The following is a 66,852-nucleotide window of genomic DNA, read 5'->3' on the forward strand; positions in this document are numbered from 1 at the left end:
CCTCCAAATAAACCCAGATTCGGGTCCTTTCAGCCTCCAAATAAACCCAGATTCGGGTCCTTTCAGCCTCCAAATAAACCCAGATTTGGGTCCTTTCAGCCTCCAAATAAACCCAGATTTGGGTCCTTTCAGCTTTTAAATAAACCCAAATTTGGGTCCTTTCAGCCTCCAAATAAACCCAAATTCGGGTCCTTTCAGCCTCCAAATAAACCCAAATTCGGGTCCTTTCAGCCTCCAAATAAACCCAGATTTGGGTCCTTTCAGCCTCCAAATAAACCCAAATTCGGGTCCTTTCAGCATCCAAATAAACCCAGATTTGGGTCCTTTCAGCCTCCAAATAAACCCAGATTTGGGTCCTTTCAGCCTCCAAATAAACCCAGATTTGGGTCCTTTCAGCTTTTAAATAAACCCAAATTCGGGTCCTTTCAGCCTAAAAACAAACCCAAATTCGGGTCCTTTCAGCTTTTAAATAAACCCAAATTCGGGTCCTTTCAGCCTAAAAACAAACCCAAATTCGGGTCCTTTCAGCTTCCAAAAAAACCCCAGATTTGGGTCCTTTCAGCTTCCAAATAAACCCAGATTTGGGTCCTTTCAGCTTTTAAATAAACCCAGATTTGGGTCCTTTCAGCTTTTAAATAAACCCAGATTTGGGTCCTTTCAGCTTTTAAATAAACCAAATTTTGGGTCCTTTCAGGCTCAAACTAAACCCAGATTTGGGTCCCTTAAGCCTCCAAACAAACTCAGTTTTGGGTCCTTTCAGGCTTGAAATAAACCCAGCTTTGGATCTTTTCAGCCTCCAAATTAAACCCAGCTTTGGGTCTTTTAAGGCTCCACATAAACCAAATTTTGGGTCCTTTTGGGCTCTGAATTAAACCCAGATTTGGGTCCTTTTGGGCTCTGAATAAAACCCAATTTTGGGTCCTTCCAGCCTTCAAACAGAACACAAGGTGAGGACGTGAATTTCACATTGACATTTTTATTAACGCCAACTGTTTTAAATCTTTTTTTGTTTGTTTGTTTATTTTGTACTTTTTTTTGTTGTGTTTTTTTCTTTTTTTTTTTTGTGGATTTTTTTTTTTTTTTTTGGTAATCCTTTTTTTTTTTTTTTTTAAACAATAGCACAAAAATGCTTCAAGGGGGAAAGCAATCTGACAAGTTAAATCTTGATGACCTCCCGAAAAAAAAAAAAAAAAATTAAAATTAAAATTAACAGTTAAGCCACACCAAATACGAATCCCTGTTAAAATAAGGGAAAAAAAAGGGAGGAAAAAACAAATTAAAAAAAAAAAAAAAGCTGTAAATCCAACCTTTGTGTATGAAAGGGTGGCTGGTTAATAGGACCACGCTGGGAGGGGATGATGGCAGAGCTTCATCATCATCATCATCATCATCATCATCATCATCATCATCATCTCCAGCCCTGATTTAAGGCTCCTGAATCCCAATTTTTCCATGGAAATCAGGGAGGAAGGGGGGGGATGCTGTGCAGAGGGGGGGCAGGGCAGCAGCACCAGGGGCAGGAGGGGAATGAACCCAAAACTGCAAAAATCTCGAATTTTCCTTCCCTACCCCGAGGGGAGGGGGAACCCCAAACCCCCAAAACACAACGGGGGGCGTTTGGGGATTTTATTTTTTTTTTTGGGTGTATTGTGGGGTTTTTGGGGGTTTTTTTGGTTTTTTTTGTTGTTGGGGTTTTTTTTGGTGGGGTTTTGTTTGGGTTTTTTTTGGGTGGGATTTAAATTTTTTTTTAGATTTTTTTAAAATTTTTTAATTTTTTTTTTTTTTTTTTTTTTGCTGAGAGGTAACACAAAAGGAAAAAAAAAATGGGGAACCCCACAATCCTTCGGGGTGGGGAGGGGGTTCAGGGACATCTCCCCAAAAACCAAAATAATTCCACACCTGGCTGGGGCCCCACTGCTGCCTCACTCACCTCCAAACCCCTGCTTCCCTCTGCTTTTTTTTGGGGGGGAAAAAAATGTAAAAAAAACCCAGAAAAACTCTCGATAAAAGTGTCAGGAGAGGGGAGGGGAGTTAAATATTTTAAGCACTGACAAGGCTTGAGGAAGTTTCACAGTTTTGTTATGCTCTATTTTATTACTATCATATTTACAGATTCTTTTCTCTCTGTTTTTTTTTTTTTTTGTATTTTTGTATTTTTTTTTTCTCTCTCTCTCTCTCTCTTTCTGTAGAATCGCTGATAAATTTTTTTTTTTGTTGTTGTTGTTGTTTATTCTGAACAGAATTTTCCCGAATTCTTGGAGTGTGAGCAGGAACTGAATAAACTCCACATTCACGTCCAATCCCCATGGGCTGGAGGAGGAGCAGGAGGAGGAGGAGGAAAGGAAGAAATAAACAAAAAAACCCAAAAAATTAAAAAAAAAAATAAAAAAATAAAAAAAAAAAAGGGAAAAAAAGAACAAAAAAAGGGAAAAAAAATCAACAGAAAAGGGGAAAAACAAAAAAGGGGAATAAACAAAAAAAGGGGAATAAACAACAAAAAAGGGGAAAAACCAACCAAAAAAGGGAAATAAAAAACAAAAAAAGGGGGAAAAAACAACAAAAAGAAGATGAAATAAACAAAAAACGAAGGGAGAAAACCAAAAAATGGGGGAAAAACCAACCAAAAAAGGGGGGAAAAAAAGAACAAAAAAAAGGGGAAAAACCAGAAAAAAGGGAAAAACAACAACAAATAAGGGGGAAATTAAAAAAACAAAAAAAGGGGGAAAAAACAAGATAAGGAAGAGGGAATAAACAAAAAATGAAGGGGAAAAAAACAACAAACAAAGGAAAAAAACAAGAAACGAAAGAAAAAGAACAAAAAATGAAGGGAAAAAACAGAAAACTGAGGGGAAAAACGAAGGGAAAAAAAATTTAAAAAAGCGAAGGGAAAAAACAAAAACGAAAGGGAAAAAACCAAAAAAACGAGAGGAAAAAAAACCAAAAATGAAGGAATAAAACAAAACACGAAGGGAAAAAATGAAGGGAAAAAAACAAAGAAAAAAACCAAAAAAAAGTGGGGAAAAAAAACAAAAAAAAAAAAACGGAGGGGAAAACAAAAAAAAAAAAGAGAAAAAAAAACCCAAAAAACGAAAGAAAAACCCAAAGGCAGGTGGGGAATTCAGCCCCAGGTGCAGCCCCAGAGCTCGGGGTCAGTCCGGGGGGCTCCTCCAGGCCCGGGGGGGTCCCTGGGGGGGTTCCTGGGGGGCTCCCGGGGTCTCCTCCAGCCCGGGGGGGGCTCTCGGGGGGTCTCTCCTCCAGCCCGGGGGGGTCTCCGGGGGTCTCCTCCGGGCTCGGGGGGGTTCCCGGGGGTCTCTTGGGGGTCTCCTCTCAGGCCCGGGGGTCTCCTCCAGGCTCGGGGGGGTCTCTCGGGGTCTCCGGGGGTCTCGGGGTCTCACTGGGGGCCGCGGCGCTGGCGCAGGAAGTGCTCGATGCTGTCGGAGTCGCGGCGCAGCCAGGCCGCATTGAGCGCGATGTTCTCACAGCACTGCTGGACCGTGCGCTCCGCGGACGGCGCCGGGTGAGCATCGAAAAACGCCTGCGGACACACGGACACACGGACACGGGACACGGGACACACGGACACGGGACACACGGACACACGGACACACGGACACACGGACACGGGACACACGGACACGGGACACACGGACACACGGACACACGGACACACGGACACGGGACACGGGACACACGGACACGGGACACACGGACACACGGACACACGGACACACGGACACGGGACACACGGACACACGGACACACGGACACACGGACACACGGACACGGGACACACGGACACACGGACACACGGACACACGGACACGGGACACACGGACACACGGACACACGGACACACGGACACGGGACACACGGACACACGGACACGGGACACACGGACACGGGACACACGGACACACGGACACACGGACACACGGACACGGGACACACGGACACACGGACACGGGACACACGGACACGGGACACACGGACACGGGACACACGGACACGGGACACACGGACACACGGACACGGGACACACGGACACGGACACACGGACACACGGACACAGGGACACACGGACACACGGACACGGACACGGGACACACGGACACACGGACACACGGACACACGGACACACGGACACGGACACGGGACACACGGACACACGGACACACGGACACGGACACACGGACACACGGACACACGGACACACGGACACGGACACACGGACACGGGACACACGGACACACGGACACGGGACACACGGACACGGGACACACGGACACGGACACACGGACACACGGACACACGGACACGGGACACACGGACACGGGACACACGGACACGGGACACACGGACACACGGACACACGGACACGGGACACACGGACACACGGACACACGGACACGGGACACGGGACACACGGACACGGGACACACGGACACACGGACACGGGACACACGGACACACGGACACGGGACACACGGACACACGGACACGGGACACACGGACACACGGACACACGGACACGGGACACACGGACACGGGACACACGGGACACACGGACACACGGACACACGGACACGGGACACACGGACACACGGACACACGGACACGGGACACACGGACACACGGACACGGGACACACGGACACGGTGACGGTCGGTGACGCCCCGCTTTGGAGGTTTATTCTCCTCGCGGGTGCTTGTGTGAGGTGCGGGGGTGGTGACATCAAAACTGACAGCCCTGTTCCAGCTCAGAACTCAAGGGACATTTCCCCCAAATTTCAGGCCCCGAGCACAAACTGCGTGGAATGGGGAGGGTGGGTTCATGTAAATGAACCCAAACCCATAAAAATGTGACATTTGGGGACCAAACCCCTCCTCTGCTCCCATCCTGGAGCCACCCGGGCAGGTGACATTGCTGGGCTGGGGCTTTGCAGGCCCCTCAATAAATCAAACTCCATCTTATTCCCTTAACTCCGTGTGCAGCCTCTGCTCCCGCTCCCCAAGGCACCCCTGGGTGACATCCCCTGGGTCACATCCCCTGGGATCCCCTGGGTGACATCCCCTGGGTGACATCCCCTGGGTGACATCCCCTGGGTCACATCCCCTGGGTCACATCCCCTGGGATCCCCTGGGTCACATCCCCTGGGTCACATCCCCTGGGTGACGTCCCCTGGGTGACGTCCCCTGGGTGGGATCCCCTGGGTCACATCCCCTGGGATCCCTTGGGATCCGGGAAAGTGAAAACGAGCCCGAGCTGGATCCCAAAGCTCTGTCAGAGCCACGGGCAGGCCGGGCTGGGGAAGGAATTCCAGGGGTGGGGAAAGAATTCCAGGGGTGGAGAAAGAATTCCAGGGGTGGGGAAACTCCTGCAGAGACGGGGAATTCCTGAAGGGATGGGGAAAGAATTCCAGAGATGGGGAAGGAACTGAAGGATGGGAAACACCTGCAGGGATGGGAAATTCCTGAAGAGATGGGAAAAGAATTCCAAGGATGGAGAAACTCCTGCAAGGATGGGAAATGCCTGCAGGGATTGGGAAAGTATTTCAGGGATGGGGAAATTCCTGCAGGGATGGGGAATTCCTGGAGGGATGGGAAAAATTTTCCAAGCATGGGGAAACTCCTGCAGGGATGGGGAAATTCCTGCAGGATGGGAAACACTTGAAGGGATTGGGAAAGAATTCCAAGGATGAGGAAACTCCTGCAGGGATGGGGAATTCCTGAAGGGATGGGGAAAGTCCTGCAGGAGAGATGGGAAATGCCTGAAGGGATGGGAAAAGAATTCCAGGGATGGGGAAATTCCTGAAGGGAAGGGGAAAGAATTCCAAGGATGGAGAAAACAGGATGGGGAAACTCCTGTAGGGATGGAAAAAGTCCTGTAGGAGGGATGGGGAAAGAATTCCAGGGATGGGGAAACTCCTGCAAGGATGGGAAATGCCTGCAGGGATGGGAAACACCTGAAGGGATTGGGAAAGAATTCCAAGGATGAGGAAACTCCTGCAGGGACGGGGGATTCCTGAAGGGATGGAAGAAGAATTCCAAGAATGGAGAAAACAGGATGGGGAAGCTCCTGGAGGGATGGGAAAAGTCCTGCAGGAGGGATGGGAAAAGAATTCCAGGGATGGAGAAACTCCTGCAGGGATGGGGAATTCCTGAAGAGATGGGAAATGAATTCCAGGGATGGAGAAAGAATTGCAGGGATGGGAAATGCCTGAAAAAAATGGGGAAAATCTTGCAAGGATGAGGAAAACTCCTGCAGGAATGGGGAAACACTTCCAGGGGTGGGGAGTCTGTGACATTTCTCTGGAAAATCATTCCTGCCATGAAATCTTTCATAGAAATCAGAAAATGATAAAAAAGGACAGAGCCATCTCAGGGCTCAGCTGAATTTTGGGATAACAATTCCTCCCGAGTGTTTTCCTCACAAATGAACTAATTAACTAATTAACAGCCCGATTTTAAAGTTTCTTCTTCCAGAATGTTCTTGGAAAAATGTGGGGAAAGAAAAAACAATGGAGCCAGCACTCAGGCTCTACCAATGATGGAATTTGGAATAATTCTCAATATTTAAGGTTTTTTTTTTTTTTGGTGGGGGGAGGCTCAAAGCTGCTGCCAAACTCTGCTGGGTTTTATCAAAGTTGAAATGAAAGAAGCAGAAATCGGGAGGAAATTCCAAATTAACTTCCAAAACGCTGATTTTAAGGCATTTCAATAAATGAAAGAGTTTTGGGGGACAGAACAACAAAACCCACCAGGATTTGACTCCTCCAGCCCAAGTTTATCAGTGACTAATTAATAAATTCTTTAATTAAAGCCTCTTACCTTCACTTCTGCAGCCATTTTATCATTTGCAAATCCATCCACTGTGAGCTGAAAGGGGAGGAGGAAACAAAAAACCAAAAAAAAAATAAAAAAAAAACAACATTAAAGGTGAAATGAAACATTCCCAGCCCCAGGTGTGAGGGAAGGGCTTTTTCCCTTTATTACCTTTATTAATCTGGATATTAAAAATCCACCTTGGTATCGATTATAAAGCTCCTCCCAGTTGTCCCTTACGAATTTCCAAGCAGCTTTCCTGCCCTGTTTGCTGCCTCCAGCCACTCCTCCAATCACTGACACCGTGTCCTGGGGACGTACCTCTTCCTGGGGAGGGAAATTTCACCAAAATTCCACATTTTCCCAACAATTCCAGCACCTCTGCCTTTAGGTTTTAGGTATTTTTACACATTTAAAGTGATTTTTTTTTGTTTGTTTGTTGTTTTTTTTTTTTTAACACAGAAATTTAATGTACAACTCAAAGATTGGATGAAAAGTAAAGCCCTGAGTTATTCTTAAGGTTACACTCACCAAAAAAAAAAAAAAAAAAAAAAAAAAAAAATCTCATTTTGCTTCGTTTGGAACCAAGTTGTTCAGATTTTTATTGATTTAGATCCAGCCCACTCAGAGTTTTGTTGGTTTGGAACCAAATCTCTCAGATTTTTCTGAATTTGGAACCATCTCAGCCAAATTTTTCTGAATTTTGAACCCAAATATCTCAGATTTCTCTCCATTTGAACCCAAATCTCTCAGATTTTTCTGAATTTGGACCCAAATCTCTCAGATTTCTCCCCATTTGACCCCAAATCTCACTCCAGACTTTTTTTCTCCATTTGGAATTTCCCCCAGCAATCCCAAGCCCACACGACCCAAACCTTCACCCACAGAGAGAGAGAGAGAGAGAGAATTCCTGCCCTTTGTGCCCATCCCGGGGGGATCCCAGGGGGGATTCCAGGGTGGGGATCCCAGGGGGGGATCCCGGGGGGGGATCCCAGGGGGGGATTCCAGGGTGGGGATTCCAGGGGGGATATTCCAGGGGGGATCCCATCCCAGGGGGGATCCCAGGGTGGGGATTCCAGGGGGAGATTCCAGGGGGAGATTCCAGGGGGGATCCCATCCCAGGGGGGATCCCAGGGTGGGGATTCCAGGGGGGATATTCCAGGGGGGATCCCATCCCAGGGGGGATCCCAGGGTGGGGATTCCAGGGGGAGATTCCAGGGGGAGATTCCAGGGTGGGATCCCATCCCAGGGGGGGATTCCAGGGGGGGATCCCATCCCAGGGGGGATATTCCAGGTGGGGGATCCCATCCCAGGGGGATATTCCAGGGGGAGATCCCATCCCAGGGGGGATCCCCCAGGCACTCACTGAAAGTGCAAAGCTCAGAACTTTCTGGATGAGCTCGGGCTGGGAGATGGCGCCCAGGACGCGCTCGATGCGATTCTTCTCCTCCTGCATGTCGGCCTGCTTGTGCAGCTGCAGGGCAGGCACACCCAAATATTCATTAATGACCCCCATTCCACCCAAATATTCATTAATGACCCCCATTCCACCCAAAGCTTCATTAATGACCTCAATTCCACCCAAAGCTTCATTAATGACCCCCATTCCACCCAAACCTTCATTAATGACCTCAATTCCACCCAAATATTCATTAATGACCCCCATTCCACCCAAACCTTCATTAATGACCCCCATTCCACCCAAATATTCATTAATGACCCTCAATTCCACCCAAAGCTTCATTAATAACCCTCAATTCCACCCAAAGCTTCATTAATGACCCCCATTCCACCCAAAGCTTCATTAATGACCCCCATTCCACCCAAATATTCATTAATGACCCCCATTCCACCCAAAGCTTCATTAATGACCCCCATTCCACCCAAATATTCATTAATGACCCTCATTCCACCCAAAGCTTCATTAATGACCCCCATTCCACCCAAATATTCATTAATGACCCTCATTCCACCCAAAGCTTCATTAATGACCCCCATTCCACCCAAATATTCATTAATGACCCTCATTCCACCCAAAGCTTCATTAATGACCTCAATTCCACCCAAAGCTTCATTAATGACCCTCAATTCCACCCAGATATTCATTAATGACCCTCAATTCCACCCAAATATTCATTAATGACCTCAATTCCACCCAAAGCTTCATTAATGACCCCCATTCCACCCAAATCTTCATTAATGACCCTCAATTCCACCCAAATCTTCATTAATGACCTCAATTCCACCCAAACCTTCATTAATGACCCCCATTCCACCCAAACCTTCATTAATGACCCCCATTCCACCCAAACCTTCATTAATGACCCCCATTCCACCCAAATCTTCATTAATTACGGTTAATTACACCCCCCAATGAGCCCCCAGGGCGTGGCAGAGCTGTTAATTACTCATCAAAGCCAATCGGGGAGAAATTGGATTGAGGGCAGCTCCTGGGTTCATCCCCAGGAATAAATGGTTAAATTAGTAATGTTTAATTAATAATGTTAAATTAGTGATGTTAAATTAATAATGTTGAATTAGTGATGTTAAATTAGTGATATTAAATTAATAATGTTGAATTAGTGATGTTTAATTAGTGATGTTGAATTACTGATGTTAAATTAAGATAGAATTATTACTATTAAAAGTATTGGTGATGATATTTAAAATAAACTGATTTTCACTGGTTTATAAAATGGTCAAGCAGGACAGGGAAAAATCCTGACCTGGGATTTGGGCTGGATGTGGATAAATCCCAATGATTCCTTATTCCAGAATAAATTAATTTTCACCAGTTTATATAAACCAGGACAGGGAGAAATCCTGACCTGGGATTGGAGCTGGCTGTGGATAAATCCCAATGATTCCTTATCCCAGAATAAATTGATTTTATGGAAAGTCCAACCAGGGCAGGGAGAGATTGCCAAGGGAATTTCCCAGCATGGCCCAGGATTTGGAGCTGGCTGTGGATAAACCCCAGCCCAGGGGGATTTTTTGGGGGGGAAATGTGAGATTTTGGAGAGGGAGCACCCACCTTGAGCATGGTGTCCAGAGTGGAGCTGTCCCCGTGCTTCAGCACAGTCACATAGACCTGGGAGAAAATCCAGGAATGAATTCCACAATGAAAACCATCCCATTTGTATGGAACTGGGGGTGGAATTTCCTGCCTGGAAATGAACTGATTTTTTTTTTTTTTCTTCTGTTATCATGATTTCTGGTTCAGTTCATTCTATGGAAGTTTTGGGGTTTTTTTTTCCTGACCATGATGGAGGAAAAAAAAAGTGTTTGTATTCCCCAACAAAAGGAATCCTTCCACATCTGGAAGCACCAGCACTTTTCACTCTGCACTTCACAGATGCTTCAACTCCTCCACATTCCCCTCAACATCAAGAAAAATTCGGCCAAAAATCCCAAAAATGGGGAAAAAAAACCCCCAAAAAACCCAGCGGGGGACGACAAAAAGATAAAAATTCCCAAACTTTCCCCCGTAGCAAAACCTCACATCCCAGCCCTGCTTTTCCCACTGGTGGGAATTCACCTCCCAGGGGGGTGGGGGCAGATTTTGGGGACCCCCCAAAGGGCCCCCCAGGACTCACGGGGCTCCTGAGGTCGGCAGACAGGACGTGTTTGCCCTCCACGTGCTCCCTGAAACGGCGCCGAGCCTCCTCCAGCGTCCCCTTGTGCCCGGCCTTGCCCAGCTTGCCCAAAACCAGGCCCCTCAAAAGGGCATCCAGGTGGCCTAGGAGAGAGAAAAAGGGGGGAAAAAATGGGATTATTTGGGGATTTTTCCTGGTTTCCCCAAGACCAAACCACTCAAAAGGGCATCTAGGGGGTGTAAGAGTGAGAAAAAAGGAAAAAAATTGGATTATTTGGGGATTTTTCACAGTTTTCCCAAGACCAAACTTCTCAAAAAGGCATCTAGGTGGCCTAGGAGTGAGAAAAAGGAGGAAAAAATGGGATTATTTAGGAATTTTTCCCAGCTTCCCCAAAACCAGACCACTCAGGAGGGCATCCAGGTGGCCTAGGAGAGAGGGAAAAGGGAAAAATGGGATTATTTGGGAATTTTTCCCAGTTTTTCCAAGACCAGGCCCCTCAAAAGGGCATCCAGGTGGCCTAGGAGAGAGAAAAAGGGGGAAAAATGGGATTATTTGGGAATTTTTCCTGGTTTCCCCAAGACCAAACCACTCAAAAGGGGCATCTAGGGGGTGTAAGAGTGAGAAAAAAGACAAAAAAATGGGATTATTTGGGGATTTTTCACAGTTTTTCCAAGACCAAACTTCTCAAAAAGGCATCTAGGTGGCCTAGGAGTGAGAAAAAGGAGGAAAAAATGGGATTATTTAGGAATTTTTCCCAGCTTCCCCAAAACCAGACCACTCAGGAGGGCATCCAGGTGGCCTAGGAGAGAGGAAAAACACAAAAAATGGGATTATTTGGGGATTTTTCGCAGTTTTTCCAAAACCAAACTTCTCAAAAAGGCATCTAGGTGGCCTAGGAGTGAGAAAAAAGGGAAAAAATTGGATTATTTGGGAGATTTTCCCAGTGTTTTTGAAACCAGACCCCTGAAAAGGGCATCCAGGTGGCCTAGGAGTGAGAAAGAAGGGAAAAATGGGATTATTTGGGAATTTTTCCCAGTTTTTCCAAGACCAGGCCCCTCAAAAGGGCATCCAGGTGGCCTAGGAGAGAGAAAAAAGGGAAAAAATGGGATTATTTGGGGATTTTTTGCAGTTTTTCCAAAGCTAGACCACTCAAAAGGGCATCTAGGGGGTGTAAGAGTGAGAAAAAACACCAAAAATGGGATTATTTGGGGATTTTTCCTGGTTTCCCCAAACCCAGACCCCTCAGAAGGGCATCCAGGTGGCCTAGGAGAGAGGGAAAAGGGGAAAAAATGGGATTATTTGGGAATTTTTCACAGTTTTCCCAAGACCAAACTTCTCAAAAAGGCATCTAGGTGGCCTAGGAGTGAGAAAAAAGGGGAAAAATTGGATTATTTGGGAGATTTTCCCAGTGTTTTTGAAACCAGACTTCTCAAAAAGGCATCTAGGTGGCCTAGGAGTAAGAAAAAGGGGGAAAAAGAGATTATTTGGGAATTTTTCCCAGCTTGCCCAAAACCAGGCCCCTCAAAAGGGCATCCAGGTGGCCTAGGAGAGAGAAAAAAGGGGGGAAAAATGGGATTATTTGGGAATTTTTCACAGTTTTTCCAAGACCAAACTTCTCAAAAAGGCATCTAGGTGGCCTAGGAGTGAGGAAAAAGGGGGAAAAATGGGATTTTTGCCTCTTTCAGACTTGTTTTCCTCCCTCCTTTCCCCACTTTCTCCCAAATCCCTGATTTATTGACATCCCAGATTCCCAACCCCATAACTGAATTTCCCATCAATTTTTCCCTCAAATCCCTGACTTATTGACACTCCAGATTCCCAAATCCACACTGAATTTCCCATCAATTTTGCTCCTAAATCCCTGATAATTTATTGACACTCCAGATTCCCAACCCCATAACTCAATTCCCATCAATTTATCCCCCAAATCCCTGATAATTCACCCACCTCCAAGATTCCCAACCCCATAACTCAATTCCCATCATTTTTTCCCTCAAATCCCTGATAATTTATTGACACTTCAGATTCCCAACCCCATAACTGAATTTCCCATCAATTTATCCCCCAAATCCCTGATAATTTATTGACACACCAGATTCCCAACCCCACATTGAATTTCCCATAAATTTTGCTCCCAAATATCTTATAATTTATTGACATTCCAGATTCCCAACCCCATAACTCAATTCCCATCAATTTTTCCCCCAAATCCCTGATTTATTGACACTCCAGATTCCCAACCCCATAACTGAATTTCCCATCATTTTTTCCCCCCAAATCCCTGATAATTCCCCCACCCCACACCCCCCAGAGGAGCTCCCTACCCTCTCCAGCTTTGGGGTCCCACAACTGAATTTCCCATCAATTTATCCCCCAAATCCCTGATAATTCACCCACCTCAAAGATTCCCAACCCCATAACTCAATTCCCATCAATTTTTCCCCCAAATCCCTGATTTATTGACACTCCAGCTTTGGGGTCCCACAACTGAATTTCCCATAAATTTTTCCCTCAAATTCCTGATGTCTTTCTTATTCCTAAATCCATAACCAGGTTTCCCATCAATTTTGCTCCTAAATCCCTGATTTATTGACACTCCAGATTCCCAACCCCACAACTGAATTTCCCATCATTTTTTCCCCAAATCCCTGCTGATCCCCCCACCCCACACCCCCCAGAGGAGCTCCCTACCCTCTCCAGCTTTGGGATCCCACAACTGAATTTCCCATCATTTTTTCCCCAAATCCCTGCTGATCCCCCCACCCCACACCCCCCAGAGGAGCTCCCTACCCTCTCCAGGTTTGGGATCCCAGCCCAGCCTCTCCCCAATGGGGGAGAAGACGTCCCTGACGAAGGCCTGGATGTCCTCGTGGAAATCTGTGTGGGACAGGAGTGTCCCCAGGATGCCCAGGTTGCAGCTCAGGTCACTCCACACTGTGTAGTTGGGCTCGTTCACAAAAGCTTCCATCACTTTCAGCACTTCCACAGTGCTGATGATTCCAGCTCGGGCCTGGGGGAGGCAGAAAAAAAAACAGATTAATGCCATTTTTTAATAGGTTATTAGGTGATTGTATTGATTATTAGGGAAATACAGGGATTAATCCCATTTTTAAATAGTTTATCAGGTTATTATACTGATTATTAGAGAAATACAGGGATTAATTCAATTTTTTTAATAGGTCATCAGGTGATTGTATTGATTATTGGGGAAATACAGGGATTAATTCCATTTTTAACATCTTATCAGGTTATCGTATTGATTATTAGGGAAATACAGGGATTGATGCCATTTTTAATATTTTATCAGGTTATTGTATTGATTATTAGAGAAATATAGGGATTAATCCCATTTTTAATAGCTCATCAATTTTCCCCTAATCCCAGTTGATTTCCCCCAACCCCAGGTTATTTTAACCCCAATCCCAGTTTATTTCCCCCCATTCCCAGTTTATTTTTCCCCAATCCCAGTACATTTCCCCCCAGTCCCAGATGATTTTCCCCCATCCCAGGATATTTTAACCCCAACCCCAGTTTATTTCCCCTCAACCCCAGGACATTTTCCCCCCATTCCCAGTTTATCCCCCCCAATCCCAGTTTATTTCCCCCAATCCCAGTTTATCCCCCCCATTCCCAGTTGATTTCCCCCATTCCCAGTTGATCCCCCACCCCGTTCCCAGTTTATTCCCCCCATTCCCAGTTTATTTCCCCACATTCCCAGTTGATCCCCCCCCGTTCCCAGTTTATTTCCCCCCATTCCCAGTTGATCCCCCCATTCCCAGTTTATTTCCCCCATTCCCAGTTTATCCCCCCATTCCCAGTTTATTTCCCCCCATTCCCAGTTGATCCCCCCCATTCCCAGTTTATCCCCCCATTCCCAGTTGATCCCCCCCCATTCCCAGTTGATCCCCCCATTCCCAGTTTATCCCCCCATTCCCAGTTGATCCCCCCAATTCCCAGTTTATTTTCCCCCATTCCCAGTTTATTTTCCCCCATTCCCAGTTTATTTCCCCCATTCCCAGTTGATCCCCCCATTCCCAGTTTATTTCCCCCCATTCCCAGTTTATTTTCCCCCAACCCCAGGATATTTTAACCCCATTCCCAGTTTATTCCCCCCATTCCCAGTTGATCCCCCCCATTCCCAGTTGATCCCCCCCATTCCCAGTTGATCCCCCCCATTCCCAGTTTATTTCCCCCATTCCCAGTTTATTTCCCCCCCAATCCCAGTTTACTTCCCCCCAATTCCCAGTTTATCCCCCCATTCCCAGTTGATCCCCCCCCATTCCCAGTTTATCCCCCCATTCCCAGTTTACTTCCCCCCATTCCCAGTTTATTTTCCCCCATTCCCAGCAGATTTTCCCCCCCGTTCCCAGCAGGTTTCCCCCCATTCCCAGTTTATTTCCCCCCCCATTCCCAGTTGATTTCCCCCATTCCCAGTTGATTTCCCCCCCCATTCCCAGTTTATTCCCCCCATTCCCAGTTGATCCCCCCCCATTCCCAGTTGATTTCCCCCATTCCCAGCAGATTTCCCCCCCCATTCCCAGTTGATCCCCCCATTCCCAGTTTATTTCCCCCCATTCCCAGTTTATCCCCCCCCATTCCCAGTTTATCCCCCCCATTCCCAGTTTATTTCCCCCCATTCCCAGTTTATCCCCCCCCATTCCCAGTTTATTTCCCCCCATTCCCAGTTTATTTTCCCCATTCCCAGTTTATTTCCCCCCATTCCCAGTTTATCCCCCCCCATTCCCAGTTTATCCCCCCCATTCCCAGTTTATTTTCCCCCATTCCCAGTTTATCCCCCCATTCCCAGTTTATCCCCCCATTCCCAGTTGATCCCCCCCATTCCCAGTTTATTCCCCCCATTCCCAGTTGATCCCCACCCCATTCCCAGCAGATTTCCCCCCCCAATTCCCAGCAGATTTCCTCACCAGGGAGAAGAGGTCGTTCTGCAGCCCCAGCCTGTCCACGGGGGGCAGGGACAGGTCCCTGATGGCCGGGATGAGGCTCTCCAGCATGGCTGGGCTGTACTGGGTGCGGTAAAACCCCACCGTGCCCACGTTCAGCTGCACCACAAAATGCACAAAAAATAAATATTCTACACCTCACAGCTGTTCTCTGCTAAAATACTGCTCATTCTGTGATTATATATTGAAATTAAATGTCAGTTACTGCTATCCGGAATAACAGAAAATGTCATTTATGGCTATGTATCATTCTATACATTGTATTATATATATTTGATTTTATAAGATAGAAGTAAAAACCACAATATTTTACACCTAAAATATGTTCTAGATTTATCTGTGCTAAATTAGAGTTTATTTTGTGTCTATATATTGAAATAAAATGTCATTTACTGCTACCCGGAAAAATAGAAAATGTCATTTATAGCTATGTATCATTCTATACAATATGTATTTGTATTATATATATTTAATTTTATAAGATTATAAGTAAAACCCACAATATTTTACATGTATTTCTAGCTAAAATATGTTCTAGATTTATCTGAATTTATTTTGTGTCCATATATTGAAATTAAATGTCATTTACTGTTATCCGGAATAACAGAAAATGTCATTTATGGCTATGTATCATTCTATACAATACGTATTTGTATTAGATATATTTAATAAGTTAGGAGCAAAAAAATGCAATATTTTACACCTAAAATATGTTCTGTGCTAAAATAGAATTTATTTTGTGATTATATATTGAAATAAAATGTCATTGGCTGTTATCCGTATTAATAGAAAATGTCATTTATAGCTATGTATCTTTGTATACAATATATATTTGTATTATATATATTTAATTTTAGAAGTTAGGAGCAAAAAGTGCAATATTTTACACCTCAAATATGTTCTAGATTTATCTGTGCTAAAATAGAGTTCATTTTGTGTCCATATATTGAAATTAAATGTCATTTACTGCTATCCGTAATAATAGAAAATGTCATTTATGGCTATGTATCATTCTATACAATATGTATTTGTATAATATATATTTAATTTTATAAGATTATAAGTAAAACCCACAATATTTTACATGTATTTATATCTAAAATATGTTCTAGATTTATCTGAATTTATTTTGTGTCCATATATTGAAATAAAATGTCATTTACTGTTATCCGTAATAATAGAAAATGTCATTTATAGCTATGTATAGTGGTATACAATATGTATTTGTATTAGATATATTTAATTTTATAAGTTAGGACCAAAATTGCAATATTTTACACTTAAAATAAGTTCCAGATTTATCTGTGCTAAAATAGAATTTATTTTGTGTCCATATATTGAAATTAAATGTCATTTACTGTTATCCGTATTAATAGAAAATGTCTTTTATGGCTATGTATCATTCTATACAATATGTATTTGTATTAAATATATTTAATTTTATAAGATAGAAGTAAAAACCACAATATTTTACACCTAAAATATGTTCTAGATTTATCTGTGCTAAATTAGAGTTTATTTTGTGTCCATATATTGAAATGAAATGTCATTTACTGTTATCTGTAATAATAAAAAATGTCATTTATAGCTATGTATCGTTGTATACAAAATGTATTTGTATAATATATATTTAATTTTATAAGATTATAAGTAAAAACCACAATATTTTACATGTATTTCTAGCTAAAATACGTTCTAGATTTATCTGTTCTAAATTAGAGTTTATTTTGTGTCCATATATTGAAATAAAATGTCATTTCCTGTTATCCGTATTAATAGAAAATGTCATTTATAGCTATGTATCTTTGTATACAATATATATTTGTATTATATATATTTAATTTTAGAAGTTAGGAGCAAAAAGTGCAATATTTTACACCTCAAATATGTTCTAGATTTATCTGTGCTAAAATAGAGTTCATTTTGTGTGCATATATTGAAATAAAATGTCATTTACTGCTATCCGGAATAATAGAAAATGTCATTTATAGCTATGTATCATTCTATACAATATGTATTTGTATTATATATATTTAATTTTATAAGATTATAAGTAAAACCCACAATATTTTACATGTATTTCTAGCTAAAATATGTTCTAGATTTATCTGAATTTATTTTGTGTCCATATATTGAAATTAAATGTCATTTACTGTTATCTGTAATAATAGAAAATGTCATTTATGGCTATGTATCATTCTATACAATATGTATTTGTATTAGATATATTTAATTTTATAAGTTAGGAGCAAAAAACACAATATTTTACACCTAAAATATGTTCTAGATTTATCTGTGCTAAAATAGAATTTATTTTGTCTTTATATATTGAAATAACATTTCATTTATTGGTATAGGTAATTTTATAAGATATTAAAATATATATTGATATCTATTATATAAATATACAATTATATTTTTTAAAATTATGAATGTATAGTATATTTTATATTAAATAAAAATAAATAAATAAAAATAATATAATATATAGACATATAATATATATAGGTAAGAATTTAAATATAAATATATTCTAGAAAGAAATAAATTTAATACATGGGGTAAAGTATATAGTAATTGCAATAATTATTATAATGGTAAAGAGATAATAAAATAACAATATTCAAAATAACAATAATAATTATAATAATAACTAAAAAAGCCACCACATCTCAACTCAAATCCTGCCTTTAATTTCAGACTTAATTCACAAAAAAAATTGTAGGAAAAACCCCAAATTCCAAAGGGAAAGGGAAATAAAAATGGGGAGGAAAAAAAAAAAAAGAAATGAAATTTTCAGGACTCACCTTGACCCAGTGCTCGGGTTTGGTGTCCTTCAACACCACCGTGAGCTCGGGTTTGTCCATTAAAATCTGAATTTTGGCACTGCCGGGGTCCTCACTCGTGCAAATACTGATGGGCACCATCCACATGGGGAAATCCTCCCCTGGAAAACAGGGAAAATAGGAATAAAATGGGGAAAATTGGGGAAAAAATGGAAAAAAATGGGAAAAAAATGAGCACAGATGGGTCCCAGCCACAGGCTCGGCATCGGAAATTGGAAATAAAGGCCCAAATGTGAAGGCCCAAATCTGAAATATCAGTTTTAAACGTAAAAATCTGAGAGAAAAGTCAATTTTAAAATAAAACATCTGAGGGAAATTTAAGATCTAGAGTCAAAAATGTGAGGGAAATGTCAGTTTTTAGAGGTAAAAGCCTGAGGCACCGAAAATGGCATTGGAAATAAAGGCCCAAATCTGAAATATCAGTTTTAGAAATAAAGATCTGAGGGGAAAAGTCAATTTTAGAGTGAAAAATCTGAGGGAAATGTCAGTTTTAAAGTGAAAAATATGAGGCAAAATGTCAGTTTTCCAGGTAAAAAAACCCAAGGAAAATGTCAGTTTCAGAGCTGGGGTTTGTCCATTGAAATCTGAATTTTGGCACTGCCGGGGTCCTCACTCGTGCAAATACTGATGGGCACCATCCACATGGGGAAATCCTCCCCTGGAAAACAGGGAAAATAGGAATAAAATGGGGAAAATTGGGGAAAAAATGGAAAAAAATGGGAAAAAGATGAGCTCAGATGGGTCCCAGCCGCAGGCTCTGCATCAGAAATTGGAAATAAAGGCCTAAATGTGAAGGCCCAAATGTGAAATAGCAGTTTTAGAAGTAAAAACCTGAGGGAAAAATCAATTTTAGAGTGAAAAATCTGAGGGAAATGTCAGGTTTAGAGTCAAAAATCTGAGGGAAATGTCAGTTTTTAGAGGTAAAAGCCTGAGGCACCGAAAATGGCACTGGAAATAAAGGCCCAAATGTGAAGGCCCAAATCTGAAATATCAGTTTTAGAGTAAAAAATCTGAGGGAAAAAGTCAATTTTAGAGTGAAAAATCTGAGGGAAATACAAGGTTTAGAGTGAAAAATATGAGGTAAAATGTCAGTTTTACAGGTAAAAATCGGAGGGGAATCTCAGTTTTTAGAGGTAAAAGCCTGAGGCACCGAAAATGGATTTGGAAATAAAGGCCCAAATCTGAAATACCAATTTTAGAAATAAAAATCTGAGGGAAAATGTCAATTTTAGAGTAAAAACTCAGAGGGAAATGTAAGGTTTAGAGTCAAAAATTTGAAGGAAATGTCAATTTTTGAAGGTAAAAGCCTGACGCACTGAAAGTGGAATTGGAAATAAAGGCCCAAATCTGAAATATCAGTTTTGGAAATAAAAATTTGAGGAAAAATGTCAGTTTTTAGACTCAAAAATCTGAGGGAAAATGTCAATTTTAGAAATAAAAATCTGAGGGGAAAAGTGAGAGTTTTAGAGTTAAAAATCTGAAGGAAAATAACAATTTTAGAGTTAAAACCTCCAAAATCTTTAAATCAACTTTCAAGCCAAACATTTTAATTTAGATAAGCACGGGAGGTGAGTGGCTTCAGTGCTGTAATCAGCATTTTTATTTCATTTTTTATTTATTTTATTTTTTTTATAAAATTTTATTTATTTCATCACCACCACACAGCAGCAGCTTTCCCAACTTTTCAGAGAGCCCTGGCCCTAAAATTGACATTTCTGAAGGGATTTTGAGCCAAAAAAATGCTGCTTTCCATGGCAGGATATGGAAACCATGAATGGGAAAGGCCCAACTTTGGATTTCCCACCTGGATCCAGGCAAATTGCTGCTTTTGGATGAAAAAGCAACAACAAAAAAAAAAAAATCAACAATATCCCTTCAAAATTGGGGATATTTTGTGATTCTGTGCCCACATTCCTGCCCTTACCTGTATATGGTCCACTGGCACAGAATTTCTTCTGGACCAACTTCAACACTCTGTCATCTTCTTGCTGAGGGAAAAAAAATTGAAAAGAAAAAAAAGAAAAAAAAAAAGCAAGAAAATGAGACAAGGGGATGATCAGCAGGTTTAATTCTCTGTGTGGCACTGCCCTCTGTTTCATGGAATAATTTGGGTCAGGGCACAATTCCATTTTTACCACCCCTGATCCAAGGGAATTATCAAAATCAGGGAATATTATTCAATTTTATCTGAAATAAAGACACAATTCCATTTTCACCACTCCTGATCCAATGGAATGCTCAGAATCAGGGAATATTTTTAAATTTGATCCAAAATCCAGGCACAATTCCATTTTTACCACCCCTGATCTAATAGAATTATCAAAATCAGGAAATATTTTAAAATCTGATCCAAAATTAAAGCACAATTCCATTTTTGCCACCCCTGATCCAATGGAATACCCAGAATCAGGAAATATTGTTAAATTTGATCCAAAATCCAGGCACAATTCCATTTTTAATATCCTGATCCAATGGAATGCTCAGAATCAGAGAATATTTTTAAACTTGATCCAAAATTCAAGCACAATTCCATTTTTACCACCCTTTATCCAAGGGAATGCTCAGAATCAGGAAATATTGTTAAATTTGATCAAAAATCCAGGCACAATTCCATTTTTACCACCCCTGATCCAAGGGAATTATCAAAATCAGGGAATATTATTCAATTTTATCTGAAATTCAGGCACAATTCCATTTTTACCACCCCTGATCCAAGGGAATTATCAAAATCAGGGAATATTATTCAATTTTATCTGAAATAAAGACACAATTCCATTTTCACCACTCCTGATCCAATGGAATGCTCAGAATCAGGGAATATTGTTAAATTTGATCCAAAATTCAGGCACAATTCCATTTTTACCACCCCTGATTCAAGGGAATTATCAAAATCAGGGAATATTTTTAAATCTGATCCAAAATTAAAGCACAATTACATTTTTAATATTCAGATCTATGGGAATGCTCAAAATCAGGGAATGTTGTTTAATCTGATTTGAAATTAAAGCACAATTTCATTTTTGCCACCCCTGATCCAATAGAATTATCAAAATTAGGGAATATTATTCAATTTTATCTGAAATTCAGGCACAATTCCATTTTTACCACCCCTGATCCAAGGGAATTATCAAAATCAGGGAATATTTTTAAATTCTGATCCAAAATCCAGGCACAATTCCATTTTTACCACCCCTGATCCAAGGGAATACCCAGAATCAGGAAATATTGTTAAATTTGATCCAAAATTCAGGCACAATTCCATTTTTAATATCCTGATCTATGGGAATGCTCAAAATCAGGGAATATTGTTTAATCTGACTTGAATTTCAAGCACAATTCCATTTTTGCCACCCCTGATCCAATAGAATTATCAAAATCGGGGAATATTATTCAACTTTATCTGAAATAAAGACACAATTCCATTTTTACCACCCCTGATCCAATGGAATGCTCAGAATCAGGAAATATTGTTAAATTTGATCCAAAATCCAGGCACAATTCCATTTTTACTATCCCTGATCCAAGGGAATGCTCAGAATCTGGAAATATTTTGAAATCTGATCCAAAATTCAGGCACAATTCCATTTTTACCACCCCTGATCCAATAGAATTATCAAAATCAGGGAATATTATTCAATTTTATCTGAAATAAAGACACAATTCCTTTTTCACCACTCCTGATCCAATGGAGTGCTCAGAATGAGGAAATATTGTTAAATCTGATCCAAAATTCAGGCACAATTCCATTTTTAATATCCTGATCCAATGGAATGCTCAGAATCAGAGAATATTTTTAAACTTGATCCAAAATTCAAGCACAATTCCATTTTTACCACCCTTTATCCAAGGGAATGCTCAGAATCAGGAAATATTGTTAAATTTGATCAAAAATCCAGGCACAATTCCATTTTTACCACCCCTGATCCAATAGAATTATCAAAATCAGGGAATATTATTCAATTTTATCTGAAATTCAGGCACAATTCCATTTTTACCACCCCCTGATTCAAGGGAATTATCAAAATCAGGAAATATTTTTAAATTCTGATCCAAAATCCAGGCACAATTCCATTTGTACCTGCTCAGCCTCCACGTAAATGAGAGGAAATCCCATTTGTTTGGTCCACGTGTTCATCACAGCAGCAATGGGTTTGCCACTGGCTTTTTCCAGGCTTTCCCAGAGATCCTCTGCAGGAAAAAAGGATCCCAGTCAGGAATGCCAGAATGAATTTTTATTAAGGACAGGATAAGGAAAGTTGAAATTTATTGAAATTTAACAGATAGGTAAAAAAAAAAAAAAAAAAAAAAAGGAAATAATTTAAATTTCCTCAGGGAGGTGAGAGGGGAGAAGAAGATTCTTTACTATTAAAAAATCCCAATTAATACACATGGTGATACAAAAATTAACATTAAATATTCAAAGAGAACAGAATTTCCCTTTAGGGATTTTTTTTTATGCATTATGGCAAAAATCTCTGGCCAAACCCCAAGGATTGGATTTGGTTGATTGAGTTTTGATGTCCCCACTTCCACATTTTGTGCCTGATGCACAAAAAGAAAAGTTTTAAAAGGAAAAAAGATGAGACGTGTTTAATCACGGGATCAATACTGCAAAAGGCTCTCTTGGCAAACCAAAGAATATTTGTATTTAAATTAAATTAAAATTTTGCATTTTAAAATTTAAATTAAAATTTCAATTAAAATTTTGTACTTTGAAAAATTTAAATTAAAATTTTGCCTTTGAAAATTTAAATTAAAATTTTGCCTTTTAAAAATTTAAATTAAAATTTCAATTAAAATTTCGTACTTTGAAAAATTTAAATTAAAATTTCAATTAAAACTTTGCATTTTAAAAATGTAAACTAAAACTTTGCATTTTAAAAATGTAAACTAAAACTTTGCATTTTAAAATTTAAATTAAATTTTTGCATTTTAAAAATTTAAACTAAAACTTTGCATTTTAAAATTTAAATTAAATTTTTGCATTTTAAAAATTTAAATTTAAACGTTGCATTTTAAAAGTTTAAATTAAAATTTTGCATTCTAAAATTTAAATTAAAATTTAAATTAAAATTTTGTATTTTAAAATTTAAATTAAAACTTTGCATTTTGAAAATTTAAATTAAAATTTAAATTAAAATTTCGTACTTTGAAAAATTTAAATTAAAATTTAAATTAAAACTTTGCATTTTAAAAATTTAAACTAAAACTTTGCATTTTAAAAATGTAAACTAAAACTTTGCATTTTAAAAATTTAAATTTAAACGCTGCATTTTAAAAATTTAAAATAAAATTTTGTCCTTTAAAATTTAAATTAAAATTTTGCATTTTAAAATTTAAATTAAAATTTAAATTAAAATTTTGCCTTTTAAAGTTTAAATTAAAATTTTACATTTTGAAAATTTCAATTAAAATTTCAATTAAAATTTTATACTTTGAAAAAAATTTCAATTAAAATTTCAATAAAAATTTTATACTTTGAAAAAAATTTCAATTCAAATTTTATATTTGATTTGTATTTTACAGCCGTGGTAACTCAACCTTCAGAAATCACAGAAAACCCCCAGGGATGTTTGAATCCTACCCGTAAGTGGAATAAAACCGAAAACAAACCAAGAATTCTCTGTAATTCCAAAGGGTGTGAGGTGGAAAAGCAGGAATTTGCAGAACTGGATTTTGTACCTGTGGCCGCATTCCTCTGCTGGAACTTGGTCAGGTACAGGTTCATTCCTTTCCTGAAATCCTGCCAAAACACAAGAGGAGCCCTCAGAAAATTCTCCTTTTCTTCCCTCTGCTCTGCTTTTATCCCCCCCAAAAAAAAAAAAAATCAGGCAAAGAATCTTTATTTAAAATCAACAATTCTTTCTTTATTTCCCATTATTTCGTTTTTTTTTTTTTTTTCCCAGATAAATTCCAAACCGAGCTCGAAGCGGAGACATTTTCAAAACACAGAAATTCATTTTTTTTTTAATTTAAAACCTCCATTAATTAAAAAAAAAAATAACTGTAAATGTAAAAAAAAAACGCACTGAAAATCTCTGAGTGATTTAAAATAAAAATAAATTTTCCCTTTACCTCATCCCCAATGTAGTCGTGCAGCATCCTGATGACTGAGGCTCCCTTGCTGTAGGAAATGGCATCGAAAATTTCATCCACCTCGGAGGGATGGCCCACACTGACCTGTGGTAAAAAAACTTCCTTTGGGGAGGCCAAAAAATCGGATTTTACACGGGGCACGGGGTTAGAGGGGGAAATCTGAGGGAAAATCGGGTTTAGAGGTGGAAATCTGAAGAAAAAATCGGTTTTAAAGGTGAAAATCTGAGGGGAAATGTCAGCTTTAGAGGTGAAAAACGCAGGAAAAATCAACTTTAGAGGTGAAAATGTGAGGGAAAATCGGTTTTAAAGGTGAAAATGTGAGGGAAAATGTCAGTTTAAAAGGTGAAAATCTGAGGGGAAAATCAGTTTTAGAGGTGAAAATCTGAAGAAAAAAATCGGTTTTAAAGGTGAAAATCTGAGGGGAAATGTCAGTTTAAAAGGTGAAAATCTGAGGGAAAATCAATTTAAGAGGTGAAAATCTGAAGGAAAATGTGACTTTCAGAGTTGAAAATCTGAGGGGAAATCAGTTTTAGGAGTGAAAATCTGAAAAAAAGTCAATTCTAAAGGTGAAAATCTGAGGGGAAATGTCAGTTTTAAAGGTGAAAAACGCAGGAAAAATCAGTTTTAAAGGTGAAAATCTGAGGGAAAATCAATTTAAGAGGTGAAAATATGAATGAAAATGTGACTTTCAGAGTTGAAAATCTGAGGGAAAATGTCAGTTTAAAAGGTGAAAATCTGAGGGAAAATCAGTTTTAGAGGAGGAAATCTGAAGAAAAAATCGGTTTTAAAGGTGAAAATCTGAGGGGAAATGTCAGTTTTAGAGGTGAAAAACGCAGAAAAAATCAACTTTAGAGGTGAAAATGTGAGGGAAAATCGGTTTTAAAGGTGAAAATGTGAGGGAAAATGTAAGTTTAAGAGGTGAAAATCTGAGGGAAAATCAGTTTTAGATGTGGAAATCTGAGGGAAAATCAGTTTTAGATGTGAAAATCTGAGGGGAAATCAATTTTAGAGGTGAAAATCTGAAGAAAAAAACCGGTTTAGGGGTGAAAATCTGAGGGGAAATGTCAGTTTAAAAGGTGAAAATCTGAGGGAAAATCAATTTAAGAGGTGAAAATCTGAAGGAAAATGTGACTTTCAGAGTTGAAAATCTGAGGGAAAATCAGTTTTAGGGGTGAAAATCTGAAAAAAAGTCAATTCTAAAGGTGAAAATCTGAGGGGAAATGTCAGTTTTAAAGGTGAAAATCTGAGGGAAAATCAGTTTTAGGGGTGAAAGTCTGAGGGGAAAATCAGTTTTAGGGGTGAAAGTCTGAGGGGAAATGTCAGTTTTAAAGGTGAAAATCCCAGGAAAAATCAACTTTAGAGGTGAAAATCTGAGGGAAAATCAGTTTTAGGGGTGAAAATCTGAAGAAAAAATCAGTTTTAAAGGTGAAAATCTGAGGGGAAATGTCAGTTTAAAAGGTAAAAATCTGAGGGGAAAATCAGTTTTAGGGGTGAAAATCTGAGGGAAAATCAGTTTTAGGGGTGGAAATCTGAGGGGAAATCAATTTAAGAGGTGAAAATCTGAAGGAAAATGTGATTTTCAGAGTTGAAAATCTGAGGGGAAATCAGTTTTAGGGGTGAAAATCTGAAAAAACGTCAATTCTAAAGGTGAAAATCTGAGGGGAAATGTCAGTTTTAAAGGTGAAAAACGCAGGAAAAATCAGTTTTAAAGGTGAAAATCTGAGGGAAAATCTGTTTTAGGGGTGAAAATCTGAGGGGAAAATCAGTTTTAGGGGTGAAAGTCTGAGGGGAAAATCAGTTTTAGGGGTGAAAGTCTGAGGGGAAAATCAGTTTTAGGGGTGAAAGTCTGAGGGGAAATGTCAGTTTTAAACGTGAAAATCCCAGGAAAAATCAGCTTTAGAGGTGAAAATCTGAGGGAAAATCAGTTTTAGAGGTGAAAATCTGAAGGAAAAATCAGCTTTAAAGGTGAAAATGTGAGGGAAAATGTCAGTTTAAAAGGTGAAAATTTGAGGGAAAGATCAGCTTTAGAGGTGGAAATCTGAGGAAAAATCAGTTTTAGAGGTGAAAATCTGAGGGCAAATGTCAGTTTTAAAGGTGAAAATGTGAGGGAAAAATCAGTTTTAAAGGTGAAAATGTGAGGGAAAAGCAGTTTTAGAGGTGAAAATCCTTAAAACATGAAAATCCCAAGGAATTAAAATCGTGAGGAATGAAATCTTTAGGAATTAGAATCCCAAGGAATTCCAGGGGAGATTTTTGGTGGCAGAACTCCCAGAGCGCAGCCACAGCTTCGGATTCTGCTTCACTCATGATGAGATCATCTCTTAAAATTTATTCCACCAAATATTCCTTAAAACATTAAAATTCTGAGAAATTAGAATCCCAAGGAATCAGAATCCCCAGGAATGAAATCTTTAGGAATTAGATCTCAAGGAATTCCAAGGGAGTTTTTAGGGGGGCAGAACCCCCAGAGCACAGCCATAACTCCTGATTTCACTTCACTCATGATGAGGTCATTTCTCAAAATTTATTCCATCAAATATTCCTTAAAACATTAAAATTCTGAGAAATTAGAATCCCCAGGAATAAGAATCCTGAGGAATTAAACCTTTAGGAATTAGATCTGTAGGAATTCCAAGGGAGATTTTTGAGGGGGGAGAACCACAGCTCCAGATTCTGCTTCACTCACGACAAGGTCATTTCCCAATATTTATTTCACCAAATATTCCTTAAAACATGAAAATCCCAAGGAATTAAAATCCTGAGGAATTAAATCTTCAGGAATTAGATCTGGAGGAATTCCAAGGAAGTTTTTTGAGGGGGCAGAACCCCCCGAGCGCAGCCACAGCTCCGGATTCTGCTTCACTCACGACAAGGTCATTTCTCAAAATTCAAGGAATGTTTGATGAAATAAAACATTAAAATCCCAAGGAATTAAAATCCTGAGGAATTAAATCTTCAGGAATTAGGTCTGGAGGAATTCCAAAGGAGTTTTTGGGGGGCAGAACCCCCAGAGCGCAGCCGCAGCTCCGGATTCTGCTTCGCTCATGATGAGATCATCTCTTAAAATTTATTCCACCAAATATTTCTTAAAACATTAAAATTCTGAGAAATTACAATCCCAAGGAATCAGAATCCCAAGAAATCAGAATCCCCAGGAATTAAATCTTTAGGAATTAGAATCCCAAGGAATTCCAAGGGAGATTTTTGAGGGGACAGAACCCCCAGAGCACAGCCATAACTCCTGATTTCACTTCACTCATGATGAGGTCATTTCTCAAAATTTATTCCACCAAATATTTCTTAAAACATTAAAATTCTGAGAAATTACAATCCCAAGGAATCAGAATCCCAAGAAATTAGAATCCTGAGGAATGAAATCTTTAGGAATTAGAACCCCAAGGAATTCCAAGGGAGATTTTTTGGGGGCAGAATTCCCAGAGCGCAGCCACAGCTCCGGATTCTGCTTCACTCATGACGAGGTCATTTCCCAAAATTTATTCCACCAAATAGCTCTTAAAACATTAAAATCCTGAGAAATTACAGTCCCCAGGAATCAGAATCCCCAGGAATGAAATCTTTAGGAATTAGATCTCAAGGAATTCCAAGGGAGATTTTTGAGGGGGCAGACCCACAGCTCCAGATTCTGCTTCACTCATGACAAGGTCATTTCCCAATATTTTTTTCACCAAATATTCCTTAAAACATGAAAATCCCAAGGAATTAAAATCGTGAGGAATTAAATCTTCAGGAATTAGATCTGGAGGAATTCCAAGGGAGATTTTTGAGGGGGCAGAACTAGAACAGAGCTCCCCGATTTTCCAACAGCTCCGGATTCCGCTCGGCTCGGCGACGGCGGCGAAAATTCCCTTTTTAATCCCAAGCAAAAAAAAAAGAAAAAATGGGGAAAAAAAAAAAAAAGGTGGGAATTAAATAAAAAAAAAAAAAAAGGAAAATAAGACTGGACCTCGATGGGGTGGCTGTTGTCTAAGGCATCGAGCTCCTGGGCCCGGGTGTAGTCAGCAGACACAAACTGGGTCCAGATGTCGTACTCGGGGAAGCAGTGATCCACACACAGGTACTCGATCCACGAGGCAAAGCCCTCGTTCAGCCACAGGTGAGTCCACCATTCCTGCAGGGAAAAACACAGGGAAAAGCCAAATAAACGGGGGAAATGCACAGGGATGAGCTGGGTTTGGGGCAGAGAGGAATAGTTGATTTTATTGGGGGGGAAAAAAAAAAAAATCGGAATTTTGGGGCTCCAAAATCTGATTTTTTCACCCAATTCTGACATAAAAAAATCAAAATAAACGGGGGAAATCCATAGGGATTTGCTGGGTTTGAGGCAGATAAAAATATTTGATTTTATCAGGAAAAATTTTAAAAAACGGAAAAATCGAATTCTTAAAAATCGGAATTTTGGGGCTCCAAAATCTGATTTTTTCACACAATTCTGACATAAGAAATCAAAATAAAGGGGGAAAATCCATAGGGATTTGCTGGGTTTGGTGCAGAGAGGAATATTTGATTTTATCAGAAAAAATTTAAAAAATCGGAAAAATCGAATTCTTAAAAATGGGAATTTTGGGGCTCCAAAATCTGATTTTTTCACCCAATTCTGACATAAAAAATCCAAATAAACGGGGAAAATCCATAGGGATTTGCTGGGTTTGAGGCAGATAAAAATATTTGATTTTATCAGGAAAAATTTTAAAAAACGGAAAAATCGAATTCTTAAAAATCGGAATTTTGGGGCTCCAAAATCTGATTTTCTCACACAATTCTGATATAAAAAAATCAAAATAAAGGGGAAAAATCCATAGGGATTTGTTGGTTTTGATGCAGATAAAAATATTTAATTTTATCAGGAAAAATTTAAAAAATTGGAAAAATTGAATTCTTAAAAATCGGAATTTTGGGGCTCCAAAATCTGATTTTTTCACCCAATTCTGACATAAAAAATCCAAATAAAGGGGAAAATCCATAGGGATTTGCTGTGTTTGGTGCAGATAAAAATATTTGATTTTATTGGGAAAAAACCCCAAAAATCGGAAAAATCGAATTCTTCAAAATCGGAATTTTGGGACTCCAAAATCTGATTTTCTCACCCACTCCTGACACAAAAAACAAGAATAAAAGGTAAAAATCCATAGGGATTTCTGGGTTTGATGCAGATAAAAATATTTGATTTTATCAGGAAAAATTTTAAAAATTGGAAAAATCGAATTCTTAAAAAATCGCAATTTTGGGGCTCCAAAATCTGATTTTTTCACCCAATTCTGACATTAAAAAAAAAAAAAAATAAAAGGTAAAAATTCCCAGGGATTTGCTCAGTTTATGAGCAAATTTTTATACATTTCTAAATATTTATTACAATTATAGGAATAAAATTATACTGATATAATTGTTTGGGTTAAAATCAATATTGAATTTTATTTTTGTCTATTCACTTCTAATTTTAAGAGTTCAAAAGTCCCACCTAAATACAGATTTTGGGCAGGATAAAAATCAGATTTAAATAAAGAAATTGGATTTTGGGGGGTTCAGGTACCATAAATCACCAATTAAATAATAATTTATTTAATTGATCCCAGCATGCTCTGTGTGAGGACACCATAACTGATATTCTGGGCAGGATAAGAAGCAGAATTAAATTAAAAAATTGAATTTTTTGGGGTTCAGGTGCCATAAATCACCATTTAAATATTGAATTAATTATTTTATCATAGCATGCTCTATGTGAGGACACCATAACTGATATTGTGGGCAGGATAACAATCAGAATTAAATTTAAAAATTGAATTTTGGGGGGTTCAGGTGCCATAAATCACCAATTAAATAATAATTTATTTAATTGATCCCAGCATGATCTGTGTGAGGACACCATAACAGACATTTTGCTCAGGATAAAAATCAGAATTAAATTTAAAAATTGAATTTTTGGGGGTTCAGGTGCCATAAATCACCACTTAATTATTAAATTAATTATTTTAACACAGTAAGGACACTCAAACACAGATTTTGGGCAGGATAACAATCAGATTTAAATAAAGAAATTGAATTTTGGGGGGTTCAGGTACCATAAATCACCAATTAAATAATAATTTATTTAATTTATCACAGCATGCTCTATGTGAGGACACCATAACTGATATTGTGGGCAGGATAAAAATCAGAATTAAATAAAAAAATTGAATTTTGAAGGGTTCAGGTACCATAAATCACCAATTAAATATTAAATGAATTATTTTAACACAGTAAGGACACTCAAACACAGATTTTGGTCAGGATAAAAAGCAGAATTAAATTAAAAAATTGAATTTTTGGGGGTTCAGGTACCATAAATCACCATTTAAATATTAAATGAATTATTTTAACACAGTAAAGGCACCCAAACACAGATTTTGGTCAGGACAAGAAGCAGAATTAAATAAAAAATTGAATTTTTGGGGGTTCAGGTACCATAAATCACCATTTAAATATTAAATGTATAATTTTAACACAGTAAAGACACCCAAACACAGATTTTGCTCAGGATAAGAAGCAGAATTAAATAAAAAAATTGAATTTTTGGGGGTTCAGGTACCACAAACCACCATTTAAATATTAATTTATTTAATTGATCCCAGCATGCTCTGTGTGAGGACACCATAAGTGAGATTTTGCTCAGGATAAGAGGCAGAATTAAATAAAAAAATTGAATTTTGGGGGGGTTCAGATACCATAAATCACCAGTTAAATATTAAATGAATTATTTTAACACAGTAAGGACACTCAAACACAGATTTTGCTCAGGATAAGAAGCAGAATTTAATAAAAAAATTGAATTTTGAAGGGTTCAGGTACCATAAATCACCATTTAAATATTGAATTAATTATTTTATCATAGCATGCTCTATGTGAGGACACCATAACTGATATTGTGGGCAGGATAACAATCAGAATTAAATTTAAAAATTGAATTTTTGGGGGTTCAGATACCATAAATCACCAATTAAATAATAATTTATTTAATTGATCCCAGCATGCTCTATGTGAGGACACCATAACTGACATTTTGCTCAGGATAAGAAGCAGAATTAAATAAAAAATTGAATTTTTGGTGGTTCAGATACCATAAACCATCATTTAAATATTAAATGAATTATTTTAACACAGTAAAGGCACCCAAATACAGATTTTGCTCAGGATAAAAAGCAGAATTAAATAAAAAAATTGAATTTTGAAAGGTTCAGGTACCATAAATCACCAATTAAATATTGAATTAATTATTTTATCATAGCATGCTCTATGTGAGGACACCATAACTGATATTGTGGGCAGGATAACAATCAGAATTAAATTTAAAAATTGAATTTTGGGGGGTTCAGGTGCCATAAATCACCAATTAAATAATAATTTATTTAATTGATCCCAGCATGATCTGTGTGAGGACACCATAACAGACATTTTGCTCAGGATAAAAATCAGAATTAAATTTAAAAATTGAATTTTTGGGGGGGTTCAGATACCATAAACCATCATTTAAATATTAAATGAATTATTTTAACACAGTAAGGACACTCAAACACAGATTTTGGTCAGGATAAGAAGCAGAATTAATTAAAAAATTGAATTTTTGTGGGTTCAGGTATCATAAATCACCATTTAAATATTAATTTATTTAATTTATCCCAGCATGCTCTGTGTGAGGACACCATAACTGACATTTTGCTCAGGATAACAATCAGAATTAAATTAAAAAATTGAATATTGGAGGGTTCAGGTGCCATAAATCACCAATTAAATATTGAATTAATTATTTTATCCCAGCATGCTCTGTGTGAGGACACCCTCACAGACATTTTGCTCAGGATATCAATCAGAATGAAATAAAAAATGGGAATTTTGGGTACCATGGTGACGAGGTTCCCGAACCATTGGTGAGCCAGCTCGTGCCCCACCACCAGCGCCACCCACTGGCGGGACGAGGAACAGGAATTCTTGGGGTCGATGAGCAGAGCGGTCTCCCTGCGGGGGGAAATTAAATCAATTACATTAAAATTAAATTAAATACTGTACGATAAAATTAAATTAAATTAAAAGTAAATAAAACAAAATAAAAGAGAATAAAATTGAATAAAATAAGATAAAATAAAGTAAAATAAAATCAAATCAAAATAAAATTAAAATAAAGTAAAAGAAAATAAAAATTAAATACAATTAAAATAAAGTAAAAGAAAAGAAAAGAAAAATAAAATAAAGTAAATAAAGTAAAAAATAAAATAAAGTAAAAGAAAATAAAAAGAAAAGAAAAAAAAGAAAAATAAAATAAAATAAAAATAAAGTAAAATAAAATAAAATAAAGTAAAAGAAAAGAAAAATAAAATAAAAGAAAAATAAAATAAAATAAAGTAAAATAAAGTAAAATAAAATAAAATAAAATTAAAATAAAATAAAGTAAAGTAAAAGAAAAAAATAAAGTAAAAAATAAAATAAAGTAAAATAAAGTAAAATAAAGTAAAATAAAATAAAATTAAAATAAAATAAAGTAAAATAAAGTAAAAGAAAAAATAAAGTAAAAAATAAAATAAAATAAAATAAAGTAAAATAAAGTAAAATAAAGTAAAAGAAAAGAAAAAAAAATTTAAAAATAAAATAAAGTAAAATAAAAATAAAATAAAGTAAAGTAAAATAAAAGAAAGTAAAATTAAATAAAAGAAAGTAAAATAAAATAAAAGAAAGTAAAAGAAAAGAAAAATAAAAGAAAATAAGAGAAAAATAAAATAAAATAAAGTAAAATAAAAGAAAGTAAAAGAAAAGAAAAATAAAATAAAATAAAATAAAAATAAAAAAATTTAAAAAAATAAAATAAAATAAAGTAAAAGAAAAGAAAGTAAAATGAAATAAAAATAAAATAAAATAAAAGAAAGTAAAATAAAATAAAAGAAAGTAAAAGAAAAGAAAATAAAAATAAAATAAAATAAAATAAAAATAAAATAAACTAAAATAAAAATAAAAGAAAAATAAAAGTAAAATAAAAAGAAAAGAAAAGAAAAATAAAAGAAAATAAACCAGAACAAAATAAAACAAAATAAAAATAAAATAAAATAAAACCAAACAATTCAGCAAAAGCAGAGCCCAAAGGGGCCGGAATTTGTTGAGCGAGGGTAAAAAACTGAGGGGAAATTCAAACAATAAATCCCCTCCCCCCAAAATAAATAAAATAAAATAAAATAATCAAAGGACCAAGAAAATTTTTTTTTATCCATTTCAACCCCACAGGCAGTGATTGATTTTTACCTTCCTGAGCTGCTGCAACATCATTAAAATCAAGCAAAAAAAAAAAGAAAATAAAAATGAAAAAAATTAAAAAAAAAAGCTGGGTTTGATTTTGGGTGACAGGCAGCAATTAGAAATAAATACCTGAAATAAATCCAATTAATTAATTGAACAAAAAGGGGGAAAATGAGAGAATTTTAATTAATATCATACCTATAAGTAACAAGGCCCCAGTTCTCCATGGCACCTTTATAAAATAAATACAAAAGTTTATTGATATTGATCCACACCTTTTCCTAAAGGTATTTTATTTTTTTTTTAATTTTTTTTTAATTAAAAAAATTACAAATAAAAGAACAATTCCAGCAATAAATGGAGTTTACTTTACCAGCAGCAAAGTCTGCAATTGCTATGAGATCAATTTTAGGAAGAGGGTAAGGAACATTGAAGTAATCCTTATAAAAAGGCAGGGTTTTAGCAGCAACCTGTAAAAAACAAAAAATAAAAAATAAAAAATTTAAAAAAGGAAAAAAATGAATGTTCTGTTAAGGTGGAGGTGGGAAAATAAATGGGGAATTGGGGAAATAAATGGGGAATTGGGGAAATAAATGGGGAATTGAATTGGGGAATTGGGGGTGGGAAAATGGGGAATTGAGAAAATGGGATTGGAGTTGGGAAAATGGGAAAATGGGATTGGGGTTGGGAAAATGGGGAATTGGGAAAATTGGGAATTGGGAAAATTGGGAATTGGGGGTGGGAAAATGGGGAATTGAGAAAATGGGATTGGAGTTGGGAAAATGGGGAGTTGGGAAAATGGGGAATTGGGAATGGGAAAATAAATGGGGAATTGGGGGTGGGGAATTGGGGAATTGGGGTTGGGAAATTTGGGATGGGGAACTGGGAAAATGGGAAAATGGGGAATTGGGATAATGGGGAATTGGGAAAATGGGATTGGGAAAATGGGGAATTGGGAAAATGGGGAATTGGGAAATTGGGAAAATGGGATTGGAGTTGGGAAAATGGGAAAATGGGAAAATGGGGAATTGGGGAATTGGGAAAATGGGGGTGGGAAAATAAATGGGGAATTGGGGTTGGGAAAATGGGGAATTGGGGAATTGGGAAAATGGGAAAATGGGGAATTGGGAATGGGAAAATAAATGGGGAATTGGGGAAATAAATGGGGACTTGGGGAATTGGGGTGGGAAAATGGGGAATTGGGAAAATAGGAAAATGGGGAATTGGGAAAATGGGGTTGAGAAATTGGGAAAATGGGAAATTGGGGATGGGGAGTTGGGAAAATGGGGAATTGGGAAAATAAATGGGGAATTGGGGTTGGGAAATTTGGGATGGGGAATTGGGAAAATGGGAAAATGGGATTGGGAAAATGGGGAATTGGGAAATTGGGAAAATGGGGAATTGGGAAAATGGGGAATTGGGAAAATGGGGAATTGGGAAAATGGGAAAATGTGAAATTGGGAAATTGGGAAAATGGGGAATTGGGAAAATGGGGGTGGGAAAATAAATGGGGAATTGGGGGTGGGAAATTGGGGAATTGGGGTTGGGAAAATGGGGTTGGAATTGAGGATTTGGGATTGAAAAGAAGGAATTGTGGTTGGGAATGAGAAATTGTGATTGATGTGGGGAATTAAAATAGGGAATTGTGGTTGGGAATGGGGAATTGTGAATTAAACAAAGGAATTGTGGCTGAAATTGGGAAATTGTGAGTGAAAATTAGAAATTAGGATTGGAATTAAGAATTTAGGACTGGAACTAAGGAATTTTGGTTGGAAATTAGAAATTGTGACTGAAGTAGGAAATCTGGAGTGAAAATGAACACACCATGCACGCCCACAGCCCACAAAAAAATAAAGAAAAAACCCCCAAAAACAAGGAAGAAAACCCCAAAACTCAGGAATAAAAACCACAAATAATCAAGGAAAAACCCACGAAAAATTCTGCAAAAAACAATGAAAAGTCTCCAAAAATGAGGAAAATAATCGCAAAAACACCAGGAAAAATCACGAAAAAAACAACAAAAAATCCCAAAAAAATGACAAAAAAATCCCCCAAACCCAGGAATAGAACTCTCAATAAACCCAGATTTCTAGGTGAAATTAAATTAAATTAAATTAATTTTACCTCCAGGTTGAACTTGCCCTGCTCAGCCTTGCCCACGGGCGTGTAGACGTGCACCACCACATCCACAGCCCACAAAAAAACACCAAAAAAACCCAAAAAACCCCCAAAAACTGGGAAGAAAATCTGAAAACCCAGGAATACAATCCACAAAAAACCATGAAAAAACCCATGAAAAATTCCTCAAAAAACAGCGAAAGTCCCCGAAAAAGAGGAAAAAAATCGCAAAAATCCATGAAAAATCTCCAAAAAATAAGGAAAAAATTGCAAAAAATTATCAAAAACCTCCCAAAACCCAGGAATAGAACTCTGAATAAACCCAGAATCCTGGATGAAATAAAATAAAATGAAATGCTCTTTACCTCGAGGGCGAACTTGCCCTGCTCAGCCTTGCCCACGGGCGTGTAGACGCGCACCAGCACGCCTTCAGAAAACCATGAAAAAACCCAAGGGAAAAAAAAACCCAAAAAACAAGGAAGAAAACCTGAAAACTCAGGAATTCAACCCAGAAAAAACCTAGAAAAAAACTCACAAAAAATTCGTCAAAAAACAGCGAAAAATCTCCAAAAATGAGGAAAAAAAAATCGCAAAAACACCATGAAAAATCACGAACAAACAAGGAAAAACCCTAAAAAATGACCAAAAATCCCCCAAAACTCAGGAACACAACCCTGAATAAACCCAGAGACTGAGATGAAATGAAATAAAATGAAATGCTCTTTACCTCGAGGGCGAACTTGCCCTGCTCGGCCTTGCCCACGGGCGTGTAGACGCGCACCAGCACGCCTTCAGAAAACCATGAAAAAACCCAAGGAAAAAAAACCCCAAAAAACAAGGAAGAAAACCTGAAAACCCAGGAATACAATCCACAAAAAAATCAAGAAAAAACTCACGACAAATTCTGCCAAAAGCAATGAAAAGTCCCCAAAAAAAGAGGAAAATAATCGCAAAAATCCATGAAAAATCTCCGAAAAATCACGAAAAAAACCGCAAAAAATGACCAAAAACCTCCCAAAACCCAGGAATAGAACCCTGAATAAACCCAGAATCCTGGATGAAATGAAATTAAATGAAATGAACTTTACCTCGAGGGCGAACTTGCCCTGCTCAGCCTTGCCCACGGGCGTGTAGACGCGCACCAGCACGCCGTCCTGCGAGCGCGCCTCCACGAAGTCGTACTCGCCCACCACGAAGGCCACCAGGTACGTGGACATGACGGGCGAGCGCGCGAACTTCACCTCCACCAGGCTCTCGTCGTCGGGGTACGGCCGCCGCTCCACGGCGTTCTGCACAACGGCACCAGCGATGGGGTTGGGGCTTGGGGGTTCAGCATAGGGGGGTTTGGGGGTTGATATTTAATAGGGGGGTTTGGGGGTTTTGATATTTCATAGGGGGGTTTGGGGGTTGGTATTTCATGGGGGGGGTTTGGGGGTTGGTATTTAATGGGGGGGGTTTGGGGGTTGGTATTTAATGGGGGGGTTTGGGGGTTGGTATTTAATGGGGGGGGTTTGGGGGTTGGTATTTAATGGGGGGGTTTGGGGGTTGGTATTTCATAGGGGGGGTTTGGGGGTTTGATATTAATAGGGGGGTTTGGGGATTGGTATTTAATGGGGGGGTTTGGGGGTTGGTATTTCATTGGGGGGGTTTGGGGGTTTGGTATTTCATAGGGGGGTTTGGGGGTTTGATATTTCATAGGGGGGTTTGATATTTAATAGGGGGGTTTGATATTTAACAGGGGGGTCTGCGGGTTGGTACTTCATAGGGGGTTTGGGGGGTTTGGTATTTAATAGGGGGGTTTGATACAGTGAAGGGTTTGGGGGTTTGATACTTCATAGGGGGTTTGGAGGTTTGATATTTAATAGGGGGGTTTGGGGGTTTGATATTTAATAGGGGGGTTTGGGGGTTTGATATTTAATAGGGGGGTTTGGGGGTTGGTATTTCATTGGGGGGGGTTGGGGTTTGATATTTAATAGGGGGGTTTGGGGTTTGATATTTCATAGGGGGGTTTGGGGTTTGATATTTCATAGGGGGGTTTGGGGTTTGATATTTAATAGGGGGGTTTTGGGGTTTGATATTTAATAGGGGGGTTTGATACAGTGAAGGGTTTGGGGGGTTTGATATTTAATGGGGGGGTTTGATATTTAACAGGGGAGTTTGATAGAGTGAAGGGTTTGGGGGTTTGATATTTCATAGGAGGGGTTTGGGGTTTGATATTTAACAGGGGGGTTTGATATTCAATAGGGGGGTTTGGGGTTTGATATTTAACAGGGGGGTTTGATATTTAATAGAGGGGGTTTGGGGGGGTTTCATATTTAATGGGGTGTTTGGGGTTTGATATTTAATAGGTGGGGTTTGGGGGGTTTGATATTTAATAGGGGGGGGTTGATAGAGTGAAGGGTTTGGGGGTTTGATATTTAATGGGGGGTTTGACAGAGTGAGGGGTTTGGGGGTTTGGGGGTTTGATATTTAATAGAGGGGGTTTGATAAAGTGAAGAGTTTGAGGGGTTTGGGGAATTTGGGGGGTTTGACAGAGTGAAGGGTTCGGGGCTTTGGGGGGTTGGTGATGGTTAAATTCGACTTCTGGTTAGAATTTTGGGAGAGCTTGCAATCGTAATTTCAAATTAAATCATAATCAGAATTTCAGATCAAAACTTCCAATTGGAATTTTGGGAGAACTTCCAATCAGAATTTCAGATCAAAACTTCCAATTGGAATTTCAGGAGAACTTCCAATCACAATTTCAAATCAAAAATTCCAATTAGAATTTCACAAGGACTTCAATTCATAATTTCATATCAAAACTTCCAATTGGAATTTCAGGAGAACTTCCAATCACAATTTCAAATTAAAATTTCCAATCAGTCCCACCAAAGCCAGGCCAGAGCAGTTTGGGGATCCAAAACCTGAATTTTTTTACCCTAATGTTGTTTTTTACAGCACAAAGAATTTTGGAGTGTTTGGGTTCAAGCAGCTCTTTAAAGAGATTTGGGAAAAGGAATAACCAGAGAAAGCTGAAATAATTTCTTACCAGAATCTCTGGAAATTCAGGATTTTAACATGAAAAACCCAAAAGGGAAACCCACAAAAACCAAGGGAACAACAAAGAAAAAGCCAAGGGAAAAAAAAGAAAAACCAAACCAAACCAAAAACCAACCCAAGAAAACAAACAAACCAAGGGAAACATTCCCTTAATCAAGCAGCACATAAAATCAATTCTAATTTAATTTTTTTTGAAAACCACCAGGTTTAAACCTGCTCAGGTTTTGTGTTTCTCTCCCCAAATCAAATTTTGTGTTTCTCTCCTCATTTATTACAGATTGTACTCCCAGCTGTTATCAAGGCAAATTATTAACGATCAATTAGCACGATTTTAATGAAGATATTTATTGGCACATGAAAAACTCACCATATTTGACAAAGCTACTCTGTCTTTGGGAACCACCAAGGAAATGTCAAATGTTGCTTTAATTGCAGGCTCATCCCAGCAAGGGAAAGCTCTGCGAGCATCAGTAGCCTGGAAAAAAAAAAAAAAAAAAGAGAATTAATTAAAGAGAATTAAAGAAATCAATCGCAGGAGGTGGTGGTGAAAAAAAAAAACCCAAAAAAATTCAGATTATTTCAAGCAAAAAGAGGGAGAATTGTGGTTTGGGCTGCACTGCTGACCTCTGGATGAGATCATGAAAATGATTTGGATTCTGATTTCACTGCTGGTTTGTAATAAAAAGCAGCTGCAGAGGCCTCAGAGCTCTGCTGGGATTGTTCAGACTGAGCAGAATCACAGCAGGGCTGAAGCTCCAACCACCCCACATTTGGCCAAAAGAACCCAAAAATGCTCATTTTGTGCTCTGGGTTTGTCCAGGGTTTGCACAACATTAAATACCCAGGTAAAGGCACGTTAAAAATTACATTTTTATTAAAGTTTTTTTAAAAATATTTTTGGTATTTATGCAGAGGGGATGGATGAAGGTAAGAAAATGTGTGTTTGCTTCTTGCATCATAGATTCTGTTTAGAAATGAAAATTAAAATGAAAATAAAAATAGAGAACTTAAATAAAAATTAAAAATTAAATGGAGAGGAAGAAGGAGGAAAAGGAAAAGGGAAAGGAAAAGGAAAAGGAAAAGGGGAAAAGGAAGAAAAGGGAAAAAGGAAGAGAAAGGAAAAGGAAAAGAAGGAGGAAAAGAAAGAGAGGAAGGAAAAAAGGAGAAAGAAGAGGAAGAAGAAAAAGAAGGAGGAAAAGGAAGAGAAAAGGAAGAGGAAAAGGAAAAGGAAGAGGGAAAAGAAGAAGAAGGAAAAGAAGAAGGAAAAGAAGAAGGAAAAGAAGAAGGAAAAGAAGAAGGAAAAGAAGAAGGAAAAGAAGAAGGAAAAGAAGAAGGAAAAGAAGAAGGAAAAGAAGAAGGAAAAGAAGGAGGAAAAGAAGAAGGAAAAGAAGAAGGAAAAGAAGAAGGAAAAGGAGAAGATCTTAATACGAAAACAAAAATAAAAACGAAAATAAAACCCAAAAATCCCGAATCCAAAGAAAATAACAAACACAAGAACAAGAAGCGAAATGAAAAATGAGACAGAAATAAAAAGGGAAGAAGAAGAAGAACCAGAATGGAAGTGGATAAAGCCCAAAGTGACCTCGAACTGTGTGACGGCGGCGTAGCGCGTGTCCCCGCTGGCCGTGCTGTATTTGCTGCGGTAAAATCCTTTCATCTTGTCATTGAGCTCCCCCACAAAGTCAATCTTCAGCGTCCCTGTGCCTGCAGGGAGAGCAAAACATAGAAATTTGGGGTGGGATTGAGGCCTGAAGAAAAGAAAGCCCAGGATTTGGGTTTGGGGAATAAATAAAATAAATCCCAGCATTTGGGTTTGGGGAATAAATAAAATAAACCCCAGGATTTGGGTTTGGGGAATAAATAAAATAAACCCCAGGATTTCCCACAGGAGGTTGGGGGTTTTTTGGGTTAGTTCCACCTTCCAATCTTCATCATCATCATCATCCCACAGGATCAAACATTCCATCTTCATCATCATCCTCATCATCTTCATCATCCCACAGGATCAAACATTCCATCTTCATCATCATCCTCATCATCATCATCATCCCACGGGATCAAACATTCCATCTTCATCATCATCCTCATCATCTTCATCATCCCACAGGATCAAACATTCCATCTTCATCATCATCATCTTCATCATCATCATCCCACGGGATCAAACATTCCATCATCATCATCATCATCATCATCTTCATCATCCCACAGGATCAAACATTCCATCATCATCATCTTCATCACCATCATCATCATCATCATCATCCCACAGGATCAAACATTCCATCATCATCTTCATCATCATCTTCATCATCATCCCACAGGATCAAACATTCCATCATCATCATCATCATCATCTTCATCATCATCCCACAGGATCAAACATTCCATCATCATCATCATCATCATCTTCATCATCATCCCACAGGATCAAACATTCCATCATCATCTTCATCTTCATCCCACAGGATCAAACATTCCATCATCATCATCATCATCATCTTCATCTTCATCCCACAGGATCAAACATTCCATCATCATCTTCATCTTCATCCCACAGGATCAAACATTCCATCTTCATCTTCATCTTCATCATCCCACGGGATCAAACATTCCACCATCATCATCATCTTCATCCTCCTCATCCTCACCCCAGGGATCAGCCATTCCCATCCTCATCCTCACCCCAGGGATCAGCCATTCCCATCCTCATCCTCACCCCAGGGATCAGCCATTCCATTCCATCCCATCCCCTCCCCATCCCTCAGATCGTTTTTCCAGCTGGGATGATCCCAGCCCTCCATTCCCAGACAAATGAGTTTCCCCAGAGCTCAGCTGAGACTCCCAGAGCTGGAGCAGCTGCACAACGATCCCAGAGTGGGCAGGGAGGAGAATCCTCTGCTGATCCCAAAATTCCCTGGGCTGATCCCTAAATTCCCTGGGCTGATCCCAAAATTCCCTGGGCTGATCCCAAAATTCCCTCTGCTGATCCCAAAATTCCCTCTGCTGATCCCAAAATTCCCTGGGCTGATCCCAAAATTCCCTGTGCTAATCCCAAAATTCCCTGGGCTGATCCCAAAATTCCCTGGGCTGATCCCAAAATTCACTCTGCTGATCCCAAAATTCCCTCTGCTGATCCCTAAATTCCCTGGGCTGATCCCTAAATTCCCTCTGCTGATCCCAAAATTCCCTGGGCTGATCCCAAAATTCCCTGGGCTGATCCCTAAATTCCCTGGGCTGATCCCAAAATTCCCTGTGCTAATCCCAAAGTTCCCTGTGGAAATTCCAAAGCTCCCTGTGATAATTCCAAAATTCCCTGTGATAATTCCAAACATCCCTGTGATAATTCCAAAGATTCCTGTGATAATTCCAAAGTTTCTTGTGGAAATTCCAAAGTTCTCTGTGCTAATCCCAAAGTTCCCTGTGGTAATTCCAGACTTCCCCGTGCTAATCCCAAAATTTTCTGTGCTAATTCCAAAATTCCCTGTGATAATCCCAAAGTTCTCTATGCTAGTTCCAAAATCCCCTGCATTAACTCCAAAGTTTCTTGTGGAAATTCCCAAGTTTCCTGTGCCCAGAGGAGAGGCAGGAATTGCAATCATTGCTCCAGGACTGGGGACAAAATTCCCCAAAAATCTGCAATTGCAGAGGGGCCACATCCCCAGGGCAGGAATTCCAGGGGGAGAAATTCCAGGGGGAGGAATTCCAAGGAAGAATTCCAGAGGAGGAATTCAAGGGGAAGGAATTCTAGGAGAAGAATTCCAGGGCAGGAATTCCAGGAGAAGAATTCCAGGGGGGGGAATTCCAGGGGGAGGAATTCCAGGAGAAGAATTCCAGGAGAGGAATTCCAGGGGGAGAAATTCCAGGAGAGGAATTCCAGGGGGAGAAATTCCAGGGGGAGAATTCCAGGATAAGAATTCCAGGAGAGGAATTCCAGGGGGAGAAATTCCAGGAGAGGAATTCCAGGGGGAGGAATTCCAGGGGAGGAATTCCAGGAGAAGAATTCCAGGGGGAGAAATTCCAGGAGAGGAATTCCAGGGGAGGAATTCCAGGGGAGAAATTCCAGGAGAAGAATTCTAGGGAGAGGAATTCCAGGGCAGGAATCCCAGGAGAAAAATTCCAGGGCAGGAATCCCAAGAGAGGAATTCCAGAGGGAGGAATTCCAGGGCAGGAATTCCAGAGGAGGAATTCCAGGAGAAGAATTCCAAGGAGGAATTCCAGGGTGAGAATTCCAGTCCCATTCCAGCCCCCCAAGGCCTCTCACCTTTCTGCAGGGTGCTGGGGAAGGACAGAGTGACCTTTTCATCCTCGTTTTGGTAGTTGAACCCCGTGGCATGAACCTCTGGAATGAGAGAAAAAAAATAAAATCAAAATTAAAATTAAAAATAAAATTAAAAATAAAAATAAAACATCACAGGGATCAGAACCAGCCTGGCAAGGGCTTTGTGCTCAAAACTCTTCAAATTCACCCCAAAGCAGCTGAGACCAACAAGGCAGGGTCAGTTCAGAGTGACTGAGGGGGAGGAACCACAGGAATATCCTGGTGCTGGGAATTCCACGGCAGGGAGAGCTCCTGCAGCAGCCAGGACTGAAAGCTGGGCTGAAAAAATCAAAAAAATCCAAATAGAAAACTCCAAAAATCCCCAAAGCTGCAGGAAAAATGGGATCTGGATGTTGTGGTGGGAATTCCACAGCAGGGAGAGCTCCTGCAGCAGCCAGGAGTGAAAGTTGGGCTGAAAAAATCAAAAAAATCCAACCAGAAAGCCCCAAAAAAACCCCAGAAAACCCCCAAAGCTGCAGGAAAAATGGGATCTGTGTCCTGGGAATGTTGTGGTGGGAATTCCACAAGAGGGAAAGTTCCTGCAGCAGCCAGGAGTGAAAGCTGGGCTGAAAAAATAAAAAAAAAAAACAAACAAAACCCCCAAATCTGCAGGAAAAATGGGATCTGGATGTTGTGGTGGGAATTTTACAGCAGGGAAAGCTCCTGCAGCAGCCAGGAGTGAAAGTTGGGCTGAAAAATATAAAAATCCAAATAGAAAACTCCAAAAAAATCCCTAAAAAACCCCAAATCTGCAGGAAAAATGGGATCTGGATGTTGTGGCAGGAATTCCAAGGCAGGGAAAGTTTTCTGCAGAACCCAAGAGTGAAAGTTGGGCTGAAAAACTCAAAAAATCCAACCAGAAAACACCAAAAAAACCCCAAAAAAACCCCAAAGCTGCAGGAAAAATGGGATCTGGGATTTATTTACTTAATTTGTGGCTTTGAAAAATCTCATTAATCTCCACAGCAAAGGAGGTGAGGGTGGGGTTTTTGCTTGGATTGAACCACAGAATAAATTCGATTTGATTTCAGAAATTTTATTTTTTATTTTTTAATATAAAATTTTTTAATTTTTAAATTTTTTAATTTGATTTCTCAGGAGCAGGGCCCTGCATTGGGGTTGCTGAGATAAAACCAGCCCAAAACTGAAATATTTTGGTTTTTTACATAGCACAGGAATTCTTTGTGGGTGACAAAAATCCAAAGTGGGAACCTGCAGCTTTTTCCTTTTCCTGATCCATCAAATCCTGCCTGGGTCGTGGGGATCTGTTCTCCTTCAGCCAAAAAAAAAAAAAAAATTAAAAATTAAAAAATAAAAGAATCTGGAATAACCAACTCTGCGAGCCCTGACACAAACGATTCTTTTTTTTTTTTTTTTTTTTTTTTTTCATCCCAAAACAAAAACCTGTCACTCGTGGGAGGCCTTAAATGACAAAAAGTGCTGTGAAATGTTAATTTTAAAGTCACACAAGTTCTCGTTTTCCATGCTCAGGTATCAGTGCAAGGCTTGGGTTTCAGTTGCAGGGTGTTCCAAACTGACACAGGGGAAAAAAATGGAAATGTGATTTTTTTTTAATTTTTTGTTTTTTGGGGTTTTTTTTGTTTTTTTTTTGTTTGAATTGTGATGAAATTCTCGGTTCTGTTTATTCTGGAGCTGTGGGAATTCCTGCTTTAAACTTGAGTTAATTCCAACTCTGCTCCAATGCAGGAGTTGCAGGAATGAAATTGGATTTAAGTGCAGGTTTTACAGAGCTCTGCTCGGTGTTTAATCTGATTTAATCACCGGGCTGGGCTGCAGAACGCTGAAAAAAAAAACCAAAAACAAACAAAAAACACAATGAAGAAATAAATTACAGGGGGAGGAAATAAAAAAAATTTAAAAAAAAAATCCCTTCAGGATTAATTTGAGGCTCTCCTCAAGTTCCAAGATTTTTCAAAAGCAGCTGCAGCAGGGATTGGGTTGGGCACTGAGGAGAAACCCAAACAAAGAGAAAAATTTGGAATTTTTCTGCTTTTTAAAACCGAGGATGGTGAGGCAGAAAATGAGAGAGGAGAGGAGAAATGAGGTGGGAAATGAAGATTTAAAGGGGGGATTTGTGTCCCAGCATTGGATTTTGATCCCTGAGAGGATCACCCTGCCCAGGTGGGGCTGGACACCTGTTGGCAATTTATTAATTTATTAATTATTTATTAATTTATTAATTCATTCCTCCAGGAGGAATCCTGCTGGCCCAGAGGTTCACTGAGCACAGGAATGCAGCAATAAGGATTTCAAACATCACAAAAACAAAGCATGAAACATTTTTAATTTTTTTTTCCTTTTTTTTTCCTTTTTTTTCCTTTTTTTTCCTTTTTTTTCCTTTTTTTTTTTCCTTTTTTTCCTTTTTTTTGGGGTTTTTTTTTTCCAGTTTTTAATGGCAAAGAATTCAGAATTTCAGAATTCCTGAAACACAGGAATGTGCCTGGTGTGCAGCTCCTGCCAAAGGCTCACCATGGAAATTCAATTTTCTCCTCCTCTCTCAGTTGGGAGCATCTCTATAAATGCGTTTAAATTTTAGTTTTTTGCTTTGGAAGTTTTAAACTTTTAAACCCCCCCAAAAAAAATCACAGAGGTGAAAATGAAAGCCCTGAAACCATCAGGGTTTTCTACAACTCAAAGCAGCTCCTTTAAAAACAAAAAAAAAACAAAAAAAAAAAGTAAAAATCAAACCCCAAAACAACAGGACATAAAGCAAAAATTCCAAATTAATTTTTCCCTTTTTTTTTTTTTAAATTTCTTTTTTTTTTTTTTCATTTTGGTTTTGTTGAAACTTCTTATTCAGTGCCAATAATTTCATCCACAGCAACAGCACCAAGGAAAAAACCATCAACAATATTTTTTTGTTAAAAGCTCCTGGAGAAAAAAAAAAAAAAGCCCCAGTGTGGAGTTTTGGCACTGCAAGGTTGCAAATAAATCACTTGAACATTAGAGAACAGCCTGGGCTGATTTGCAGCAGAAAAATAAAAATAAAAAGTTGCTGGTGGTGGTTCTGGGGATTTGGGAGGAAAAAAAATTATTTTTAATTTTTTTAAATTTTTTTTTGTCATGGAGAAAAAATTAAAATAAACGAGGAAATGAAAAATAAAGGGTGAAAAGAAGATCTGTTAGCACTGAAATCAGAAAAAAAACCACATAAAATATTTTAAATATTGAAGTTAGAAGTGGCAGCACCTCAAATCCTACAGCAGCATTTGGAATAAAAATCACAATTCCTGAATTTTCACAAATCCCAAAGAGCTGCTGGGATTTCCAGGGGAAGCTGCAAAACCCTCCAGGAACCCCTGGGTTGGGAAAAGTTCCCAGGAAATTCCCAAATTCCAGCAGGATTTCCCAGCTGCTCCAAAATTCCTTCACAAGGCCTGAGGATCAAACTCAAACACATCCAGAAATCCCAAAATTCCAAAAGTCCCAAAATTCCAAAAGTCCCAAAATTCCAGAAATCCCAAAATTCCAGAAATCCCAAAATTCTCAAAGTCCCAAAATTCCCAAAGTCCCAAAATTCCAGAAATCCCAAAATTCCAAAAGTCCCAAAATTCTCAAAGTCCCAAAATCCTCAAAGTCCCAAAATTCTCCAAATCCCAAAATTCTCAAAGTCCCAAAATTCCAAAAGTCCCAAAATTCCAGAAATCCCAAAATTCTCAAAGTCCCAAAATTCTCCAAGTCCCAAAATTCCAGAAATCCCAAAATTCCAGAAATCCCAAAATTCCAGAAATCCCAAAATTGTCAAAGTCCCAAAATTCTCAAAATCCAAAAATTCTAAAAATCCAAAAATGCAAGAATGCAAATGTCCCAAAAAAATTTTTAAAAATGCAAGATTCCAAGATATGTCCCAAAAAATTAAAAAAAAAAAAATGCAAGAATGCAAGAAATGTCCCCAAAAAATAAAAAAATAAAAAAAAAAAAAAAAGCAAGAATGGAAGAATCCAAAAGTCCCCAAAAAATTTCAAAAAAAATTTGCAAGAATGCAAATGTCCCCAAAAAATTTAAAAAAAAAAAAAATGCAAGAATCCAAGAATGCAAGAATCCAAATGCCCCAAAAATATTTCAAAAAATCCAAGAATGCAAGAATGCAAATGTCCCAAATAATAATAATAATTTTTAAAAATTCCAAAATTCTGAAAATCCAAAATTCCAAACCATCCAAAAATGCAAAAACCTCTCAAGTCCAACCATCCAAAATCATCCCTGACAAGGCCAGGACTGCTCTGCTCACCCTGAGCTTTTCTTTTCTTTCCACACCTCCCTCATTTCATGAATGAGCTGCCAAATCTCCTTTTTTTTTTATTATTTTTATTTTAATTTTTTTGTGTGTGTTTGCTAATCCCCTCTAAATATAAATTGGGCAAATCAAGGAGTGCAGCTGAGTGTTCCAAATTTTTCCAGGAGCTTGGATTCCTTTTCCTGAGGCAGATCCTGTTCTCCTGCACACAATCACCTTGATCCAAAAATCAGAAAATCCTCTCAAATGCCACAATTTAAGGAATTTCTTCACCACAACACAATTTAAGGAATTTCTTCACTACAACACAATTTAAGGATTTTTTTTACCACACAAACTGAAGGAATTTCTTCACCAAAAAAAAAAAAAAGCTCAAGGAATTTCTTCACTGATGTAATTTTTTTTTTTTACCATAACACAACTGGATGAATTTCTTCACCATTAACACAATTCAAGGAATTTCTTTATCACAACAAACTGAATTAATTTCTTCACCACAACTCAACTCAAGGAATTTCTTTATCATAACAAACTCAAGGAATTTCTTTGCCACAACAAACTGAATTAATTTCTTCACCAGAACTCAACTCAAGGAATTTCTTTATCACAACAAACTGAATTAATTTCTTCACCATAACACAGCTCAAAGAATTTTTTTACCATAACCCAACTGAACTCATTTCTTCACTGAAGGAATTTCTTCACCATAACTCAACTGGATGAATTTCCTCACTGAAGGAATTTTTTTTTCCCATAACCCAGCTGGCAGTGACCAGACCAGCACGGAACCAAGATAAGGAATTCTGTGCTTCCAGGGGCAGGGCTGAGCTTATCAAAGCATGCCATGATTTTGTTGTCAGAGCTGCTGGAGCAGTTCCCAGGGGCAGAAATGAAAGCAGGAAAGGCTCCTACCTTCATCTCCCTCGGGGGCATAGGAGGCCGTGATGATGTCGATGTCAGCACAGTTCATCACGATCTGGTTGGTGGCATTCTTCACCTGCAACACAAACCCCATCAGCATCAGCAAGAAAGGGACAATTCCCACCTCTCATCCAGCCAGAAAAGAGAATTCCCACCTCTCATCCAGCCAGAAAGGAGAATTCCCACCTCTCATGCAGCCAGAAAGGCAGAATTCCCACCTCTCATCCAGCCAGAAAGGAGAATTCCCACCTCTCACCCAGCCAGAAAGGAGAATTCCCACCTCTCACCCAGCCAGAAAGGAGAATTCCCACCTCTCATCCAGTTAAAAAGGAGAATTCCCACCACTCACCCAGCCAGAAAGGAGAATTCCCACCTCTCATCCAGTTAAAATGGAGAATTCCCACCTCTCACCCAGCCAGAAAGGAGAATTCCCACCTCTCACCCAGCTAGAAAGCAGCAGCAGCTGTTGGAAGGAGGATTGGGATGGGGAAGGAGGATTGGGATGGGGAAGGAGGATTGGGGGGGTGAAGGAGGATTGGGATGGGGAAGGAGGATTGGGATGGTGTGTGGGACACATATTGAAAAAGTAAGAAAATTACAGCCTGAAAAATATTCCAGGCTGGAACTTCTCAGCTCTGTTCCCAGCCCATGAGCTGGCCCAGCTCAAGGCCAGGGAGAATTTCTCCCAGGGTGATAATTTAGTCAAAATTTAAAAAAAATTAATAACAAAATCAAACACGTGTTGTGGTGTGTGCCCAGGCCCTGGCCATGGGGTGTCTTCTCTCTGACCCAATCTCCTTTTCTCTGCTCTGGCAGTTGCAGTCCTGCTATAAAACCAAGAGTGTTCCTGAATAAACTCGGCTCTTCCTTCCTGTCATGAAACTCGACCGTGGAGCTGTGCATCTTATTCCTGCCTCACTTAAAGGGTTAAAACCCCTTCCCACGGCTACCACGGTGAAGGAGAATTGGGGGGGTGAAGGAGGAGGAGGAGGATTGGGATGGGGAAGGAGGAGGAGGAGGAAGAGGTGAAGGAGGATTGGGGAGGTAAAGGAGGAGGAGAAGGATTGGGATGGGGAAGGAGAAGGAGAATTGGGATGGTAAAGGAGGAGGAGGAGGATTGGGGGGGTAAAGGAGGAGGAAGAGGAGGAGGTGGAGGAGGAGGAGGAGGAGGAGGAGGAGGTTCTGCAGTGCTGTGAGCTGTGCCCAGTCACTGTCTCCAGTGGGAATGACAGAACGCTGGGTAACAAACAGGGCTGAAGAGTCACCAATGGGGACCCTGTGCAGTCCTGGCACCCCAAACCCAATCCAGGGGACCCTGTGCAGTCCTGGCACCCCAAACCCAATCCAGGGGAGCCCTGTGCAGCCCTGGCACCCCAAACCCAATCCGGGGGAGCCCTGTGCAGCCCTGGCACCCCAAACCCAATCCGGGGGAGCCCTGTGCAGTTCTGGCACCCCAAACCCAACCCAGGAGAGCCCTGTGCAGTTCTGGCACCCCAAACCCAACCCAGGAGAGCCCTGTGCAGTTCTGGCACCCCAAACCCAATCCAGGGGAGCCCTGTGCAGCCCTGGCACCCCAAACCCAATCCGGGGGAGCCCTGTGCAGCCCTGGCACCCCAAACCCAATCCGGGGGAGCCCTGTGCAGTTCTGGCACCCCAAACCCAACCCAGGAGAGCCCTGTGCAGTTCTGGCACCCCAAACCCAATCCAGGGGAGCCCTGTGCAGTTCTGGCACCCCAAACCCAACCCAGGGGAGCCCTGTGCAGTTCTGGCACCCCAAACCCAATCCAGGGGAGCCCTGTGCAGTTCTGGCACCCCAAACCCAATCCAGGGGAGCCCTGTGCAGGCCTGGCACCCCAAACCCAATCCAGGGGAGCCCTGTGCAGTTCTGGCACCCCAAACCCAACCCAGGGGAGCCCTGTGCAGGCCTGGCACCCCAAACCCAATCCAGGGGAGCCCTGTGCAGTTCTGGCACCCCAAACCCAATCCAGGGGAGCCCTGTGCAGTTCTGGCACCCCAAACCCAACCCAAACACCCCCTGAGCCCCATCAGCCTCCTGTGGGGCTTTGGGAGGACATGACCAACACAAGCTCTGTGTGTGCTCCACGCTCCCAGAGCTCACACAAAACATCTGCCAGGAGATTTTTCCTTCCCCTTTTCCTGGCAGCTTCCCTGCTGCCAGCTCTTGGCTCCAAACTCTTTGCTTTATTTCCCCAGTGCCAGCTCCCAGCCTAGGAATAAACCGTGGGGCTGTGCCAGTTCTCAGTTTGAATGAGACAGCCTGAATACAGAAGAATTCAAATTAAATAGAAATTAATTACAAAGGGGGAAAATATTTGGGATTAAAACCAGAGAGTTAGGCAGAAATTTATGGCTGGAATTACCAGAATGATCAGGCTGGATCAAGTTAGGAATCCTGCTTGTCCAGGATGGGATTTCTAGCAGGAACTTAAATAAAGGAGCACAAATTTCTGTAAAATCCAACCAGATTTAACACGAATAAACTTCCTTTTTTTTTTTAATTTTTTTCCCCACTATTATAACCTTAAAAGGTTATCATTCCAGGGATCCAGGTGTGAACTGGGAAGCTGCAGCTCTGGGATGTGAGCACAGGAAGGACAAGGAGAGAGTCCAGAGGAGAGCAAAGGCTGAGCAGAGGGATGGGGCAGCTCTGCTGGGAGGAAAAGCTGGAAAAAATGGGATTGTGCAGAAGAGAAGGTTTGGGGGTTAACTGGGTTTAAGGTCTCCCAGTACCTGAAAGGAACCAGGAAGGAAAATGGAATGAATTTCCAAGGGTCTGGAGTGCCAGGAAAAGAGAGAGAATGAATTTCCAAGGGGCTGGAAAAAGGGGAGAGTGAATTTCCAAGGGACTGGAAAAGGGGGAGAATGAATTTCCAAGGACCTGGAAAAAGGGGGGGAATGAATTTCCAAGGGACTGGAAAAGGGGGGGAATGAATTTCCAAGGACCTGGAAAAAGGGGGGGAATGAATTTCCAAGGACCTGGAAAAGGGAGAGAATGAATTTCCAAGGACCTGGAAAAGGGGGAGAATGAATTTCCCAGGGCCTGGAGTGTCAGGATAAAGGGGGAAATTAATTTCCAAGGGCCTGGAGTGCCAGGATAAAGGGGGAAATTAATTTCCAAGGGCCTGGAGTGCCAGGATAAAGGGGGAAATTAATTTCCAAGGGCCTAGAAAAGGGGGAGAATGAATTTCCAAGGGCCTGGAATGTCAAGAAAAGGGGGAGAATGAATTTCCAAGGGGCTGGAAAAAGGGGAGAATGAATTTCCCAGGGGCTGGAGTGTCAGGATAAAGGGGAAGGGGTTGAAACTGCCAGAGGATGAGGTTGGATGGGAATCAAGGATGGATCCTTCCCTGGGAGGGATTTCCCACTGAAGCTGTGCCTGCCCCTGGACCCCTGGAACTTTCCATTTGGGCACCTTGGGACTGGGAGGGACTGGGAGAGACTGGGAGGGGACTGGGAGGGGATTGGAAGGAACTGGGAGGGGACTGGGAGGGATTGGATGGGACTGGAGGGAACTGGGAGGGGATTGGAAGGAACTGGGAGGGGACTGGGAGGAACTGGGAGGGACTGGGAGGGGACTGGGAGGGGACTGGGAGTCCCTTCCATCCCAAATTCCATCATCCCAAAGCTCTGGGCATGCTCAGGCCAGCTCACCCATCTTTATTTTATTTTATTTTATTTTTATTTTATTTTAATTTTATTTTATTTATAAAGTCCCCCTGCCAGCAGGGACCTGGGAATAAATAACCCAGCAATGATTCCAGCTGGGACAGAAAAACCAAAATTTGAGGAAATTTGTGGCTAAAAGAGGATTTCAGGAATGAAAATTTGGGATTTCAGAGCTGTCCCTAAGGATGCTCCATCCATTCCTCATGCACGTTCAGCCCAGACCTCTCTGACCTCATAAAAATCCCTGCAATTATGGAATTGTTGAATTAAGAAATATCGTGTAAATAATAAATAATTCCTGATGGAATTCAAAGCAAATTAATTTTAATTAATAAACCCAACCTGACTGTGAAAATGTTTTTGCTAAGAACTTAGAATAAATCTAACAGCTGAGGTGGCACAGGGAAAATTTTGATTTTTCCAGGGAAGATTTACAACCCAAAATTCACTTTTTTTTTTTTTTTCCTCAACTGATTACATAAAACTGAAAAATTAAAACTCCCCACTAAACCCCCAAAAAATCAAAGCTCAACATTTTTTACCACAATCCTGGAGTTTGGGAGTTTTTCTAGAAAAAAAAAAAAAAAAAAATCAGGATGAGAAAATCTTTTTATAAATGTCTGGAGATCTTTATTCAATTTATAAATCCAAATCTGCCTGGATTTGGAGCTGTCCAAATTGCAAACAATGTGAATTTAACAATGGGCTTGATCTCTAAAAAAACAATTTTTTTCCAACACACAACTTTCAGTGCAGCACTGAGCCTGCAAAATAAAAAAAAATTGAGGTTTAAGAAGAAAAAATCCAAAGGCTCCTTAAACAGGCAATTATCTGGTTTTAGATTTTTTTTTTTTCTTTACTTTCTGCCAATATCAAGTTTTATGAGAGGGCAGCAGAGTAGAAAATATCTGAAAGGAGCCAGGAGGGTAAAAAAAAAAAAAAATGTTCATTTTCTAACTATCCCCCCCCAAAAAAAAAAAAGGTAAAATTCAATGTACAGGCAGAAATTCTGGATAGAGATCTCACAAAAAAAGGGGTGAAATTCACTGTACAGGCAGAAATTCTGGCTGGAAATCTCCCTAAAAAAAAAGATAAAATTCACTGTACAGGCAGGAATTCTGGCTGGAAATCTCCCTAAAATAAAAAGTTAAAATTCACTGTACAGGAGCCTGTAGATCTCAGCTCTTTGTGAGACTCTGAGAATTGATTTCAGAGGGGAAAATCAAATTTTCCCGTTGTCACCTCCCAGCTGGAGCCTCCTCCCTACGAGGTGCAGCCACAAACAGCTCAAAAATGAATTTATTTCTTTTTATCCCACGTTCTGCAAGGCTGATATGCTGTGAAAACAGTGATTTTTATGTATTAAATACCCAAAAAAAAGAAAAAAAAAGCAGATTTTTGCAGAAAGTATAAGCAGTGAGCAAAGGGGAGGTGTGGGGTTGTCACCCTGCTTCAAATCGCTGTATATAGAATAAAAATAAATATAATAAATGGAGTTTTCAGCAAGGAAAGGTTAATTGAGAGAAGCACAGCTCAGGAATGAGGTGGGCAAAGAGGAATTATCTGGAATTTAGGATTGGAAACTCCTGGTTTTGGATAAATTCAATTGAATATTGAATTCATCAAAATTCAAAAACCACGAGCAAGGAATGGGAAAATTCATCCAGCAAGAGAAAAACAGCTGAAATCCCCTCAAAAAAAAAAAAAAAACAAAAAAAAAACTTGAATATTTGATGGAAGAAAAGCTAAAAATGTCAATTATTTGGTTGTGCCAAACACGAGCTGAAGGTGCTGGAAAAGCTCTTGGTGCTCAAAGCAGGCAAAGATTCCATGAAAAATATTTTTTTTAAGATATTAAAAACCAGGGATTTGAAACACCAAAAAAAAAAAAAAAAAAAAAAAAATCCTGAAATAAAAGATCCAAAGGGATGTCCTGAAGCCAAAAATTAATTCTCCAGAGCCAAGATAATTCCAATTTTATCACGTGGGAGTTTTTTTTGGTTGTTTTTTTTTTCTAAAAGCAGCACTACAACAACTGTGTGTGTGTTTTTAGTAATTTTCTCTCTAAAAATAGACACCTAAATTTACTCCAGTTTTATATTCCAGGGTGTGTTCTTTTGTAAGAATTTCAAACCTTCAACGAGGAGATTTATTAAATTGTAAAATCTTTTTAACAAATTCCAAGGGTTGAGGAATTCAATATTAATAATTCCAGGATTAATTGGGGTAAATTCTCTTCGTTCCAAAGCAAATCCACACAAATTCACAGGGAGGAGAAAAGAAATCAATTTTGTGATCCAAACCCAGCCCAGCTTTAGGGGGGAAAAAGGTCAAAATTCTGGGGTTGAAGGAGCATTTTTTGGGGAAATAAATTGTAAAAATTCTGGGGTTGAAGGAGCTTTTTTTGGGAGGGAAAAGGGTAAAAATTATGGGGTTGAAGGAGCTTTTTTGGGGAAATAAATTGTCAAAGTGATGGGGTTGAAGGTGCTTTTTTGGGAGGAAAAAGGGTAAAAATTATGAGGTTGAAGGAGCTTTTTTGGGGGGTAGAAGGGTCAAAATTCTGGGGTTGAAGGAGCCTTTTTGGGAGGGAAAAGGGTAAAAATTCTGGGGTTGAAGGAGCTTTTTTGGGAGGGAAAAGGGTAAAAATTCTGGGGTTGAAGGAGCTTTTTTGGGAGGGAAAAAGGGTAAAAACTATGGAGCTGAAGGAGCTTTTTTGGGAGAGGAGAACTGTTAAAAGTATGGGGCTGGAGGAGGCTTTTTTGGGAGGGAAAAGGATAAAAATTATGAGGTTGAAGGAGCCTTTTTGGGGTGGTAGAAGGGTAAAAATTCTGGGGCTGAAGGAGCTTTTATGGGAGGGGGGAAACGAGTAAAAATTATGAGGCTGAAGGAACATTTTTGGGGGAAAAGGGTCAAAATTCTGGGGCTGAAGGAGCTTTTTTGGGAGGGAAAAATGATTAAAAAATCTGATTTTTGAGCTGCTGACAGCAGGAGAGCCCTGAGGTTCTGCCCAGCCCTTTAACTCTCCACTCCAGCTTTCATTTCCCATGCTGAAAATACAAATTCCAACGCTGAACACCAGAGGATTTATCCTGGACCAATTCTCCTCAGTGTCCAGGAACACAAATTCTCCACCCAGAGAGCTGCACTGGGCCAGGATTGCAAACCCCAGAGTGTCACAATTAATTTTTAACCAGCAGGATCACTCCATACATTCCTTAGGCCAGCAGATATTGCATCATTAACTAACCTAGAAAAAAAAAAAAAAACAGTTCAATATCTCGAAATATTGCCGAGATGCATTCGAGGCACTGCAGCAGGGATTTGAAAAGGTTCAGGTTGGAAATTTTTTTCTCACATAAAAGTTTTTCTATGAGCTCGGTGGAGTTTAAAGGCAGGGATGTGAATGAAATCCAAGCAAAGGAATTTTCTGGGCAGGAAAAAAAAAACAAAAAACAAAAAAAAAAAAAACACCTGGAAATTGGGAGGCAACCCTGCCCCTCATCACAGGTGGGTTAAAAATTTGGATTTGAAAGTCTAAAGCTGGAGGAAGCTTTGGGTTTTTTTGGTTTTTTGGTTTTTTTTTTCTGTTGGCAACACCAAGGCCACACATCCCCTCTTTGTTCCAGCTCTCCTAGTAGCCAAAAAAAAAATGGAAAAAAAAAAAAATTAAAAAAATCATAATAATAAGTTTGACCCAAACACTGAGTAATGCAAATGCCCTGTGCTGATAAGCAAGGCTGGAATAATTAAAGCTCCAAGTAAGAGAGGAATAAAATAAAAATAAACCATTTCCACCCCACAATCTTAATTGTGCTGGTGGAGAAGCATCCCCACACCCTCAACAAATCAAATTAAAATGTTGGGAGATGACACAAGTGGCAGAACAATCACACGAGTGTGACAGGAGATGCTGTTCCAGCTCAGCCTGGGACCAGGCTTCCTTGGGAAATAGTTCATTTAAGGTTTCATTTTATTATTTTTTTTTAATTTTTTTTTTTTTTTGGAGGGGGAGTTTTCAGCTGTGATAAATGGGAATTATGTCCTGTCAGTTGATGTCATTGTTACACAACTGAGAGGACTTCAAAAAAAGTATTCGTGTGGATGTAAATTATATTATGGGAAAATCTGGAATAACCAGATTTTAATGGATGGGTTATTACCAGAGCCTGGGGAAGAACAGCTTCAAACTCCAAAATGAGTTTTTTTGGGAAGGAAAAGGGTAAAAATTATGGAGCTGAAGGAGCTTTTTTGGGAGGGGAAAAAGGTAAAAATTATGGGGGTGAAGGAGCCTTTTTGGGGTGGTAGAAGGGTAAAAATTATGGGGGTGAAAGAAACTTTTTGGGAGGGAAAAGGGTAAAAATTCTGAGGCTGAAGGAGCTTCTTTGGGAGGGAAAAATGATAAAAAAAATCTGCTTTTTGAGCTGATGACAGCAGGAGAGCCCTGAGGTGCTGCCCAGCCCTTTAACCTCCACTCCAGGTTTCCATCCCAGCCTCAGGAATTCTGGGGCTGAAGGAGCTTTTTTGGGAGGAAAAAAGGTAAAAATTCTGGGGCTGAAGGAACTTTTTTGGGAGGGAAATGGGTAAAAATTATGAGGTTGAAGGAGCCTTTTTGGGGTGATAGAAGGGTAAAAATTATGGGGGTGAAGGAGCTTTTATGGGAGGGGGGAAAAGAATGAAAATTATGGAGCTGAAGGAGGTTTTTTTGGGGGGAAAAAAGTAAAAATTCTGGAGCTGAAGGAGCTTTTTTGGAGGGGTAGAAAGTCAAAAAGAGCTGTGAAATTCAACTTGTGAAAATTTCAGGATCATTCCTTTATCCAGAGGGAACAATTCCCTGAGTTGGAAACAAACCACAAACAGGTCCCACTCCTTTTTCCTGCTTTTGAAATCTGCTGCCACCTTTTATTATCTTTTGCATCACCAGAGGTTTTTTTATCCTCTGCAGATTATCTGGAGTTGCCATGCAAGTGGCAACATTTATTATTGGGGCATCAAGTGTTTCTGGTTATTTATAGGTCCTAAAGCCAACACAAGTGTCCTGCCCCAAAGCCAAGACTGGGATATTTTTTTTTTTTTTTTTTTTTTTTTTTTTAGGGCTTGAAAGCCCCAAATTCTTCACAGAGGGTTGCAAATCCTATTATTGGAGTGAGTAGGAACGATCAAGTGTTTATTTGTAATACCTTAACTAAACACCACAGCCTGCACTAATTCCACTCTGCCCTTAAAGATGCCAAATAAAAAAGCAAACAAAGCACTTTGGAGGCTCTGGAAACTTTTTTTTTCTTGGTTTTTGTGGGTTTGTTTTTTGTTTTTTTTTTTTGGTGCCAAAACCTGTGGGTCAGAAAGCATCACTGCAGAGGAGCTGGCAATTATTGTTGATGGGTATTTAAAAAAAAAAATTTAAAAAACCAAAAAACCAACAGCTGGATCTTCGAGAGGAGGCAGCATGAGTATTTTCCCCACCCAAAAATCCAAAATTTTGTGTTTTAACATAAATCCACTTTTGCCTTGATGAGTTTACAAAGCTCCCAGGGGGTGCTGGAAACAGGAAAAATCTCAGGTGAGCTCAGGTTCAGGTAGAAAAGGCCAACAAGGTCCTTAACTGAAGTAATTTGACCCCAAAAGCACCCAAATGTCTTCTTTTCTAGACCAGCTCAATAAAAACTTGCTGATAGTGATTATTTTTTTGGCACAGAAAGCACCCTGTGGGTGAGCTGCTTGTTCCTCTCCCCATCAAGGTGCAGAGCAGCTCCCCTCGAATTTTCTGGGATTTCTCCGTGCTCTTGGCAGCTCCAGGAAACTTTTGCAGATTCCCAGCCCTGCTCAGGCAGGTGAATTCACCCCTGATCCACTTCCAGGCTCCTCCTTCAGTTCAGGGTGTTAAAAGTTATCCAAAATAAAGATACATTCTTTAGATCTGTTTCAAAAAAAACCCTCGCCCTCTGGGGTTTGGTTGTTGGGGTTTTTTTTTTTTCCCTCCTCTCTCCTGTGGGAACATCAGAGCAGCTCTCCAGGATATGAACAAGAGGGGTTTTTTTTAAATTTTTTTTCCACAGCCTGGAACCTGTGGGGTCACCGCTTTTCCCTCGGCCCGTGCTGAGGTGGCGTTGGGGAAGCTCAGGATTCCAAACCTGCAGGTGGAACCCACCTGAACACAGCAGGAAATCCAAAATCCCTGCCCAAGGAATAAAACCTGCAAAGCAGCCAGAGAAGTTCCCAAAGCTGCTGCTCACCGCTCCTCTCCTCACCGCTGGCTTAAAAAGCCATTTAAAAAGCCACTGCTCCCCTCCCCCCGAGTGTTATTTTTAACCTGGATGATTTCAGTGATCCCATTTACAGCCCCACAGCTCTAACAGGGCCGGGGAGCAGCGACTCGGCTGCGAGGACGGGAATAAGTGGTTGGGATTAAGGTGGAAGAGATCGGGAATTTCCTCAAATCCCAAAAGGCACCAAGAGCAGCCCCCGAGGTTGGAACCAAACCCCAGAGCCGGGATCAAATCCGCGAGGAGATTTAAGATTTCAATATTTCTGTCACATGACACAAAGTTCCTCGCCTCTGGTTGGGTTCCCGCAGGTCCCCAAAGTCACAAGATTCCCCATCATCCCCAGCCTTGGACACTCCCCAGGGAAGAACTCGCCCTCTTCTCTACCTGTGCTTCACATCCTGCAGGTTTTATTGCCTCCCTGCATTTATTACCTCGCTTTAAAACAAGGTTGAACCACCCCTTCATCACAGCCAGGCTTAGATCTGCTCACATCTCAAGACTTAAAATCTCCCTCAATTTTTTTTTTTTTTTAAGCTCTCTGTGCGACCATCTAATTTTCGGGCGGCGGGGGGAAAAAAACCCAACAAATCAACCAGTTATCCCTTTATAATTCTGTACCTATCTCTACTCGCAAGTGGGAAAAAAAAAAAAAAAAAAAAAAAAAAAGACGTGAAAGCAAATTCGGGAAATCTTGGCAGAGCAGCCAATGAGAATGACTGAGAGAGACTTGAAGGATTTCACAGAACTGGTTCCGGCTCTGAAGCACGAGCACGGCGAGGAGGATTTTTCTCGCCTTGCAGAAAAACGCGGCGTTTGTGCTCCGCAAACCTTTTCCCCCGGCCGCTTATCCCCAGCCTCTCTCCTCCCAGCTCTCCATGACACCGAGGCCTACCCGGAGCCAGCCACACCGGGGGGGACTTCTCCTTTCACCGCTGCTTTGGCTTTTCCAGTAAAATCCCGAGCACATCCCCAGGCCCGCACGGAGGGCAGGGCAGCACTGGGGACGGCGGGTGGGCATCCCTGGGGGTACCGGGGATCCCGGCCGGGCACATCCCGGGGATCCCGCATCCCGGCCCGGGCCAGCGCTGCCCCGGGAGGAGCCGCAGCGGGGCTGGGCGGGGCTCCCCCCTCAGCCAAGCCGGGTTTAGGGGGTCCCGGAGGGGTTTTGGAGCGGGGGGGGGGGGGGGAGTGTGTTTCTATCGTGAATGGAAATAAAAGGAGGAGGCGCGGGGGGAGCCCTGAGGGGCCTCCCTGCACCTGCCCGGCCGGGCCCTGGCGCTGAGCGCGGGGGGAATGGGGGGAGCGGAGAGAGAGGGGGGACCCTCACGGCACAACTGGGGAGGGGGCGAGGGGTCCCCTGAAGGGGGGAGAACACGCTCGGGGGGTGGGGAAGGGGATTGAGGGATCCCCTGAGGGGGAAACACCCTCGGGGCTGAAGAGGGGATTGAGGGGTCCCCTGAGGGGAGAAAACACCCTCAGGGGACCCCTCAATCCGCTCCCAACCCCCTGAGGGGATTGAGGGGTCCCCTAAAGGAGGAAAACACCCTCAGGGGTGAGGAGGGGATTGAGGGGTCCCCTGAAGGCGGAATACACCCTCGGGGGTGAGGAGGGGATTGTGAGGTCCCCCGAGGGGATTGAGGGGTCTCCCTGAGGGTGGGAAACACCCTCAGGGGTGAAGAGGGGATTGAGGGGTCCCCTGAAGGAGGAAAACACCCTCGGGGGTGAGGAGGGGATCGAGGGTTCCTATGAGGGGGGAAAGGGGTGGGGAGAGGATTGAGGGGTTCCATGAAGAGACTGAGGGGTCCCCTCGGGGGGAGGCGCGGGCTGGCGGGACCCCTTGGGGGCGGGGCGGGAGGAGGAGGATGAGGAAGGGGAGGATGAGGAGGAAGAAGGGGGAGAGGGGCCCTACCTGCACGGCGGCCTCCAGCTTGCCCTCGAAGGTGAAGTCGATGAGGTCCGGCTTGAGGCAGAGCCCATAGTTGAGGGGGCACACGTCGGCGGGCAGCCGCTCGAACGGCCGCTTCTCCGGCATGGCGGGAGCGCGGGGGGTGCGGGGCTGCGCCCCCCCCGGCGGGGCGGCGGCGGCGGCGGGGGGGCGGGGGAGGGAGGGAGGGGGGGGCGGGGGGCGGCGGGGGGGGCGCGGGAAGGGCGACGCGGCGGCTCCGCACGGACACACCGAGAGGGAGCAGCGGCGGGAGCGGAGGATGAGGAGGAGGAGGAGGAAGATGAGGAGGAGGAGGAGGAGGAGGGAGGGGCGGGGGCGCGCGCGCGCGCTCCCGGCTCGAGGCGGCCCCGGTGGGGGAGAGCGGAGAAGGGAGGGAGGGATGGGGGGGGGGAGGGAGGGAGACAGGGAGGCAGGCACGCGGACGGCGCGTGCGCGTGCGCGCGGCGGCGGCGCCACGCGGCCGCGCACGTAGCGCGCGCGGGGGGCGGGAGGGGGTGGGGGGTGGGGGGGGGGAAAGGCGGCGGGAGGAGTTGCGTAAGCGGCGGCGCGGAGTGCGCCTGCGCGAAGGTACAGCCCCCCCCCCCGAGGACACGCCCCCCCTGCCCCTGGCCACGCCCCTCCCCGGTGCTGCGGGACGGGGCAGCCCCGGTAACACCGGATCATGTTAATGGGGATCCCAGTGAGCCCCGGTAACGCCGGATCGTGTTAATGGGGATCCCGGTGTGTCTGTTAATGGGGATCCCGGTGAGCCCCGGTAACGCCGGGTCATGTTAATGGGGATCCCGGTGTGTCTGTTAATGGGGATCCCAGTGAGCCCCGGTAACACCGGATCATGTTAATGGGGATCCCGGTGTGTCTGTTAGTGGGGATCCCGGTGAGCCCCGGTAACACCGGATCATGTTAATGGGGACCCCGGTGTGTCTGTTAATGGGGATCCCGGTGAGCCCCGGTAACGCCGGGTCATGTTAATGGGGATCCCGGTGTGTCTGTTAATGGGGATCCCAGTGAGCCCCGGTAACACCGGATCATGTTAATGGGGATCCCGGTGTGTCTGTTAGTGGGGATCCCGGTGAGCCCCGGTAACACCGGATCATGTTAATGGGGATCCCAGTGTGTCTGTTAATGGGGATCCCGGTGAGCCCCGGTAACACCGGATCATGTTAATGGGGATCCCGGTGTGTCTGTTAATGGGGATCCCGGTGAGCCCCGGTAACACCGGATCATGTTAATGGGGATCCCGGTGTGTGTGTTAATGGGGATCCCGGTGAGCCCCGGTAACGCCGGGTCATGTTAATGGGGATCCCGGTGTGTCTGTTAATGGGGATCCCGGTGAGCCCCGGTAACACCGGATCATGTTAATGGGGATCCCGGTGTGTCTGTTAATGGGGATCCCGGTGAGCCCCGGTAACACCGGATCATGTTAATGGGGATCCCGGTGTGTCTGTTAATGGGGATCCCGGTGAGCCCCGGTAACGCCGGGTCATGTTAATGGGGATCCCGGTGTGTCTGTTAATGGGGATCCCGGTGAGCCCCGGTAACGCCGGGTCATGTTAATGGGGATCCCGGTGTGTGTGTTAATGGGGATCCCGGTGAGCCCCGGTAACACCGGATCGTGTTCATGGGGATCCCGGTGTATGTGTTAATGGGGATCCTGGTGAGTCCCGGTAATGGGGATCCCCGAATGTCTGTTAATGGGAGATCATGGTAATGGGGATCCCGGTAATGGGAATCCCGGTGCGTCTGTTAGTGGGGGATCCTGGTGAGCCCCGGTAACGGGGATCCCGGTGCGTGAGTTAATGAGGATCCTGGGGTGCCCCGGTAATGGGGATCCCCGTATGTCTGTTAATGGGAGATCCTGGTAACAGGGATCCCAGTGTTGTGTTAATGGGGATCCCGGTAATGGGGCTCCCGGTAATGGGGCTCCCGGTGTGTGAGTCAATGGGGCTCCCGGTGTGCCCCGGTAACGGGGCTCCCGGTGTGCCCCGCAATGGTGCCCCCACTATTGAGCCACCCGTGTTTCCCTCTCTGTTCACTATATTTTATTTCTCCCCTTTCCCAGAGATGCCAAACCAGCACCGTGCGGGTTGGGGTTTCTCCAGGGTTCCCATTATCCCATCCAGCCCTCTGAGCACCCCCGGGCCCCGGGCAGTGCCTGTCGCTCGTATCTGGAGGACACAGGTCCCTTTCCCCAGGGATTCAGCCACTTCTGTGCCCCCCAGACCCTGATAAGGCAGCGGAGCTCGGCGTGTCACTATCGCCCACCTCCAGCACTGAAAAGCGGTGAAATCAGATAAAACCTCATGGATTTTGCCACAAAAATGAGATGTGTGGAGCAGGGAGGTGTCCTGTCCACCAGGCTTGTCCAGGCAGCAGCCTGGCGTTGTTTTTGTCCCCACCCTGAGCCTACAAACACTTTCTTCCTCCTCCTCCTCCTATTCTTCCTCATGCTTGAAATGCAGCATCCAGGTAAATCCTGGGTGTTGCAGGACTTCAGGACAACCCTCCCAGGAAAACGCTTTGTGGCCAGGCTCACATCCTAGAATTTTTTTTTTAAATTTGAATTTCTTGAGCAGGAAGACCCCGAGGTCCTGCAGCCCTTTGGGGCTCACTCTGGGGTCTCCTGGAAGATGCTCCATCACGAATCCAGCTGGAAAAGCCTTGCACACATTGCAGGGAGCAGAATTCCAGGGAAATACCTGTCCCGAGTCAGTGCTGCGGGACACTGGTCAGGCGTGTGACGATCACCAACAGCAAGCTTAAAAATCCACAATAAAGGCTTTTATATGGGGAAAAAAAATATTAAAAAAAAAAAAGTGAAAAATTCCAGCGGCTTTTCCTGCACCCCGCTTTTGGGGCAGCAGCCACAGCCCCATTTTGGATCCAGGAATTCATCTGCTAGCTCCATAGGGGGTTAATTATGGATTTAATTAATCTCAGCCCCTCAAAAGGGCTCTGAAGGCTTTGGGGGTGCTGCAATCACTCTTGTTTTAAGGAGGAGGCTGGGGAATCATTCTTAGCTTTCCACCACTGGAAACTGGGATTGATCTCCCGTTCCTTCCCGAACGAGATTTATTTCTGTTAAAAGTGGTACTTTGCTGTTTAAAAAAGATAATTTAGTGCTGAGAGAGCAGGGAGTGGAGAGACTGAGCAGGGATTTGAGGAGGGGAGCTGGATTCGAGGAAAGAATGGTGATTTCAGGAAGGAAAAGGGATTTGAGGAGGGAAAAAAGGATTTGAGGAGGGGAGTAGAGACTCAAGGCAGGGGGGAGCAGGGATTTGATGGAGCCGGAATTCGAGAGAGATGGGGTTTGAGGAGGGGAATAGGATTCGAGGTAGAGAGAAGGGGTTCGAGGGAGGGAGCAGGGATTTCAGGGAAGGAACAGGGATTTCAAGGAAGAAACAGGAATTTCAAAGAGGAAACAGGAATTTCAAAGAGGGAGCAGGGATTTCAGGGAAGGAACAGGGATTTCAAGGAGGGAGCAGGGATTTCAGGGAAGGAGCAGGGATTTCAGGGAGGGAGCAGGGATTCACTGAGACCTGACGGAGCCGGCGGCACGAACTGGGGCAGAGAGAGAAAGTACAGACAGCTCTCAGCACATCGTTACAAAAACCCAGCGCTGCCGAGCCCGGGTTCATCCGGGGCTGCCGCGGGGCCGCATTGTGCTGCAGAGCCCCGGGGAGGGAAAGGGAGACAAGGGAACAGCTGGAAACAGCTGGAAACAGCTGGAGCCGCGCGGGGGGTTCAGGCGGCTGCCGCCCTGCTCCGTCCTGCCAGCTGCCAGCGCCTCGGAGGGGTGCGGAGCCCGGCGGGACACGGGGACACGGGATTGGGGGGGACACGGCCCAGGGAATGTTTCAGGATTTTATGGAATCCTGGCGGGGTGCTGGGAGGAAAGTCCCGTCTCGCCCTGCAGCGAGGGAAGGGCTGGACCCCACGGTTCGGCGAGGTTTTGCAAATCCGCGTGGGATTTGCAGCCGGGATGGATGGAATTGGACTCGATGGAAGTTGATGGATGGAAGTGGACGGCCGTGCCACGCTGGGGACACCCCGAGGCCACCGCAGCAGGACGGCAGGAGGAGCCCAGCTGTGACACAGCCGTGCTGGGGGACTTTGCCAGGGCAAAAATCCCGTCCCCTCCCTCCTTGCCTCGGTGCTGGCCGCGGGTGACTGTCCCTGGCACAGCCACTGGAAGGTCAGGGGCAGGATCAAACTATTCCTGGAGCAGAGCTGCTGGGCTCCACGGCAGAGCAGCGGAGGGGATTGTCTCCTCTGAGCTTTAATTCCCATCCCGGATGGCCACCCGGGGTCACTGGGTGCCCTCCTGGCCCTCGAAGGGGGGGTCTCGGTGGCCGCGGTGGCCACGGGGCTTGTGCTTGGCAAAGGCGCTTTCCACGGGTGCTGCTCGGCACGGGAGATGCTGGGAGGTGACAGATGCTGCTGTCAGCAAGAATCCAGAAACAAACAAAAAAAAAAAAATTCAAAAAGAAGGAAGAAAGAGAGAGGCTCCACGGAGAAAGCCGGGGGGAAGCCGCCTCCTCCGCCGTGTCCTGACCAAACCGGGTTCTCCTGTAGTGCCAGACTGGGGAGGGCCCGGGGACAAACGGACAGGACGGGGTGGAAACCAGGGGCTGTAATTAGCCCCGAGCCTCTGCAGCCACCAACCGCTGTCAGTGCTCCCTTCTAATTAGGAAAAACAAGGAAAAGGGGAAAAAAAAATAAAGAAAGGGGGAAGAAAGAAAGAAAAAAAAAAATCCCAAGAGTGGTTTTTCTTTTCTTCTCTGTCTCTCGCTGGAGTTTTCGCCTCTGCTGCCGGGAGCAGCCGGAGGGCACCGGCTAATCCTGCCTCGCAGGTCTGGGCCGCCGGCTTAGGGCTGGAATCTCTGGTATTCGGGAGCACGGGGACAACAGCGCTCCAAGCTCTCGGGGCCTCTTGCTCCTCGGGTCATTCCCGGGGGGTTGGGAATGGGTTGAGTTTCCCTGGATCTTCCTCTCTCTGTGTGCGTGCGGCTCTGCCCGTCCCCTCCCGCCTCGCCACCGGGCACCTGGGGCAAGTTGCACAAGGATGGAGGCAAATTTGGCCAAGCCTTTGCCTGGAGCTGGCGAGGACATTTTAGGGCGGGTGCTGAGCCCTGATCCCAGCCCTGATCCCGCTCTCCCACGGGACAAATCCCCACGTGGTGGTTTTGCAAGGAGAAGGGCACAGGTGGGCTGGGGACATCATCCAGTGGCATTTCCACGGTCCCATCCCAAATGGCCTCAGGGATGCTCCAGGGCCGAGCCCCACAGGATCCCCCCATGGGGGCATGGCCGTGGCTCCAGACGGGTTCCAGAGCCCCCCAGCGCCGCCCACGGGGGTGAAGCCGGCCGGGATGACATCCCAGGGCAGCCGGGAGAGCCGGGCGGGCCGGGAAAACCCAGCCCCACGAGTCCAGAGCCGTGGGAAAGCGCCGGGGCCGTGGGGCTCTGGGGCCGGTGACTCAGCCCCGGCTTCTCCAGATCTGCCTCCACAACCCCGGGGCTTCATCCCAGTTTTCCAGAGGGCTCCACTTTTCCCACCGGGAATGCTGCGGGAAGCGCTCTCTGCCCTGCGCTATTTTTGCCCCCCTCTCAGGGAGCATCACGCCGAATTTTGGGAGGTGCTGGCGAGCTGTAGATGCGATCCCCCCACCCAGGGGGGCCCGACCCACCCCGTGCCCCCAAGCCCAGCCCCGCACGGCCGCTCCCGGCCCGTCCCCGCTGCCCCCGGCTCAGATAAGGGCGCGGGCCGGGATCAACGGTCTCGGGCACAGCGGAGCCGTCACTACACATTAACCAGCTGTCCGATGGAGCAACGCGTCCTCGGAGCCAAGATCAACAGTCCCCAAAGCAAACTGGGAGCGGGGCCAGGCGCAGCGAGAGGGGCCGGAGCCTGCCGGCGAGCCCCCCGCTCCCGAGGAGCCCCCCCCGGGCTTCGCACCCCCGGGCTGGGCTCGCCTGTGGCTCTGCGAGCCTCGCCCCGAGGGCGTGGGCGGGTGATGAGCATCCCCAGGGTGTCCCTGCGGCTCCCAGGGATGGGGTTTCAAGGGAAGAGGGTTTGGGATGAGCCGGTTTGTGTTTTAGGCCGGGGGTGCTGCATCCTGGATTGTTCCCCCGGGATATTCGGAGGGACCCCCTCCCCGAGCCCCCCAGCATCCCGGGGGTGCTGTCCCAGGGATATCCGAGGGACCCCTGCCCCCGACCCCTCGTCATCATCAGCGCCAGCGGCTGCTGCGATGCGAAATCCCAAAAACATCGGACAAAACGCACGGAGCTGCTGGGGGGGGGGGTGCGGGAAACTGGGGGGGATTCTGCGGGGCCGGGGGGGCTCTGGAAATCCGAGGGGGGTCTTGCGTGTACGGGGTGGGGGGCTGTGCAGGCTTGGGGGGGCTCTGCGTGGTCGGAGGAGCCCTGTGGGTCTGGGGGGACAAATCTGGAGGTCCCGGGGGGGCTCTGCAGATCCAGGGAAGGGTCCCTACGTGTCCGGGGGGGCTTCTGCGTGTCCGGGAGGGCCCTGCAGGTTTGAGGAGGGGTCTCTGCAGGTCCAGGGGGGGTCACTACAGATCCGGGGGGGCTCTGCGGGTCTGGGGGGACTCCGACACCGTCAGCATCCCCCGCTATGGGGCAGGGTGGGGGTCCTCGCCTGTCGCACGTGACCCGCGTGGGGGATGGGGGGGGTGGGTTTAACA

The 66,852-nt window shown here is 42.4% G+C and overlaps 1 protein-coding gene across 1 annotated transcript; it reads right to left on the bottom strand.

Annotated features, from left to right (window-relative positions):
- Positions 1-960: 960 nt before the first annotated feature.
- Positions 961-60,334, bottom strand: NPEPPS (aminopeptidase puromycin sensitive). The gene is made up of 23 exons (XM_088179422.1): positions 60,113-60,334; positions 48,245-48,329; positions 43,018-43,095; positions 40,336-40,457; positions 39,121-39,228; positions 36,800-37,000; positions 33,967-34,063; positions 33,792-33,825; positions 32,213-32,327; positions 28,285-28,449; positions 24,300-24,404; positions 23,907-23,967; positions 22,303-22,412; positions 20,149-20,212; positions 18,186-18,325; positions 15,343-15,477; positions 13,208-13,427; positions 10,418-10,560; positions 9,856-9,912; positions 8,188-8,295; positions 6,993-7,148; positions 6,828-6,875; positions 961-3,535 (listed from the first exon to the last, which is right to left on the bottom strand). The coding sequence occupies exons 1-23, from the start codon at positions 60,233-60,235 to the stop codon at positions 3,392-3,394; spliced, it is 2,619 nt and encodes an 872-aa protein (XP_088035548.1). The 5' UTR covers positions 60,236-60,334; the 3' UTR covers positions 961-3,391.
- Between the last annotated feature and the right edge of the window lie 6,518 nt (positions 60,335-66,852).

Source organism: Sturnus vulgaris, chromosome 27 (assembly GCF_052056855.1).
Source record: "Sturnus vulgaris isolate bStuVul1 chromosome 27, bStuVul1.hap1, whole genome shotgun sequence".
Classification (NCBI taxonomy): Eukaryota; Metazoa; Chordata; class Aves; order Passeriformes; family Sturnidae; genus Sturnus; species Sturnus vulgaris.

Coding starts and splice junctions, on each gene's coding strand:
- NPEPPS (XM_088179422.1), bottom strand. CDS start 60,235: ATGCCGGAGAAGCGGCCGTTCGAGCGGCTGCCCGCCGACGTGTGCCCC. Junction 9,913..10,417: donor CTGCCGACCTCAGGAGCCCC/GTGAGTCCTGGG, acceptor ATTTTCTCCCAG/GTCTATGTGACTGTGCTGAA. Junction 6,876..6,992: donor TAATATCCAGATTAATAAAG/GTAATAAAGGGA, acceptor CTCCCCTTTCAG/CTCACAGTGGATGGATTTGC.